Here is a 71,179-nt window from a genome sequence, read left to right on the forward strand (position 1 = left end):
ATGGTTATCTTCACTGTATCCCATGTACCTTGGAATCTAACATCGATTCCAGTACCGAGGGTACATTTATCTAAATTGGTGGAACTATTAAAAGAAAAGATGAAGATGAAAATATTGGAACCCTCATTTGCGTCATATTCTAGTCGATGGTTTATGATACCTAAGAAGAATGGGTTACTACGGTTTATTCAAGATATGTAATCGGTGAATGCAATAACTGTCAGGAATGCAGGAATTGGACCTATTGTGGATGAATTTGCTGAGGCGTTTGCAAGAAGGGCGATTTATTCAATGGGTGACTTGTATTCAGGTTATGATCAATTTCAACTTGCCAAAGGAAGTAGAGATATGACAACGATGAGGACACCACTTAGATTGGTTAGAATGTGCACTCTTCCTCAAGGCACGACCAACTGAGTTGGACATATGATGAATGGGATGAATAAGGTATTGAGAGATTTTATTCCGGAGAAGACTATGCCTTTTTTGGATGATGTTCCTATAAAAGGGTGCAGGGAAGAGAGTGAAATTGTTTAAACAAAGATATGTAGAAATAAATATAAAAGACCTTAATGAAGACATAGATATTCTGCAGTAGGAAGATGAAATTGATTTGGATAGCAGAGACGATGGAGATGGACTAGACGAAGATTTGGAGAAGATATTATGAATCAAACAACAACTAGGTTAATTGGTGCATATTGGAGGATGCACAGGTTCAGAGAGAGTGGATGTCGTGTTGTAACACGAGTATATCAAAAAAATATAAAGAAATGAGACTTTTATTAATGTTCAATTACCTCGAATATTGGGAGCAATGACCGATTTCAGTGCCAATATTCAGGAGCCAGTTCAGACACCCCATCACAGTCGGTCAGGGCATACTTACCAGTAACAAAATACTCCGTTCGAGTCCAATAGTGGGAGTCAATAGAATCAAAAGGACAAAATTGATGACTGAGCGAGCCTGACGTGAAGGACCAATTTGACCTAATTACGGAAACATCCAAGTCTTACTACAGGCCTCTTAGCCAATATGAGACCTGATTTGGTCGGGCGACTCTATGTGGTCACGATTACAGGGATTTTGATTCCGTTTTAGGCTGTCCTGTTCTCTGTACCATTTCAGGAAACGTTGTTTTCGAAAAAAGAACCTTTTAAAAGGCAAAAAATGGAAGAGAAAGCTTTGACGACGGGACCAATTCCAGATCCAAGATGGAAGATTGAAGAAATTCAGAGGCTAGGGTTTGAGAGAGGGGGAGAAAAAAATATTCGGAAATGGTTAGGGTAGAGGAGAGGATTCAGATTTTCAAGAATTAGGGAGGTTAAGAAAAAGAGAGGATACAAGATTTTTGGGTAGGGGTCAGAAAAGGGACTTTGGGCGATCAATGCTGAAAGGTCGATGTGTTGTACTAGTGAATCGGGATTTTAATGAAGTGGGTGTAATTACTCTTGACTATTTTGTGAAATCAAAGTTACGTCTGTGATTGAAGAATTAAAAGGGTGTCTATAGGATTGAGTATGCGAAATGAATGAAAATTTTTTGGATTAATCTAACAAGACAGTCAGTGGATACAAGGTCGTGAGTATAAAGCGGTATCAAAGATTAGCAGATTGGGTTGTTCGGGGTTCTCTGTAACGTCTAGAGACCTATCGGCTGGAGCAAAAAGGATTTTGGCGAGTAGTCGAAGGACATGCGTATAGATTTACGATATATTCTTACAATCATTTATATTTCAACAGTCAAAAACTGATAGACTACTTGAATATTAGTGAATCTCCATACTACCTCCTATAGCCAGATGCCCGATGCATTCTCGAGCAGGAAAGCATGTAATACGACACCGATAGATGTAAACGATATGCAACTGGATTGATTTGTATAGAAATAGAAAATGGTCTCAGTCTTTGATAGTCCAACTTGTCACAAGGACGAGTGGTCTTGATATTGTGATAAAGTAGCCATACCTTATCACCCAAGTAGAATGGTGGTTGTTCCTTTCAATAAACATCTGCATTGATCTTTTGTTGTTCTTGAGCCTCTTTTAACTACGCCTTCATCGTTGCATGTAGCTCTGACAAATGAATCACCAAATCTTTCACAGTAGAATTATCAACTTTTGAAAAGTCAAAAGTATCAAGTCATAGATGATAACCATAATTAGCAAAGAAAGGTGTTTGTTTTCTAGAAGAATAAACTGTATTATTGTAAGCAAACTGTGCCAATGACAAAAGAGTTGTCCAATCATCTTATTGGTAGTTAATGGTACATCTTAAATATTGCTCCAAAACTTGATTAACATGCTCCGTTTGTCCATCAGTTTGAGGATGGAATGTCGAAGATAGTTTTATATCCACTTTTAAAATCTTGAAAAGATTCTACCAAAATCTTGATATAAATTGAGTTTCTATATCTGATATAATATCCTTGGGTAATCCATGATAGCAATAGATATTTTCAAGAAAGAGCTTAGTTGTTTCTTCACCTATGATAGATTTTGTACACGGTACAAAATGTGCCATCTTGGTAAAACGATCTATTATCACAAATATAGAGTCATAAGAACCTGAGATTGGAAGATCCGTGATGAAGTCCATAGAAACAAAAGACCATGGTTGTTCTGGAATGAGTAATGGCTGAAAAAGTCCAAAAGGTCCATGACGAGGAGTTTTTGATCTCGAACAAACATCATAAGATTGTACAAAATCTTTGATTGCTTTTCACATTTGGAGCCACTAAAAGTCCTTGGATATTAGTTCCAAAGTTTTATTGTATCCAAAATGTCCTGTTGCTGGAAAGTCGTGACGAGCTTGAAGAATACGTAAACATGCTTCTCCTTCTGGAATATATAGGCATCCTTTGAAATAGAGTAGGTTGTTTTTGAACTCAAATTTAGAGGGATCATGAGATTTAAAAGAATTGTTCTTGATATCATGAACAAGAAGGTCTGAAGACATACTTATTCGGACTTGCTTGATAAAAGTTAAATCAACAGTCATTGTTGATTTTATTGCTCGAAGATGAAATTGCTTCGGCTTCAAGAGAATCGTTCTTTGTTGCTCAAAAGCTGCATCTCCTTCTTTTGGTGTTAAATAAGAATGTCTAGATAAGGCATCGGATAAACTTTGTTGTTTTTTTGGTCGATAAGTGATGATTAATTCGAATCTTGATAAAGACATGCTCCAACGAGCTTGACGATGATTTAATACACGTGTCGACATGAAATACTCAAGGTTCTTGTGATTCGTATATACAGTGACTAGATTAGAAGCGCCTTCAAGTTAATGACGCCATTCTTGAAAAGAATCCACAATTGCAAGAAGTTGTTTGTCATGGATCTCATAATTGATTTCTGCTACTAAGAATTTTTTTGAATGAAAGGCTACTGGATGAAGTTTGTCATCTGTTCCCATTTGTGATAAAACCACACCCAGAGCAAAGTCGGATGCATCTGTTTCTATAAAGAATACTTTGGAAAAATCAACATGATACAAGATTGGTGCAGAAACAAACGTTGTCTTCAAAGATTCAAAAGCAACTTCTGCTTCTTGATTCTATTGGAGTTTATCTTTACAAGTCAAACGTGTAAAAGGAGCTGCAACTCTACAGAAGTCTTTGATGAAGATCCGATAGTAGTTGGCAAATTCTAAAAAGCATTGGACATCTCTTACCATTTTTGGGATCTTCCAATCTATAATAATTTGAACTTTCTTAGGATCCATCATAACTCCATCATTTGAAATGATGTAATCTAAGAAATCAACTTGAGTAGTATGAAATACACACTTTTCTATCTTGGCATAGAGTCTCGCATCCCTTAATTTTTGTAATACATGATGAACATGAAGTTCATGTTCTTTTGAATTTTTAGAATAGATCAAGATGTCATCTACATAAGAAACCACAAAATCGTCCAAAAACTCTTGAAAAACATCATTCATTAGATATTAAAAAGTTGTTGGTGCATTTGTAAATTCAAAAGGCATGACATTGTATTAAAAATGTCCATACCTAGTTCGAAACGTAGTCTTCCATTCATCTCCTTCTTTGATGCGTACTAGATTGTATGTTCCTCGGAGATCTATTTTTGTATAGATCTTAGCTTGATTTAGCTGATCAAGAAGTCCAGATATTAAAGGTAGTGGATATCTATTCTTGATGGTAATCTTATTGAGTCCTCGATAATCAACATACATCCGCAATGATCCAACTTTTTTCTTCACAAATAGAATTGGAGCTTTTGGCGGAGATTTAGAATGGCGTATGAAATTCTTGGCTAGATTTTCTTCAATATACTCCTTGAGTTCAGTCAACTCATTTTGTGATAAACTGTAGATTGGTCCAAATGGCGGTTATACTCCTTCTTGAAGATTAATTGAGTAATCATAGGGACGATGTTCTGGGAGTGTATCCACATTTTATTTTTTCGAATACATCTTGAAATTCTTGATATTGGCTTGGAATGCCACTTGAAGTCTTTCTACCAGTAGAAACAAGTGTGGCATAAATAATATATGGTGATCTTTTCATAGGAGCATGCAAGAAAGCTTTTACACCTATAAACACGAGTTTAATTGAACTAGACTTATGACTCTCTACTTGATTAACTACACTGTTAGTTATACTTTTAGAAAAAATAAGAGTTTGAGAAATCCAATCTATTTGACGATTGTATTTTTCTAACCACGATAAACCTAAAATAACTAGATTAGAGGGAGATTTAATGATATTAAATACTACAAAGCTATTATGACTATTGATTATTACTTCTATAAGAAGGGTTTCATGAGTAATATCTCTAGAAGATAATGTACGACTTCTACATGAACAAGTTTAGTTTTCTTTACTAAAGATATGCTATGTCTTTTGGTAAATTCTTCATCTAAGAAATACACTGAGGCTCCTGAATCTAATAAGGTAGAGGCTTTGTAATGTTTAGGTTCTAAAATAACATTTAATGTAAAATAAGGAGAGGGCTTTGAGGAGAGAATAGGACCTTTACTAGATGTTGTGCAAGGTTCCAACCGCATGGTCCCTATTGTAGCTGGACAAACTCGTTTTTCGACATATTGTCTTCTTTTATAGTCATACTCCTAATTTTGTAGTTGCGTCGTTTCTTTGGACAATGTTGAGCAATGGGTTTTGGTTCTCCACAATATAAACATAATCCTTCTTGACGACAGTGAGTCTTTTCTTGCTCAATAAGAGGTTTGAAACGTACTGCATCAATTTGCATATCCTCTACTTCCGAATGTATGTATTGAAGAGGTGTTGGTGTTGCCATTGAATTATAGTAACCTTGAGGTCTACTTGTACGGTTCTCAGATCGAAATTCAAAAAGGTGATTGTCGCACTTCAAAGTAAAGTCAATTGCTTGACTCAATGTTTGAAGATCAGATAAGTTGAGCATTAATTTTTTTATCTCATATTGTAATCCGTAGAAAAATTGGTTAATAAGTGCAGCATCATCCGACTTGATATCAGTTACAAGTTATCAAAATTGTGAAGCATACAACGTTACTGATCGATTGCCTTGTCTTAAAATACAGATCTTATTGGTTGCAATATGAATTACATCATGTTCTCTATACATGGATTGAAACTCTGTCAGAAAGCTTCTAGATTTTTTAATATTGGATCTCGTTGTTGAAGAAAAGATGAAAACCACGATAGTGCTGAACTTGAAAGAAGCATACTAATGAATCTAACTTGTGATCCTGGAGTTAGATAGCTTTGGGGTTGAAGTTCAATCACAAGTTGTACTTGATTAATAAATCCTCAAAACTTAGATCTGGTGCCATCAAACTTCTCGGATAGGGCAATTCTTGGTTCTCTAACACTGGAAGGGCGTTCTACTATAGGAGAAAGGACATGATTTGGTGCAGATGTTGAAGTAGCTCCAATCATTTCTATATCTTCACTTCCTGTCAATCTTGTTGCTCCTTGTAGTGGTAAATTGAGTTGATGCATCGCAAGCATTAACTCCCTCAATTGCTCTTACATTTGTGCCATTGCACTCTTCATTTCAACAAGTTCTGCCATGGTAACACTTAGAAAAGAGAAGATGTCTTATATTGCTCAAGAAGAATAGAAGAGAGGACTTGAGAACAAAGAAAATACTAAGGACACTATCAGTTCAGAAGAGGATAATCCGCAACTTCTAATATGCTTATATCTTATCAAGAAAAATGGGTAATCCACTCTTAATCAAGATTAGACAAAGCTTTGATATTGTAGGTGTACTCTTGTTAATCTCTCAAGGATAAGAACTCAATAAAAAAGCAATTCAGACAAGTGAGCCTTCTCTCAAAGAAAAGTAACAAAATATAAATAAACAAGTATGTATATTGAAAGAAAAATTGGAATGGCTATTGCGAAAAGACAAAAAAACTAGAGACGCTTGAAATTAGACTGGAAGCAAGAAAGGAGTTGACAAGAGTGAAGAAGGCTTCACTCTTGTCTCTATATATACTATCTAACTAGAGGCTACATGGCGACGTTCTATAGGACCTCCAATATGTGTTGACTTTGTAGGACACATGCCTTGACTTATAAGGTAAGTTTTTCTATATGTGGGCCATATAGTTAGCTTGGTCTTCAAGCTAACAATATGTGTGGCACATGGCCAACTTGTTGACCACGTTTTTAATCCAAAAAGTGAATTAAAGATATCTATGAAGTCAAAGCAGCATCTATGAAGCTTTTAAGAAGCTTCTATATCAAATACTATAGAATTAACTTATTTTTACCTACTTTTACTTACTTCTACATATTTATATATGTAATTATGAGTATGTCCATAACACCTTTTCCTATTTGTGAACAAATCAATCATGTTGCTTATTGATTATATCTATTAGAGTCTATAAAAATCCACCTTGTATTTCACATGTCCCTTCTTAAGCCATATAAGATAGTGGATATCTCGAGAAAAAGACAAATACCACCTCTTCCTATAGAAGTGGATAATAATCAAGAGTTTGAGGTAGAAGAAGTCTTAGATTCAAGACGGCATCAAAATAGGTTGGAATATCTTATTCATTGGCATGGATATGATATTAGTGAATGCATATGGGAGCTATCAAAGAATCTTGTAAATGCAGCTAAGAGAGTTTAAGCCTTTCATTGATGACATCCATCAAAACCAAAATAAAGAATAACAAATCTTTGCTATAAAAGAAACAAGATTAGAAGAAGATAATATTCTATCTTCTATCTTTTTTTTGTAGCTTTTGTATATTTGTGATACTAAGGAGATAAAGAATCAACAACAAGCAGATTCATCTCAAAAGCTTTCATTTGTGAATTTACCAAACAAGACATTGTGATTCGAACCTTTATGATGACAAAATTGAGATAAAATTCCTCAAGAATAATATGTCCTTCTTCAAAAAAATGGCGAAATATAATATGTTTGGTATCACGATCTTGGAAGAGACTCCTAATTTTTTGTAATTTTATTAGAAGTAGGAACAACTCTTGACAGTATTTCAAATATTTTATTTGAAGGAAGTTACAAAGACCTCAACAATGACCAAATAATAGGATAGTCTTCTTGCCTTGGTATGAGACACTATCGATGGCTATGAAGGCTTATCAATCATTTTCAAAGAGAACAAAGATCAAAGTATGTAGCAAATATAATTTACTATATCTTGTATTTCATCAATATGTGAAGACTACTCTTCATGGAACTTGTCTCTAGAAAGAAGGGTAATATCATAGAAATACATAAGTATTCTAATAAATATCTATATAATTAGGTAGAAATAGATAAAAATAGATAAAAGTAGGTTAATTTCATAAGACCTTTTAGAGGAGCTTCTTAGAAGCTTCATAGAGGTTGCTTTATTTTATAAGTATTTGTAATTGATTAATAGATTAGAAATTTGGTCAACAAGTTAACCACGTGTTGGTAGCTTATAGAATAAGCTAACTATGTTGCACATATATAAAAAACTTGCCTTACAAATTAAGATACATTTCTTGCAAAGTCAATACGTTTTAGAGGTCTTACAAGACATTGCCATGTAGCTTCTAGTTAAGAGTATATATGGAGGCAAGAATGAAGCCTTCTTCACTCTTGTCAATGCCTTTCTAGTCATTAGTCTTATTTCAAGACTTTTTAGTATTCTTACTTTTGGCAATAGCCATTTTAGTTCAATATTATATCATCTTTGAGTGACTTTTCAACTCTTTCTAGTGATACATGAGTGTATTAAGGATTTTCTTTCCTCAAAATTCATGTCCTTGATATCTCTTCATTTAAAAAGCAAGCAAATATTCTTAAATTTAATAATATATTTTTTTGAAGTTTTTATTGATTAAAAAATAAAGATATAATAAAACAACAAGTAGATTGGATAGAGAGAGAAGGACCTTAATGAATTTGAGGTGGTAGAATGTTTAGCTGCATAATCTCTATTGTGGCTGAGCTTCTTTATTTTTTGAATGTTTGCACTCTTAATTATACTTGTATGTTGTTTTTTTAAGCAATTTTTAGATTGGTGGCCTCCTTCATTATAATATAAGCATAGGCCTTATTCAAATTGATGCTTCTTCTCTTTTAATATAAGAAGTTTGAATTATATCTCATCAATTTGCATACCCTTAGCTCTAAAGTGTGGAAGTAGTGTATTTTTTATGGTAGTAGAGAACAAATTTTCACTATATTATTTTGTCAAAGTCCACAAGTATAAATCTTGACGGTGTTAAAACAATCAATTATTATACTTCATAGCTTGATCAATAATTTTATTGAATATTTGAGGATTAAATAATGGTAATAAAAGATTTTTCATATCATTCCTTAGTTTCTAATAGAGTTGACTCACAAGAATTTATTTACTTTAATTGATGTCATAAGCCAATTGTTTAAAATTAAATATATAAATTAATACTGAGCTTGACTTTTGATGTAATGAATAAATATTTTTTTATCATTTATTGAGTTTTGTCATATTTTCCAAATACTTCTACAAATACTTCTAAAAAAACTTCAAAGTTGTTTAAGTTTAGAAATTACTTTTTAAATAAAAAAATAAATTAAAATAAGGCTTATCCTATGACTAAGATTCCAACTAAATAAACTTATAATTCTTCTATAGAATAGTGCTTACGTTATACAAAAGTTATCAATTGAATTCGGTTAATAAATTTTCAAAACTTAAAATATGTATCATCAAATTTTTCTAGAAGACTAATCCAAGGCTCTTTATGTTGTTGAATAAGTGAGTTTTTGTTCAGATATAAGTACGACCACCTCTTTGAATGTAGAAGCTTCAAAAAGTGGTTGCATCATAAGTTGAATTACTTCAAGTCTTGCATCATCATAAAATCTTTAAATATATATAGAGATAAAGACCAAATACATATTACTTATAAGACTTCGGAAATAGAAGTATAAAGATAAACTAGAAGAAAGGTAAAAACTTTTATCATTAATTAAGGTATTAAATTTTTGAATAATAAGCTTGGTTCTTATTTCGAAGCTAAAGGCATTCAGTACATGATTACTCCTATATATACTCATGAAATTATAAGCATAGCAGAGCATATGATATATACTATTTTTGAAGGAATATAAATACTTATAAATAATATCAAGTTGAATTGTCAATATTAGACATTTGCAACAAAATTTGTGACTTAGACTCACAATTGTCCTTTTCTTGTAAGACTTGATGGTAAGACACTACATAAAAAAATTTACAATAAAAAACCTTTTCTTTGAAATGTTCATTGGTTTGATTTTTCTGCTTGGTATCACATATCAAAAGAAAAACATCAAAAGCTTGATATAAAGGCAAGAAAGGATATTTTTGTTGTATATTCAAAAGTAAAAAAAAGATATAAAAATTTCTATTTAAAGAAAAAAATATGATCTTTAGTTGAGATGTGACTTTTTTACATAATAAGGATGAATTACTTAATCAACCACTAATCCCTCAAATTGGAGAAAATATGGATTATAAAAATAATCTTGATTTGCTAGATTTTTAACATCCAAGTGAATCAAAAATATCTCAACCTCAAGGCTTAAGATTACATGTGCATGATGGATTTGGTGGAAAAATAGTTGAAGAAGAAATAAACTCTGTACCAACAAAAGTAGTAGAATTCCATCAATCAGAAGTGGAGGTAATCACTCAAGAAGTACTACTAAGATGTCGTTATATAGGTGGCATTGACCTAACAAATATTAGAAGTGGTAGTAGGATGCATTGCACGCCTTGGAAAAAAAATTATTCAAGGAGATTATGACTTGTTGATTGAAACAATGGATGTAATTTATGTTGATGAATATATAAAATTAGAAACTATTGATCAAGCCATGAATACACTTTTTTGCAAAGAATGGAGTCATGCCATGAAAGAAGAACTTGATTCTTTGAAAGATCATGGTATATGGAAATTTTTATTTTTATCCAATGATAGAAAGGTTGTAGATTCAAAATAGATTTTTGAGAAGAAGCTTGCTAGTAATACCTCTATTAAACATTTTAAAGTATGATTGGTTACAAAAGATTTTATTCAAGTGAAGGGTCTTGATCACTAAAAAACTTTTGCACCAATTACTTACCTTGTAATAATTTGCATATTGATTGCAATTGTTACTACTCTTAATTGAAATATATCATAACTTGATGTTATTTTAGCTTATTTAAATGATGAATTTAAAGAAGAAGATATTTATATGTTGATTGGAAGCACTTCCAATCAAATCTTTGTTTATACATAATGTACATTGAAAGACTAGTTCTTACATTAATTATCTATATTGACGATGTATTTATTAAAAGTAAGAACTTTGAAATCCTGGTGAAATACAAAGATGAATTGCAAGAGTATTACAAGATGAAAGACCTTACAAGATAAGAAAAATGGTACTATTAGTTTAAATCAAAGTAAGCACTTTTATCAAAAATTGGATGAATTTGGAATGAAAGATGCAAAGGAAATTGCTACACTAATAATATAAAGTTTTATCTATAAGCATGAGAATAATGATCTTTTGGATGCAAAAGATATGAAGCTTTATTAAAAAGTATTAGGTTTATTATTATACCTTACAAATGGTACAAGATATGACATTATATTTTTTTTTTAATACTTTGTTTAATACATGGCACATCCATATGTTTTGCATTGACAAAGAATCAAATGAATATTTTTTTTATTTAAAAAGAATAAATTATTTAGTATTATAGTATAGAAGAAAGGAAAAAAATTTGTAACTTGTAGATTATAATGATGCAAATGAAGTAGGTTGTGTGAAGAAGCGCCATATAATAAGAGGTTATGCATTTACATTAGGTAGAGCAATTATCATTTGATCAAGCAAGAAGTAATCTTTAGTTTGTATTTTGTCAATAAAGACAAAATATGTAGCTTTGGCTATTAAAGCAAGGAAAACTTTGTGACTTTATAAAGTATTTAGAGATTATGACATTTCTGAACCAGAAAAGATTTTTATTTATAAAAACAATCAAAATGCCATTATTATTGCTAAGAATCCAACATACTATGATTGCACAAAGTATTGAAATATAAAAGATCATTTTATTAGGCAATTTGTAGAGAAAAGATAAATTGGTTTGGAACATTATTTTATGGAATAGATGGCAATAGAAATCTTTACAAAACTTCTTCTTACATATAAGTTTTTAGATTTCAAAGATATATTAGGTCTTATTTCAATAAAGAATTAAATCTTGCTTCTGTAGGAGCAGTATTGAATGTTCTATATTTTATATATCAAAAGTTGTGACTTATCCAAGTCTTAACTAAGATACTAGAAGTGCCTTTTTTTTGGCTTTTGACACATTTTATTTGCAACAAATGATGTCCATCATGTTTTTATAATACATCTTATTATTGTAATATGATGGAATTATTTAAAAAAAAATAAAAATAAAAAAAGTAAAAAAAATGTCTAATGAGCATGGACAAACAATTATTATTAAATAGAGAAAGTTATTGAAAAGAAACAATTTGGAATCAATGCCTTATTGAAGAAGCTTGGAGACAATAAGAACGGTTATTATTGGTATTTTATCAATAAGCAGCTAGTACTAACTTAATGATGTTAATAAATCCTTCTTGGAAATGAAGTTCAAGAAGAAGAAAATAAGAGAAAGTTCTTAGAGGAAGATTTGACGACTACAAGTCAAAGTAGTAGATGACAATATATGAGATGGACCAATACTTTATCAAGTAACATATGAATTCTCTCCACTAAATTCAAATTACATCAATACTTACAATGGATTTTACAACTTATCTTTCACTGCAATATTCAAAGGCAAGGTGATTCCTGAATTTATTATGTTATAATTTCCAGATTTAAGCTCTTTTTTCTTTTCTTTTTTTTTTTTTTTTTTTTTTTTTTTTCAACTTAGAGGCGTTATCTGCAAATGAAGAAGATATCACAATATACTAAAGTTAGTCCCATCCATGCTTAATTTTTTTCTTTTGTACAAAACTATGAAAAACTATAGAAGATTGGAACTTCCACCTTTCATTCTGGCAGATATTTGTGCCGTATGTTGTATTGTTTGGTTAAAATACTCTCCAATAAATATCTTGACTAAACATATGTGTAATAATTAGTTGAAATAAAACTTAAAGAATTCAGCTTGTTGATATAAAAGATTAGTATGCTTTTGCAAGACAATAAAGTATTCATTTGTTATTCAACATGTTAGATTTGCAGATGCATTTAAAATTATTTCTTTGTATTTTAAAATATATTTTATATATTATAATTCATAACAAGCACAATACAAATCCACCAACCTACTTGTATATGAATGTGTATGTATATATATATATATATATATATACACATATATAAGTATGTGTGTAAATCTAACATATAAATAATATAATTTTTAACTTAAACAATATCAATTATTGTACAAAAGTTCTCTATGGCAAGATCAAATAATTATATTTATATCAAGGCAATTTGTTTCTTCTTATGAATATTTAATTTTTTGATCCTATTAATAGATAAATATATAAAGTATTTGTATTTGATGTTTTATCTTTAACATAGTTATTTAATAAGAGTGAAGTCATAGGAATAGTCAATTAAAAAGTTAAAGAAGCAAGAGAAAGTACAACAACTAGCAATTAGAGGTTGTGCCAATAGTCTCAAGTAGCTTTGTGAGGTTTTTTTTTTTTTAAACTTTAGGCATGTGTTTTAATTTTTTCGATCTATTTATCTATAGCTATGTAAATAGAGATTCTATAGGCATTTATCTTGCTTAATTATTATTAAAAAAAATTATTATATTTTTTTAAAATTATTATTATAACTATTAAAAAAACCATACTTTCATATATCTTAGATAAAAAAATTATGCTATAATTGGCATTAGCAAACTAGTTGACTTGTTGCTCTAACTTAATAGCACACATATTCAAGTATGAATGCAAGAGAGTTTTTCTTACTTAAATGCATGACATGAGCAAATATATTGAATGGAAACAACTACACCAAATATCATGTGGCTTGAGTTACTAAACTCTATGATGGTAGTATTACTTATTAGATCCAAGTTACTAGTATGTATTTTTAAAGTCAAAGAATTATAGAATGCTAAAAGTATGATTAGACCTTATCATATGGTAATTAGAAATATAAAAGGAGGATCTCAACTTTTTGCATATTTTAAAGAAGACTCTCAAAAGGCTCAAGTTTTTATATAATGGAAGAATTTTTGATGCATAAAATAGAAGATTTTATGTAAAACAAAACAAAAACATTCGATGCTTGAGTATTTCAAGAAAAAGAATAATTATATGTTGTCAATATAGTGTTAAATTTATCTATGATCAACCTCTTTGAAAGGAATTTTTTTCATAAAAAATAAAGTGTAATTGGCCTTGATTTTTTTACTTAATTTTAACATTGGTACTAGGAAATTTTGTTAGTAATAAACTTCAATTAATGCGGCAATGCTTGTCTAAGTTGTCTTAGGCATATATCCACATGATATTACAAATTATATAAGGAATGAACTTGATACTAAAACATTGTATATGATGGCATGGAGAAATTAAAAATATAGCTAGAATTATTAAATTGAAGAATAGAACATTAGTAATTGAAGATCAATCTATTATTTATTATTAAAATATAAATAAAAGAAAATATTTAGAAAAAATTAGGCATTTGAGGTAAACAACAATAGCAACTTTGACAAGGCATTTATTTCTTTGCTCATATAGAAATAATTGGTCTCAATTAAAATTAATAATTTAAAATTAAATAAATTTGATAAAATATTAAGCAAGTTACATAGTTATAATAAAATATCTCTTAATATCATTAATTTTAAAAATAAAAGTAATTATTTTAACATAAAAAGACATAAAAAGATATTATTATTAAATTTTGTAATTTTAATATAAGTTTTTATATATGTTTTAGTATAACAATTTAGCAATCACATCACTTTATTTTTTTTATAAAATCGAAGATTCTACAAATAAAAATAAATAAATAAAATTAAAAAGTAAAACACTTGTTGTCTATTATGTAGATAAGATTTATAAAAATAATATTAATACTAATTATATTTTCAAATTTAAGAGTATATTTTAAAATAAATATGATTATAAGAGAAAATAAGAAAAAAAACAATAATTAGAAATATTTATTTATTTTTTAGTACTTACCATGATCTATTAACAACTTTATGTATAAGTGTACTTTAAATTTTTTAATATTTAATATTTTCTAAATTTTATATTTAGATATTTTTAGACTTAATTTTTTTAATATTTATTCAAATAAACTTTATTGATCTAAGTATGGTCAAATATGAAACCAAAAATATTATATTCATTAGACTAAAAAATCTAAAAATATATTAAATTATATATATACTTATATATATATAATTACTTATATTATATATATTATTTTAATATAATATAAGTAATTATAATTATTTAATTATATATATAATTACTTATATATACATAAAATATATATAATTACTTATATATATATAATATATACTTATATTAATATTTAATATACTTATATATACATAAAATATATATATATATACTTATATATACATAAAATATATATATATACTTATATATACATAAAATATATATATATACTTATATATACATAAAATATATATAAAATATATATATATACTCATATTAATATTTAATATATTAAATTATATATATATATATACTTAAATAATATATATTTTTTACTTAAATGATATTAATGAAAAAATATATATTTTATGTATTTTTTCTTAAAAATTTAATTTTTTTTATTATTTTAATACTAAAAAAATAAAAATAAAAATCGGTAAATAAAAAAAATTAAAATATTTTTATATATTTTTGCTTATATGTATAATAATTTTACTTATTTCATATATAATAATTAAATAAATAATTCTATCTAATAAATCATGCCATACACTTTATTTCTATAATTTTAAATTTTAAATCAATCTATATCAATTAGAATTTAATATACTAAATTTAATATTATTCAATATTATTTTTATTTTTATTTTAAAATTTTAAGTTTTTATCTACTATTTTCTTATTTAATTACGATTATTATTAATATATTTTTTTCTTTGTTTTGTATTATTGAAGAAAATTAATAAAATTATTATAATTTGATTTTTTATCTAAAATTTAAGGTTTTTATTTTTATATATTTGTATTCTAATTCCTTAAGTGATTTTACCATCAATAGTTAATCATATCTTTTTCATAAGAATATTTTGTTTATGTATAAGTAGATTAAGTATTATCAATTTATTTGTATTTTTTGCAATCTACAATCATCTTTTATAATTTAATGATGATACAATATACCTTGCAATTTTTACAAATTCATATAGACAAAAAAATATATATATAACTATTTGTTCAAGAAATTTATATTAATTCTTTTACAATATATTAGAATAATAATAGTTAATTTTTTAGATACCAAAAACATAACTATTTTTTTAAAATTAGTTTTTACTACTATTTTTTTATAATATTTATTTTTAATTTTATATATTTTTTAACTTTGTTTAATAATATGACAAAATTGGAAGTGACGTACAATATTTTGAAACAAAATTAAAATAGATAAAGACCATAACTATCCTTAAATGACTTTTAATTATAAATGACTAATTTTAATAAATATATACCTATTTTTTTCTATGTAGTCAAAATTTAGAACCACACATCCTAAAATCATGTAATTACATAGTATGTTGTTGTATTGTATGATAACAAATTAGGGAATGCACTAAGCATTTGATTGTGTAAGGTATATTGTATTTTCAATAAACAAAGAACTTAACAATCATAATAAAATTCTAAACAAATATTAATTAAATCTTAATAATTATAATTAAACTTTAATCAAATCTTAAAGAATCGTAAAGTAATTCTAAAAGAAATCATTAGATAATTCATAAAGAATATTAAAAGAGATCCTTAAAAAAATCCTTTAAAAAATCCTAAAAATTATAAAAAAAAACCTTTAAAATATCTAAATAAAAAAATCATAAAAAAATATTTAAAAAATCATAAAAAATAAAAAGTAAAAAATTTAAAAATTTAAAGAACTTCTAAATTAATCCTAAAATTAACCTAATCAAATTCCAAAAAATCTTAATCAAATTCTAAATATATCCTAATAATCCTAACAAAATCTTAAACAAATCTTAATAAATTTTAGATAAATTTTAACCAAATATATATAAAATTCTAAAATAAACCAAAAACATCCTAATAAAATCTTTAAAAAATAAGAAAAAATTTAAAAACTATGTTTACAATGTCGTAACAAATATTTGCTTTAATCCAACTAGCAGATTATTCAAAATCAAAGAAATTCTTATTATCCCTTGATATGTTAATTCCAAGACTCTAATCCAATTAGATTTCAATAACCTTTGATCCAGAACTCAAAATAAATTCAAAAGGACACAGCCCAATAAACAAGACCAGACCATGTGATGAAAGAATCCAACAACATATGAACAAACCTAGCAACTCCCATTCACACAACAGCAAGCCAATCATGCGACTGCAAAACCCTGAATTCATGCTTCGCAAGAACAAAGCAAAAATCTCCTCGTGCTGAAAAAGCTTGCAGACCTCGAGATCAAGAGACCGAGAGAGAGAGAGTGAGAGTGAGAACTCAGAGACCGTCGCAGAATCTGCAACACAGAGAAAAAGCAAAACACTAATGAAGGAAGGGGAGGAATCACAGAGAGAAGCCAGACGAGACATGTTGATGTGACGATGGATGGATGGATGCCGGTAATCCCGATCAGGCTCAATCACTGCAGTCCATCTGGTTCTGACGCAAGTCAACTGCAGTGATTATTTGCCTTTGTTTTTTTTGCATTTCTAGGTGGTGGTTTGTTTCTTCCGAAGCCACGCAGAGTTGCAGGATTCTAGATATTGACTTGGAGATGTGGAGGAAGCACACAGGAGGGCGAGTTGGTTGTGGCTGATTAAACTGTGGGCACAGTTTTTATGGGGGTCGATGGTAGGGATTAGAAATAGACCAGCATTGACGAGCTCGACGATGGCGATGGGCTCGGGACCCACCGAGCTCGCAGGTGGAAGCATCGGCGGAGACGCGGAGGGAGAATGTCAGCTTGCGGAGCTGTGGTGGAGGTGGTGCGACACGGGAAATCTCCGGGACGTCATGGACGGTCGACTTGTAGTAGGCCTTAGCGGTTGCGACACTGGAGGCGTGAGTTCGTAGTTTCGAGGACGCTGGCGATGAGGGGGAGCAGAACGAGGAGGAGGAGGAGTAGAAGCGCGAGAGGAAGGGCCAGATTTGATGACTCCAGGACCCTACTGGATAAGTTTGCAACCGGGCGACGTCTCTAGAGAGCAGAAAAGTTTGTAAAGAGATGCATATTTAGATGACATTCAGTAGGATTGTGGAATCTGTGGCCTTTCACTCGAATCAAGGTTTTGCAGAGGATTAGGTACCCAAGGAGAAGAGGAAATGGCTTCGGGCCGAAATTCCGTGAGGTTGATTTACGTTTGCAGCTTGGTCGTGTTCTACTTGCTTCTGGCAGTTTGTTCCGCCGCGCAGGAGCAACCACAGCAATGGGGCTCTGAAGTAGCCGGTATTTTTCTCCCCTCGCCCTCGCACTCGAAGATGTGTATCACGCATGGTCCAGTCCTGATTCCTCTCTTGCGAACTACGATCGATTGAGGGTCATTCTCTATTGTTCCAGTATTTGAATCATGTCTAGTCGGTTTATTGTTCGCGTGAGGTTCTGAACTGGACCCTATCTGGATCACTTGCTGGGTTGTTGCGGCGCGCATCACCATGTGTGAGCTTTGTTGGATCAATCGAAAAGTGCCCCATCTCTTCCAGCGTTCTTTGACGCAGTGAAGCAGGATGGTTTACGTTTCATGCGCTAGTTAGAACTCTCCGCACATGGCTCCGCTTCAGCTATGGCGTACAAGTGCCCGGCACTAGTGACAGGCGCTACCATCGCGAGTACTGTTGTAGGCAGACTAGTTTAAGCTGTCACTCCCTCACTCATATCCAGGCGTGACTTTAGAATCCTTGATTGAATAAAAATCCCGCACGATGACTTTACAATCCACTCAAGATAAATATTCACACAGAAAAAAGATAAATAAATAAATATATCCGGTATGAGGTCAGTTCCTGCACATTGACCGTCAAACTGAGCTCTTCTCACAAATCTGCTACCGAACCGCAGGTCCACCACAAGAGTATTATCTCCGAGGCAGATTACCATCTTCAGCGCAATTGGAATCAGTCGAGCAAGAGTTCGAGGAGTTTGTGCGGCGAGAGCTGGCAGATCAGTACATAGACCCGAGCGCCAACTGCGAGAACGACCCCAGCTTGTGTCCGTGATGCATTTCACCATGCACGACGACATCGATCAGGTGGAGTTGGTGATCATGGACACAGGAAAAGCATTAGCTTTACCGTAACACACAGTGAGATGATAGACTGGGCTACTTAGGGGTTTAAGCTAGAATTTTGTGAGTGATCCTTGAAGATTTTGCACTGGTGTGTGTTTTTTTCTTCTTCCTGATGCAGTTGTGATGACTCCGAATCTCCACGTTTACACAAAAATACCCTTTCTTTTCCTTTCCGTGTAATTTATCTCACCTTTTTTTTTAGGCCTTGGGATTTGATCCTGACTCAGCGTTTTCCTGATGCTCTCGTGGACTTGGTCCACGTTGGTAGCGCAATGAAAAGCTCGAGAATGAGAACGAAGGCTCAAAGCAAAGAATTCGTTTGTGGGTCTCACACTTTCACTGTGTTTGCAAGGACTTGTTCACATGTACAGTTTTGTTGCATTTGGTACAAGGATTTTTGTGTCATGCTGCTAGTGATTGAGACCTAGAAATAGTCGTCTAGGGATGCTGAAGAGTGTGGGTGAAGTCATGGTTATGGTTTTGGTGACTGGAAAAAATCTATCACATTGGAATCCATCATGGCAAAGTGTGAATAGAAGTTTCCAAGCTTTTGGGGTTTGTTGAAAGTACTGCTTTATTTGAGAGGATATTTCTAAAGTGACAAAAAACTAACCATGTCAGACTTGTTTCAATCAATTGTCTATGTTTGTTCATAATGTTTTCAATGTTTTCTTTCTTTTCTTTGTCGTGTTTTCATTGCAGTCACACACTGCAAGTGTCTTCATTTATAGAAAGAGCTTTCTTATTTTCTTGGTTTCTCATCCTTATTTCAAAAAATTGGGTCAGTTGTCAATATAAAATTTTGTATTTTAGTTGAACATGACTTGTAAATAATGTTTTATACAATTAAAAATGGTTGCAATCATAATGCTTTTTAAGCAGTTGATTCTAAATGATATTGTGCATTGAATACATGATATGTTTTATATCAAAAGAAAAAAAACATTCATCTTTATATTTTAGTTAGTAACAAGTAACAAAAACTCAAACATATACTAAGATATTCTACTTTATAAAAGTGAATGTCACAACAATCACCATTTAACTTCTTTTTTTTCCTTTTTTTTCTTTTTTTTTGTGTCTCGAAGTGTATTTAATTATATCCATTTATATTCATATATAAATATGTATGTGTGTTTTCAAATAATGCACATTTGAAAAAACCAACTTCGGTCCCAAACATACGTGATTTTTTAAAATCCTCACTTCTTGAAACACGCTTTTAAAAAATAATCCTGATATTGTAACTGTCATAGCTTTTCAATTCGTTGATATATCTATTAATAGAAGAATGATACCATATATATTTAATACACAGAAACACACCCTTAAAAAAATAATGAAATCACCTTTCGGATCCTCAGATTGAAGACTTTTGAAGTTGACCATGTACATCATTTCAAACCCTCACGTCGCAAAAACAAATAGGAATGATCTTTCACTGTTTATTTTTTGGTAATTTTTAAAACCATTCTATTGTAGATGAGGAACCCCACAATCAATACACCGCAAAACCATCCAATCACGCAACTCTTCGCCCCGCATTCATCCATCCATGGGCACGATTGCATCCAACACGGTTTGGATGTAAAGCTAGTGTCAGTTCCATTCACATATCCATCCATCCACACATTCATCCATCCCTTGGTCTTCCCGGCCCCCTACGCAGAACCCCTTCGATCGCCACGCCGCTCCTCGACGAGCGAAGACTGTTGCGAAGGAAGGGCACGCTCGTCGCAGAATTGCTGGGAAGCCACGCCTCGGGAATCACGCCGGCCCCACCCACTCACTCACTCACCCACCCACATTACCATCGCCCAAAGCGGGCTCCGAAAGACGATCAATCATGCACAATTGGGTACAAGAAGGACGGACTAGGGGGGGTAGTGGTCAGGGCCATCGCCGAAGCACCTGATTCATCACGCGAGGAGAAGTGCTTTATGCCGCTGCTGCTGATGCCGCCAGCCTCGGCACATGATTCTGTCTGGCGACAACACCCCCTGCCGACACTCACCCATCTGGTCCAACAACCTCCGCATCCTCTCCCGTCCCACACCCACACCCTGGCGCACAATAATTCTTCTAATAGGTGGACCCCTACTGAACCGCAGAAATAATGCAAAGATGTCCGGGGGGGGGGGGGGGGTTATTGCTTTCTCCGCTTCGTCGGCGACTGATTTCGCGTGCCGTGGGGTTTTGCACTGCGGGGTTGCATCAGCTCAACTACCTGTTCTAGATCGACGTACCGCTCCATCACCGCTGCCGCCGCCTCTGTTGCCGCTTGAGTAGTTCGTGAATGCGGCGTTTGGTCAATTGTTGCGATTTGGATGCAGGAGTTGTGGTCGAGGATTTCGTTTCCGCCCGATACTTCTCCTGGCGGCGCATCCCCGTTGGCCACTATAAACGAGCTAGTCTCTGGTGATGGTTAGATCTCGGAGTTTCCTTTTGGCAGATTGAACATGCTGGTCGAAGTCACCACTATCGAGATTCCACCCCATGATCGGTTCTTTAATGATACTCAGTGGTCGAGAATTCTGGAGATTGTGTTTGCTATGTCCCAAGTATTGCATATACGATAGCCGGCCCTGACTCCATCCAAAAGATCGAATCCTCCTCGTGAGGTGGATCAGGGAAGAACAGAATTACCCCAAGAGACCGACAGGAGCATCTTGTTTTTTCTCGCAAGCCTCAACTCGATCATGGCGATCATCTGCAGCTCCTTGTCTTACAATTTGGTTCTAAAAATCCTGCCCTGCAATTTCAGCTTCCCGTGCGAAAATCCATTACTTTCTCGTTTAAAATGAGGAAGTTTCTCGCACTAATTTTGGTAAGTAGAATCCTCAAAGATAATTGGTTACCATGCTGCTGTCAATGAGATGAAATACTGAACTAACAATGAGAATAGTGATAATAATAAGAGTCGCAGGACTTCTTTGTAGGACACATTCACCGTCTTGATTGGTGTTGCTCTTACATCATTATGGACCTAGCGTGCTGGTTGCGGCAGATAGAGGCGGGAAGAATTCTTCTGTGGGTGCTGTGCTGGAAACGACGCATTACGTCATGTCTTTGGTGATCCTAGTGGACGGAAACGTGCTTTTCCTATTGAGGCTCTTGACATGTTGCTGACTGATTGCGACGGTGTGACGAACGAGATCATTCGAATGCAAAGCTCTAAAATGTGCACAGCTCACGAGTGCGGTAATGTTAGGGGAATAGAACTTGTGCCAATAAAATCCTCGTATCGATACAAATTAGCCAATTTCATTCAAAGCTTGGTCGTGTAAATACATCACAGATGCATTCTGGTATGAAATTAATTGATTTGTTGTTGAAAAGCCGTGAAGCCTCGTTGATCGACCCTGATGAAGGTTCTCCGAGGGATGTTGACAGCAATAACTCGTCCCAAAGAACTGCAATACCTCAAATGACATGCACATCTGCTTGTGATGTGGGAAACATTACTGCTAAAAGTATGTAGAAGTTTTTCTCGTCGTAATCTAACCGAATACAATGGTCTTGTTCGTGCTATACCGTAATATTCGGTGCTCACAGTAATATTTGATTGCCTTAGCAAGGCACTGTTTCTCAAGATTCTCTGATCTTATAGCGAACGCATGGAGACTGTCCCGATGAGATATTCGATCCACCTGTCACTCAAAGTTTTAGTCTCGACTATTTGCAAGGCCCCCAAACGTAGATTTTCTGCGAAAAAATGTAAACTGACAGCATATCTCATGATTCTAGAAGGATAAACATCACAAAAGCGCAACAGGAGAAAAGAGCTTCAATAATACAGTATCTGAGTAGATAAAAGACGTGATGACATACCATTTGTTCGATGATGGGACCATCATCAAGCTCTTCAGTAACGAAATGGCTTGTGGCACCTATTAATTTCACCCCAGATTCATAAGCCTGCATTTGTTACGTCAATGTCCGATCCCACGATCAGCTGTTGGGGGATTCAAGAACAATAAACACTCATAAAAATTTCAACTCCGGCTCAACGAGAACAGTCTCTATCACCTAGGCTCACCACTACGTTACTGTAACCTCAACAAACCCTCTTCTCAGTTAACCTATATCCAGGAAACGTTTAGTTGATAATAGAGAATTTCAAGACGATTTCTTCCCATACATAACAAAAATTACAAAAGAATCAAAAATTAAAACATAACAACCAACCTGTCGGTAAGGGTTTGCTCCCTTAAACGAAGGCAAGAGTCCATGATGAATATTGATAATATCCTTCTTATAACACCTGAGAAATTCTGGTGACAATACCTGTCCAAGAAAGCCATAAACAAATCAGCTACAAGCTGTAAAAGCAATTAAAGAAATGTAAGGATACTTCAATAAACGACCAGCGTTAATGCTCCAGTTTAAAAAAAGTTTTTTAATTACAGTTGCCCAAAGGTACAGCACTCGATGATTAAAATTTAAGACGAGAAATCATATCTTCCAAAATCAAAATATGTCACTAACGTGTGAGGTCTTGGATGGGAGGAATCAAACCCTTTTGAAACACCATACGGAACAAGGATCACAAAGCCAGTGTCTTTGACCATGGTTTACATTTCTGAAAGTGGTAAATGAAGAATGCACACAATAAGAGGAATCAGAGGTTGCTAACCAACGTTACTAATCACCTATTTATAACCATATGCCTCGTGCATTGGCAGCAGGGTGCAAAGCCAAACCACGCTAGCATAGGCCTTGGACACCTAATTCTCCAAGTTGTGCAATAACGTGTTGCAAAAAACTAAAGACGGTGAAAAAGTACCTGCATGTAGCGAGCAAGTACCAAAAAATCCGTCCCTGAGATTAACTCAAGTATCTCCTCTTCACGCTTATTTCCTTTGCTTGTGGGGAGATAATGATATGGTATTCCATGCCTCTCAAGGAATCGCGAGACGTGAGTGTTCAACCCACGGTTATGATTGCTGCAAAGTAGAGCATTTTCATGTTAGCCTTCTCACGCCCATGCTGCAGGTCAGGAAGTGGTAAGCTAACGGCACGCTGGTCTACTTTTAAAGAACAAATCCTGAAAGGTCATAGAATTATAGGAAATTAATAGCAGTCTAACAAAAATTGACATTGCGTTAGAAACAATGCACTAGCCAACGAAAATATTCTATGACCTCCAACGCGGTAGCAAACGCCAATAGTTTATGTTTTTTTTATTTTCACATAAGTAATGCAGTACCCATGGAGTTGAAAAAGAATTTTTGAACTGACGACAACCAACCTTATAACACATGTTAGATCAACTGGCAGCTCCCTCTCTTGCCATCGGTGCAATAAATCAATCAAGCAATGATCCTACACACCCAGTTCAACACCCTGACTTCTGAGCTTCAGTCCCCTTTGGATGCACGCAGGAAAAGGAATCTGTCTTGTTCTACTCGCACACCTGCCATGACGCAAGGACGGCCAATTTCAAGTCCCTGTCACTCCCCGGCACCCGAACTATTGACTTCTCAGCCTTAAAGTGGTCTGCCAATACTGCGAAGTCCTCGTCCATGACAGTACGAGGCCACTTCAATGGATCAAATGCAAATTCACTGAAAACAATTGTGAGCCCATGTCAGAGGAGGATTAAATCAAACACTCGCATCCTGTTCACTGCCAGAAGTATTAACATTTATCCGAAAAATCCATTTACTTCGAAAGCACAAAGAGATTGGTGCTTGTAAGCGCAAGAAAATTTACCTTCGTGCATAAAAGATTGGGGATTGCTTTTTGTCATCGAAGTCTATGTAGAGATCTACATTCAGAATATTCGCACCACGTGACGCAATACACTCTGAAATTCTAGCAACAATCCCAAGCTGGTCCTGGAACACACCAAAGACATGTTATTCGCTAGGTTTGGGTGTGACCCGTAGCATACGCAACCAACCAATTCGCTCTGACAATGCCCATGCAGATAATCTTAACACTCGCAACTGCGATCGCGGAGGAGAAGTCTCCACGTGCGCAGCTGATCAGAAAGAATGCAACAATGGCAATTACAAAGACAGAGACTCGTTAGAATGCACACTCTGCACACGTTAATGTAACATGTGAAAGAGGAGTTTGCGATCACAAACAAGACAAAGCTCACAAGAAGAAGAGGGAACTCCAGGGACCGAGAACGAAAAATTGAGGAGTGAAATAACTTACAGCACATTGGAAGACATGAACTCCATGGACTTCGCCCAAAGAGCCACCCTCGTTTTCTCCTTTGCCCTCGTAACACCGAGCACGTCTAGATTCGTGCGGCCCGATTGAACTACAGCCATAACTACGACGCAATTCTCTCAGCAGCTCGAGACCGTACCCATTTCTTCCCACCACAACGTTTCTCCAAGCCTTTCCTAGTGGCATTGTGCCGCGCTAACACACATCCAACCATCCAACAAATGTGCAAAGCTCCAAAAACTTCTAAAACCCTGGTAAAGACCCAGAGATCTTCAAGCTAAGAAACAGAAATTCAGTAATTGCACTCCAGAGAGAGTCCAAATCGCCAACAAATACTAGGCTACAAAGCACATTTGCATCTCTCGGGAACACCACCTACAACCATTCCGAGACGCATTCAACCCGCTACCCCAGCTGGAAAATTCAATTCGTGATTCGAGGGTTCCTTGGTCGGATAGCCGAAACGAGGAAAACAGGAGGTAGAGGCAATCGAATCCATCGTCAAACTGGATTGCGACACATTGTTCTTTGATTCTCCCACGCGACGAGGAAGAATGAAATGAATCACAAGCCGCGCACCGCCGCGGCCTCCCCTAAAAGATAAGAGGCCGGGACAACACCCGGGCCCACGACGTCTTGCGACATTGATGTTTATACCCTCTTCATACCCTGCGAACGGGGTATTGGGACGGTGAAGGGCATGATCCGGGTATACATAGACCATCGTCGTTCGTATTGGATACTCATGATAAGAATCATCGTGTTCATTTTCATCCTTTGTCGGTACATGTTAAACTGGACGCTTTCTATTTTATTTTCATTCATCACACGAGTTGTTATTAATATTATTATTTGAGCAAAAATTAACATAATCTATAATGCACTTTCAGATACAAACAAAGTTTCATTGATCTTTTCCAAGCAACTTATCAACATTTTGCAAAAGCTAAATTTTGAAGTTATTACATCCTTAACTGCATCCACATCATATTTACAACTATCTCAAACAACTTGAACGATAGATGGAAGACTAAACAAATCTACTTCGATGTTGGAATCTTCAAACAAAACACAGAGGAAGTTGGTACTTTAACACTAGGATTGTTTGTACAAGATTGACGTATTGAGAATCCTACTACTGCACAGAAGAAGAACCATTCACTGATAAACTTGAATCACCGTCATCAGACTAATACTCCATTAACGCTACAAAAGTTCATCTTCCACTTCCAATTGTATTACATCATCATCTCATCCTCTTGTCACTCTGCCATGTCATTTTCTTATTGCAGGACCTAATCTGTATGTGCAAAAAAATACCATTCAATGAATACTACAAAAAAATCATTGCCAGTTTCAGAGCCTTTCAAAACCTGTAACTACTGGAACAGTGTGGGGTTTTTCGTAGGGTTTGAAACTTCTTCATGATTCTACGGTACCAAGACGATAAGGAACACAATTTTAAAAAAATGGAATGAAAATCCAGACCAGAGTGAGACTAAAATTCTCAGTTGTTCCCTCGATAGAAATTCTTCAAAAAATCAGATTCTCCCTTAAATGCCTCCCCAAGCTTCAGCACGTCCCCGGTTAAACCCTCCCTTCCGACGATGTACTGCGACAGCAAATGGTGCCGCTGCTTGGAATGGTCAACGCAGTACTGAAGTTCCTCTCGTCCCTTAAACACTAACATGTCAATCACCTGCACAGCCAACATAAAGCATCTCTCCTCTTCATATGCACAAATTTTGCAATGTGGGTTCTGTCGCCGCAGAGGTCCATCAGATTCAGCGCTAAAAGTAAAATGTAAGCATGTTACGCAGAATCACGCAAATATCACAACGAGGAAAATCAAGGCGTTCACACACCTTGGGATTGGTGTTGTGATGATGCTTCCGGAACTCGAAGGCAATCTTGGACCGCAGATCCGACAGGGTGATTACGTCGTACAAATTGTACCGCTCCATGATCGATGGCAGCGCCCTGCAAGACTCCCGGAAGAAATCCGTCGCTCGCTGCTGTGCTTCCCCCAGCGATCCAGACCCGGGTCCTGTCTTCGTCACCCGAAGGTTTTTTATCAACCCCGCCATTGTAAAGCGCTTCCTCAAGACCTCACGCACCCCACAGAAAACACACAGCACCAGGTGAAATGGCGATGGTGATGCTGCAAACGCATAACTCAAGCGAGAGAGTGCCCGCTAGGGCTATCTGCGGTCAAGCATTCGGGCATCGCTTCTGATACCCTGCATCATTCACGATTCCCAGTTGACACCCACATTTATACCCGTGTAATAGGAAGTCCTTGAGAATCTGTAGTTGTGGGCGGATACCATGCATTTTACCACTGCGAGCAAGCGGAAGAGCAACTCTTGGAATTGACTCTCGTTCAAATGAATTGGACACTTTTAGGGCAAATTAAGATCCTACATTCACTAATATTAGATCACTTTTAGTTGCCTTCGGGAGAAAAATGAAGGGGAAACAACGGGGAGAAGCAAACTCATTTTCTTTACTTGTTCTTTTTCGTTTTTACTTCTAATGAGTTGCCACTATGTGTTTGTTACACAGTACTATTATTTGCTATTTATGAGCCTAGTCAGATCACATGCGACTCAACACCACAAACACTCTTGTAAAATTGTTTGAGTAACTCTTCCAGTACATTTTTTGATTTGATAAGCCAAGTGCTTTTTTTTATCAGGAAGCTCCTTCATACAGGACTTCACAAATGCTAAACCCCTAAGCCTGTCCTACTCTATAGCGGTTTGACTGACTAGCTCTTCCAGAATTTTCTGCATGCTTGCATCATTAGAGCTGAATTAATTGCCTGCCATGCTCACCCTGGTCTTTGTATCTTGCAGCTACCAAACTGTATACCCCAAGCTATCGATGCGTGTAACATCGACGTGTGCAGAACGATGCCGTGAACCTGATTAAGGCCCAGAGATTTCTGCAGAATGAATACAGGAATTGCACCCATAAGGTGTCTACAGGACTCATTGTCGAATCAGGAGACGTTCACACACAGAATCCAAGCAGTCGGAGCTACCAAACTAGACCGTTTCATTAAAACTTTGCTGCTATAACCGACACGAATCTCTCAAAATCGCTATCTCCACGTTCTTGTGGGTTTGAACTAGACTCAACAAGCAAATGACATCAAATGTCATCCTCACTTGTAGCAAAAGACCTAATGGGCTAAATCATTCTACAAACGAATACACATATATCTCGAGATGTGGGTTTGTCTCAACCACTGCTTGTTACATAATCCTACTTCGCTGTACTCTAACCCTTGTGAGCTTTCTGCTTCTTTGATTTCGAAGGTTTTGTGGCCAATGCCTCCTTAGAGCTCATGCCCTGCATCTTCTTCGCCGATTTCATCACGCTACCCATGCCCTTCCTCGCTGCATTTCTTTTTGCCTCCCGCCTGTTCAAAATCTTAGGATCAAGAGGCCAGTAGGCGTATGGATCTAACTTGCCCTCCTTCTTCACGTCACCCACCGCTTTGCTCTTCTTGCTAGCATACTCATCTCCCGTGTAAGCCCAGCTCTTACTTTCATTGTTTACTTTCCTCGCCTTCCTTGGCTTGATCTCTGCTTTACTTCTCGACCCTTCGCCACCACCACGTCGGGAGCTTCGGCCAGCTTGGCTTGCAGCAGCTTCAGGGTGATCCTCCTCCCACTGCTTCTTCCTCTTCAACTTGTCACGAATCTTGTCCCCGCTCTCATCCACTATCATTTTACCATCGGTTGTGTACTCCAATTCATCATCGCTGTCATTCTTCTTGTGCTGAGACTTGGGTCCTCGTAAAACCTCTCGCGTCTTGCGCGTGTCAAGCAGATCGAGCGGCTCTCCCTCGACATCCATCAAGTCCTCTGGAAGCCTCTTGTTTGACTTCCGCAGTTTCCTAGACTTAGTCGTTCCTTCGGATTTGTTAAAGAAGCTAGTCTTAGCCATGGTCGAGGCCTTCGTGCTGCCATCCATGTCCCCATGCTCATCATCATCGTCGTCATCAGAAAACATATCCGTATGATTCCACTTACTTTTCCTCGCAGTGCTAGCCCGAGATTGCTGAGATTTCGTCTCCTCCTCTTCTCCTACATTATTAGATTTTTTCTTCCTCTCATTCTGTTCCTTCGTCTTGCGAATGTTGGTCAGCAGCTTCATATGCTCCTGTGGCATAACCTTCGCAACAGTGTCCATCCCGCATCTTCGGACAAGCCTCTCAATAATCGCTCGCACCTTAGCCTTGAAGTGGTTCTTGGAATCGTCTGACCAAAGTATCAAGCCCTCCACCATACTATGCAAATGTTGCTCCAACTCCACTGCCGGCAGCCGAGCTATAACCACCTTCACTAATCCTAAAACTGACTTAATAATCTCCCGATTCCGACTTTTTAACAGCAACAACGCAGACGGCAAGAGATCTGGAACAGTATGACAAAGCTCTGCTGAAAATTCATAAAGCAGCCTTGCCAGAGCCACAACTGCAGCGCTAACCATGTGGGGCGTGGAGCCAGCAAGACAACCCACTATCATTGTAAAGAACTGCATCAAACGCTCTTGAGAGCCGCCAGTCTCCTCGTTCTGCATACCATAACCAATCTCTATGAGCAAATCGTAGGCTGCATTGCGAGTCTTCTTGTTCGACTCCTTTGTGGCCAATACGATTTCGCTGATCAAAGTGGCTATAGCTTCGTTCTTCTTTTCATACTCACTCTTCAGAAGATAAAGAATCAAGAAATGCAGGCATATCAGACGATGTCTTCTTGCAGAAGAATGCACATTGGACAAGGATGATAATAGAGTCTCCAGCAGCTCCTCCGCCTTCCCAGCCACGAAGCTCATATTGGCCTGGCAGATGCTAGAAAGCACCTTGTAAGCTTTCTTCTGGACAGCGGCGTCGGTATCCTGTAACGCAGGCCTTGCTGTGGAGAACAGCATCCCCAAGGCCTCGTCGTCTAATCCACCTACCAGGGATAAGGCTAAATCCATAAAGACACACCTACGTGATGTTGGACTCTCATCAGGCTTTGGAGCGTCGACTTGCATGGCGCCGGGCTCGGGCGCTGAAGCAGGAGTACTGGCCTCAACTGTGGCTTGCAGGAGCTTCTTCATGATTGCCACAAAGAAACTCTTCACTGTCTGCGGGTCCGAAATGGATGCAATTGCTGCAATGGTGATCTGCAAATCTCCACGCTTCTCCGCAGGGGCCGCGACGAAAAGATTGAATAACAGAGGCAAGAAGTTGCGAGAGTATCCAGCAATGGCTTTCAGATTTGCAGCTGCGACTTCAGGTGTGTACAGAGCTCTGGCTCGTTGTTCAGCAACACTTAACTCTGAACTTTCTTCCTCAGCGATCTTCCTCCCAATCTTGTCGCCTAACTCGTCTCCCCTCGCCTTCCTGTTCTGAGACACCAAGATCTTCAAGCTGGAGCAAACGAGGCCCCTCAACTCCGGCTCTTTGGTGAGAACGTCTCCCAGCGTTTTCGCAATGAGGCCAAAGCCCTTGGCAGTGTCAGATGGATAGTTGCATAAAGAGGGGAGAAGTGCCCAGATGGACTGAACGCACGACTCCGCATTTTTGGACGCCACAGGCTTGCCATCTGCAGCACACTTGCGGGCTCTCTCGCGCAATCGAGTGGCCAACGGAAGAAGCGACTCTTGGAAAAACCTGAGGTGTGTTCCCACAATATGTTGCTTCAGAATAGGAAGAAGCCAAACCCTGGAGTCTGTGAGTTTCTCCCCATCCATCTCCAGCGGAAGAATTGCCAAAAAATTCTGCGGGCCCATGGCAGACACTGCTGATCCAAGCGTGTTGTGCAGCTGCTTCCGGCAAGGCATATCCTCATCGGGCAAATTCTGAAGATCACCCAACGTTCTCACCGTGCTTGCCATCAAGATAGACGAAGCCTCTCCCAATTTATCGAACAATGCGGCCACAACATGTAGGGACATGTCCCACGCAGTACTGTATTGATACCCCAGAGAGCTCTCCACACTCACACATATCCTTTCAATCGGTGACAAGGCCCCCTTCCGCTTCTGCTGTTCAGAGTGCAACTGGAGCTGGGTAACCCCGTGCTGGATCATGGCTTCGTCAATGCAACTCCCAATTAGGTTACGCATACTCTCGGCTGCGGCGAACACCACCTCCTCTTGTTCTGATGCCAAAAGTCCGGTTAAAGAATGAAACACAGCTGGCAGCTTCGTGATACACAAGCTCCTGTCCGATTTGCATAGCTTCTCAAAACCGTGTTGCAATATGCGAGTAACTACGGTGACCTCGTCTACTGAACTGCGCTTCTCTCCGCTGGCGAGGAGAGCCCCCAACCGACCTAAAATTTCCCCTAATGCTGCACTTGGCATCTCAGCAGTGGGATTTGTACACAAGGCTTGGAGTGTATCCAGAACATTTCGTGTTACGATGGGTTGCTGAAGCTCATACAGTTGAGCTAAATGGGGGAGGATGCGCCCAATGAATTTAACCGCTAAGAGAGGCAGCAATTGCTTTAGAGCGCCGAGCATATGTAAAACTTCAACAGCGCCAGTAGGAGTGTTTGAAGGGTTTCCAGACAGGGATTTCGAAACGGTATTCAGGGATTGCTCGAAGAGATTGAATACAACTTCGCTTGCTGTTCCTAGGGCTTGCTTACCTTGAAGACTAGAGAGCACCCCTATCATACACAACTGCGCCCTCTTGCGAACCTTGGGGCGTTGATCCGTGCAGAACCGAAGAAGATAATTGAATGCGGGAGCGACCATGTGCCAGTTTGAAGTGTCGGCGCCGCAAATCACAATCTCCAGGCAAGACAACACGGCTTTCACGGTGCTAGCGTTCTCGGAACTCGCCGTCAATAATCCTACCAATAACTTCAAAGCCGCATCCCCTTTCGATCTCAACACCGAGGCAGGTACCTTGTGTAGCACCATAGCCAGGAACGTACACAAGGCAGTGGTAACAGCCTCGTTCCGAACTGCTGTATTAGCAGCTTGGCGATCCAAACAGCTCATGGTGGCCGCAAAGTAGGCGGTCGGAGTAGGTTCCAGCGACTGTTCTTGCAAAACCTCCGCCATAGCCTGCACCACCGCACACAAATGCTTGTGCTCCGGGCTCTGAGAATTTCCGAACCGCGCCATGAGCACCGTGCACATGTCATCGTTTTCCCCCATCGCCAAATCCATTGTGCCCTCCTCACCAAAACTCCGCCCCAACTACACCAAAATTTCGACCTAATTCCGCAAGGTGTCGGCCCCCAAGCCAACTCCTTAATAACCACCCTGTTCTCTCACAAAACTCCGACCATATTGTTTCCTCTACCCCAGAGACTGGCGGCGAGTTCCGAAAATATCAGACCAACCCTCCTCCCTCGCTAAACCCTCAGCCGCCATCTACCATCTACTCTCCAAAACAACCCGCCGCCTGCACGGTACTGTATCTTCATCTTCGTGGGAAAGCTTCATAAACTTTTCTAACTCATAACTTTTTTTCCCTTAAAGAATAAGAAAAGAAAAGAAAGACAAGACACAGTGTCAACTTGATCACCGTGACTTGGCCACCACGTGGTTTCTCCTCCGGGAGGACGATGATTTGTCGGAACGGGGAGATCTTAAGGTAACCCAAGTTCGACTTACTTTTAGTCTTCCAATTTTGATCTCCTACTCCCGACCCCTCTATCGTCTAAATGATAGCTTGCTTACATGTGTGCAAGCACTGCGACCGGAGCATTGCCATGTATCGTTGTGCAGATTATGCAAAGAATCATTCATACATAGAATGGTAGTACTGAGAACAGCCAGGAAGCACATGCGAAGAAACACGGTTTGACCTTGCGAGCAACCAGAGCGGGAGACGTCAGCTCGTGTTCATTTGTATCTCAACCTGACTTGCTCGCAGCTTCTTTGTCAGCATGCTCTTTGCCTCTCACCCGTTTTTTTCCCGTCCTGTCTCTTTATCATCTTCACCTCCATCTCCAGCTCAGTCTTCTGTGTTGGTAGGCCACTCATCTTCGTTTACTGGGTTTTCCTCTGCGCTGCACAATGCTCCCCACTCTTCCGATTCGTGGCCTCCGTGGAGCTTCGTGTCGTTGAGGACTTGGTTGCATTGTCACCCACTTTGTAGTGCAGGGTATGGATTACTGGCGAATTGGGCTGCCATACGCTGTTGTAGTACTGATGGTGTGGCAGGGATTGAGAGTTTCATTTCTGGGTGTGTGAGCACCAGCAGTCCTTGCGCCGGTGTTGGGGTCCCCTCTGTCTCGTTGAACCTATCGTTCTCGGCGTCCATCGGCGGCCTGGCACCTATTGAATCCATGATGCATGCGGATGTGCGCGAATCATATCTCAATCGTGAGATTTCCTGTTCGATGGCCCAGGTGCGTGATATTCCGCTCTGATTATCTACACTGATGGAGTTTCTTTGCGCATAAAGTTATTGCATGATTCAAATTAAAACAGTCGGTGGTGGATCGACTCTGAATAGTTCGATACTCGATGCGAGATCACGGCTCGAGTCACAAATTTTAGGGTAGCGATCTCCCTACACGTTTCTTAGGCTTTCTCTAGGGTTACCTTGTCGAGAGCTTGCAGGCTCCAATCAGCGAGACCGTGCACTCGGCTGGCGGTATCTCGAGCAGGTTTGGATTTTCTTTATACTGTCCAGCTTGCCCTCCTGATCAAGAGGGTAAGCTAGGTAATGGCCGGGCTCCTGCAGTTTGTCTATTATCGGCTTCTCTTGAATTGCACTCCCTGTATCTTTCATTTAGAAAATGCTTAATCACGGGGCGTGCATTATTTCCTTGCTGGAGATAGAGGTAGGATTACTACATTGTGACAGCTTGGTTGATTACCATCACTTCTTTAACAAAAATAGGCTGCTGCATTTAAATATAAAAAATGAAATCTCGCCACCGTGAGATATGTCGGCGTCTGCTAATCCTTAAAGCTTATGAGAGGCAGTTCTTAGGGTACACTGAATAACGGAGGTTCGGCAACTACTCTGGGTTATATTTTGGGCTCTTTCCTTCTTTGTTTACAGCGATCATTACATGGCAGGCCCATGAATTCGGCGCTTAAAACCTTCGGGGTGATTTCATTATCGAATGTGTCGTGCATGCGAAGCTCCATTTGGGATTCGCGATGAGCCGCCTGCATGAGCAATTCAACCACAACTCGTGAACCTATCCAGTTTGTTCATATTTTACACTTAGGCATTTACGTCACACTGAATGACATCTTTACAAAATGAAAATCTTCCTGGCAGATGCCAAATGACGCTAATGAGGCACCTCAGCTGCCAGAGGAGCTTGATGTGTCTAAGATACCGAAGCACGTTGCCATCATTATGGATGGCAATTCAAGATGGGCTGAGCGAAGAGGATTGCCTGCAAGCATGGGCCATGAAGCCGGGGTACGTTCACTGAAGGAAGTCGTCAAGTTAGCTAATACGTGGGGCATCAAAGTTCTATCTGTGTTTGCTTTCTCCACCGAGAATTGGTTGAGACCCAAGGTAAAGTCTCCTTTCATCCCTACGTAGCCAGCCTTTTTTTGAAGTGAAGTTTGATGGCTTAGATTCTGGAATTTTATTTGGCATTTTGAGAATTATTCGGATTGATTCTATTTGTGGGATATTGTTGCAGGCGGAGGTCGACTTTTTAATGTTATTGTTCGAGAATGTTTTAAAGGACGAGCTGAGCAGTTTAGCTAAGTAAGTGATTTTAGAGGATTGCATTTCATATGATTTCTCACTTAAGCAATTAGAAGATTTCGTACAAACCTAATTTTCTAGTCGTAGTGTGCTTCATTGGGTCTGATTTTGTGGGTTTTTGAGGTGTAATAGAGAAAACGTCCGCGTACACTGCATGGGGGATTTGACGCTGTTACCTGATTCATTGAAGAACTTAGTCTCAGCACTGGATGAGCGAACAAAAAATAATACTGGCCTCAAGTTTTGCATAGCGCTGAGCTACAGTGGTCGCAACGACATTGCTAATGCCTGCCAGAGGTTGGCGGCCAAAGTGGAAGCTGGAGAGCTAAGCTCCTCGGATATAACCGAGACTATGTTTGAGGAAGAGTTGAAGACAAGTTGGCTAGGTGAAGAGCGCGACCCAGATTTATTGATACGGACCAGCGAAGAGCAGCGGATTAGTAATTTCCTTCTTTGGCAATCAGCGTACACAGAATTTTATTTTGTAGATTCTTTATGGCCAGATTTTGGGGTTGCTCAATTTAAAGAAGCCCTGCTGACATACCAAAACCGGAGCAGACGTTTTGGCAAACGCAAATAACTTTCAATTTTATACATGATCTAGAAGTTTATTTTTCTTTCCTCTCAAAAGCTGCTTCCTATGATCGCCTTCCTTCCAGTTCTCTCCATGCACTGCAAATTTCACTGTCTGTTTAATGGAACACTAAGTTAGCGAGGATATACACCGGCCTTGGTAAAGTAAAAACTTTTGCTGTGGGGTTTAGCTCATTAAATGTGTTCCACAGTGATGGCTTGATGCTTATACGCTTGCTGGAATTGTTGTAATGCATCTTCGACCCATTTTCGGGGTGTTATGCTATGAATCAAGCATCACTTCGGCACTGTTTGTTAACCGAGGTAGCTCCAAACGGCTTCTCGTTGGTGCATAAATATCTATGTAATTGAACTCATCGAAGACTTACCATTACAAATGTGAAATCTGCAGTCTAGTCTGATATAAACCAGGATTGGCTTTGGGAAGGTTATGTTGACCCACTTTGTTGCGGCACCACTGGAGCCTTCTGGGTGTTGGAAACTTCCTGGGAACTTCCTAGGAGCCTCTGTGATATATGGAGAGAGGCCACTAAGCCCTAATTTTTCTAACCCCCTGGTCTCGTCTTCCAGTCACCGCTGCGCCGTTGCAGATCGCGTGGAGGTGGGGTCTTGCCGCTAGTGTTCCTTTGAAAGTGGGTCTAGGCTAGATCGTTCGAACCTGGTCTTTTGGTGCCATCCGAGGGCTATCCGTCCATGTGATTGGCGAGATATGCCTGATGGTTAGTGATCGTAAGATTAGTTATTCTTATCATCACGCAGATCGTAGCTGGTCTTGAAACATTCTTGGTGTTGAAGCTCTTTAATCAAGTTGAATCCCTTGTTCGTCTTCAAATCTAAAATTGTTAAAAATGGGTTCAAATATGACAGTGTGAGTTGTTAGGATGTGTCTGAGTTCAGTTGCGTCTCCTCTTCAAATTTCGAATGAGCCACGGTGCTTTTACTTATTAATTTGTGTACTGCAATTGCTGAGCAGGAATTGGTAGACCAGGAATATTCCAAGAGAATTCTATGAAGGCACGAAGTGGATGTATAAGAGATTTTTTTGTCGTTTGATTCTAACTTCGATTTGATCATTATCTGTAGTTGAAGGTTTAGGGTTTAGTGACAGTAACCTTTTACACTGGATCTATTTTCACAAATTTATTCAATACTTTGCGCACATCTCAAAGCAAATTGAACCTTCAGTCCTACTAAAGGGCTGAATGTTTCATTTTTATCAGTTTCGGAAGAGCGCTAAACTGCAAGTGCAAGGGACTGGCTAGGGCATTGCAGATTTCAAATCAGTTCAATAGTGCGATCGATTTCTTCGCAATTTACGGAGAAAGAAGCTCGTAATTAGAGTGTAAGGAGGAGTGCTGTCCAGAATGAGAGGAGGCAACCAGTTGAACCCTTTGCTGCGCTCTCTTGGTCGATTGTGTTTGAATGCGACTCCTTGCTCAACGTCTCAGGGGGTTTTTTCCGCTGCATCGATTCAAGTTGAAGAATCTATTAGAAGAGAAATCCACACTGGGGAAGGAAGTAAAACTGGTTTCAGAGCTAATGAATCGAAGAATAAGGCTGCCTACGCTCCGCACCTCGATTACCCTATATCATGTCTGGATTTCGTCCGAGGCAGCTCTGCCCATATGTCGACCTTGGCTGAGGCTGGTCCTGCAAGTCCACCAGATGTTCAAGGTATTATTTCATTACTCTCTCCAAACCTATTTGCCGTTGATTTGTACTTATTTCGCATAGGGGAGCAATAAGGTTCCATAATTTCAGATATTGCTCCTTTACATAAAACGTTGCACACACACAGCGAGAGAGAGAGAGAGAGAGAGAGAGAGTACAAGTTGAAGAAGAAAAGGAGGAAAAAGAAGAGTCAAGAAGTTGAAAAGTAATCACTTTCTTGGCTTTTTTGGATTTTAATTTTTGTTTTCAGAGGGAGATTCCTTTAATGCGTTGTACCCAACGAACAAAGAACCACAGAGGGTCCTGTTTAGAAGAAAAGGAGGCGACAAGTTTGCTCGGTCGAGAACGAATTCTGTGATAGCAGCCCTTGTGAAGTCGTTGGAGTCTTCACAATCTAATGCAGAAGTGGCGGAGATACTGGAACAGCGATCTGAAGAGCTCTTAAGGCCCAATAGTTGGCCATGGCTGCCTCTTCTAGACGCGCTTCAAAAAGGACCCAAACCTCATATTGCAATGGAGGTTAGAACATCACTGGCTACCTCGTTGTCAAAGGCTTTGGATTAAGTGGATTTTCATAATGCTGTTGACGAGTCATTTGTCTGCATAGTGGCCATTGGCATGAAGACTTCTGTATTGAACAAGAGTTGCTCGCACAAGTGACAGGTTTTCAATTGGAAGAAGAGCAAGCTGGGATGGGAGGCAAATCCAAAGGAGTATGCGAAGATGATCTCATTTGCAGGCAGGATAAGTCAGCCTCAGCTAGCTGCTGACTTGTTTGATGAGATGGAAAAACGGGGTATAAAGAAAACAGCAGTGAGCTTTAATGCACTTATACATTCCTACGGTCGCAACAACGAAGCTCACAAGGCACTTCAGCTGTTCGAGGATATGAAAGCCACCAACGATTGTCAGCCGACGCTAGTGACCTACAATACCCTAATTTCAATGTACAGCCGAATGGGTGCAACGGAGGAGATGAAGAAGCTTTTTCTGGACTGTAAGGAGGCGGGGTTTAGCCCTGATAGGCACACTTACAATGCTCTTATCTGGGGTTACATGCGGGCTGGGCAACTGAGTCAGATGGAAGAGACTTTCAACGAGTTGCAGGCTGGCGAATGCAAAGCTGATGTAATCACGTACAACGCTCAGATTATTGGCTATGCACGAGCAAATGCAGTTAACAAAATGGAGGCTGTCTTTTCAAGTATGCAAGCGGCCGGAATTCCCATCAATGCCATGGTTGGAGAAATACTTATTGAAGTCTACAGTCGCACGAAGCACTTTGAGAAGATGGAAAATGCATTGAAGATTATGGATGTCACTCCAGGTAACTCACATCATTGGTTACTATTACTATAATTTAGTCTTTTCTTTACCAGAGTGTTTGGACTTTGCATTTCAATTATTGAAAGCAACAAAACGTTGGTACTATATTAGTGCTCACTTTGTAATTTTTTGTTCATACCTTTTTGTATATGAATGTAATACAGGTGTTCAGTACGGGTCTCGAGTACACAGTATGGTAATCGAGAGCTATGCAGACGCTAACAAGCTGGACGAGATGGAAGCTGCGATTTCACGTATGTTTCAGAATAAGCGAATGTTTTCATCTCCCAAGTCCTTGCATGCGTTGATTATGGCGTACTCCAGAGCTGGCGAATACGGCCGCCTCGCAAAGACCATGGAAGTAGTGAAGGGCGCAGGCTGGATACTCCAGTCATCCATTTACAACATCCTCATTTCAGAGTACGGGAAGGGAGGTCACCTCGACAGGATGGAGCAAGTATTCCGTGAAATGATGGATGCGTCTTGCCCGCCTTCCTTTGAAACTTTTCAATACATGATTGATGCTTATGAGGCAAATAACAACGAGGCTGAAGTGGACAGGATCCTCGACCTCATGCGGAAGGCAGGCTGTGAACCCAAGTCAAATGTCATGCCGACTTCTGACCGCATGTGGACTGATGATGAAATTTTTGGTGGAAAAATCAGGCGGTAGAGTGCTGTGGATTTATGAGTATCCAGCCTGCGCCTTTCTCTACTTTCCATCATGAGGTGAGTCTCTCTCTCAAGGTGTTTAGTGGTGGTTAGATACTTAGATGGTTTTTGTGGTCGACTCAAGCTGATGCAGAAGAAGCGCCAGCACATTAGATCATACACCCTGGTAGAGTAATTAACCCACCCAGGGTCTAGGTTCTTGGTGGAATTTTTGGATAGCCAGCAAACTTAGCTTCCATTTCCTTACAATAGTTGATATTAGAAATGCTGGTTCCAGCAGATCCATTGATAGGAGAGAAGAGTATGTTGCCAGTTGTGCTCACAATTGTCTCATTTGGGGTACACATTGTCGGAATCAATTAGTATTGATGCAAGCTTATGCACCACGAAATGTGCATTAATTTAGTATTAACATGGTTGGATGTTAGTTTATAGTTTGAGATCCGAAGTTGGATTTGTGCTTTTCTTTTTGTGAACAACTTAAGAGCTTATGTCTGATTTGACGCCAACATTATGAGCAGCAAGAGCACTTCACTGAAATGAGCCACTCTTATCATGCTCTGTGCTGCTCTGAGAAACGAGTTATTTTTGGTTCTGTCGTTATACTGAGGATGTATTATGGATACAAAATTATGATAATTAAGATTAAAACAGTAACAAACTTTCTTTTTTTGCATATTCGATTGGTATAGATAATATCGACATGAATTTTGATGATTTTATTTTATTAATGATAAAAAAATTGGAACTCCAAAAAAAAATTCAATAAAACTATAACATTGGTCCAAAGGTCTTCCAGCGCCTCAACCTGGTTAAGCCACTTTGCCACCCCAACATTGACCATGGCAAAGAAATCATACAACGTAATGGTGGGCATCACCACCTCTCTTAGTTTCTCTCTTTTAATCTACCTTTCCTTTCTATTCTTGAAAACTAATGGGGCATTATAAAGATTGGCCACATAGTGAACCTCCTCCACAAGAAGCGAGAAATCTCTTTCTCCAGTATTAATCCCCATGGCCCTTCATCACACATTTGTCTCCTTCGAAGGCATGTAACATTTGGAGGCCCCCCCAATATTGCAATTTGCATCTTGTTTTTCTTTTTATGAATTTTTTTTGCTATACAATGGCTTATGGATCTTGTAAGATTGGAGGTTTCAATCCCCACATCTCCACCCTCACCCTTTCAAGATTGATATGGAATTTGCAGTTGCTTTCTATGCTTGGAGCAACTTCGTTGTGCACAAACTGACTGCCCATCGATGAAAATAAAGATCCTCTGCACTCTTAACTGGCATCGCATGAAAGTCTTGGTGCAAAAAATAGATGCTGATCGCTGGAGTTTAGGACTGTCTATTACGTTACCAGGTTCGAGTTAAGTCACGTGTCTTTCGTTTTGTTTCATTGTTAGCTTAAACAAACACTCTTGCGGCGCAAATTTGACTAACTAGGGACCAAGGCAGTGGGTGCATGATGTCTTAACGGCCATCTCGATAGCGTCGAACCGCATGGTAACTGCCCTTGACTGAGTCATTGGTGCCTGACGATTTTTGAATCTGTGCACAAGTTTTGCGACCAGGCATCAAGTAAAACTGGAAGCAACAGACGGAGTGCAGTGTACTGCAAATGCACTAAAACGTTTTTCCCTCTCCAATGCGTCACAGATCACGTTCTTTGCGTCAGTGCCTGTGGACGATTCTGACAAGAAATTCTTTTCACAAAAATTAACGTTTAACCGTATTCAAGATTCGTCAATCAAAGCTGTGGGCTTCCGAACTCAATGCCATTCGATGTGAGTTTACTAAAACAACTGGACGAAGAATCTAGACCCGAAAGCTCAAACTCGCATTAATTCAACATTGTGTGTCCAACAAAAGTGCAGTCCACCTCTCAAAACCTCGACAAAATTTGCATGCATAATTTGCTGTTACCTGTGAAACATAAGTTGCTTATCAACCAAGCTTCGGCACTAAATTTGAGTCTCTGCAGCATTCAGGGCATAATCATTTGACAAGGATCTCTCCGGGAATACCAGGATCATGCCGAATCTTCAAAAACATTCCAGCGAGGTTGGTGTCCAAACTATGCACAAAAAGATGCGGAACGAATCATACAAACACATACAATGCAGTCCTTAACAGGGGTATCAACCGTGTGCATAATTTATACCAACCAAAACAATTTTACTGCAGAGCCCTCTGCACAAGAAGATACCAAGCCCAAGAGGGCTGAGGTCCAACTGCAGATACTGCTACAAGAAGGCCAAATCTCTCTACTCCAAGAAAAAAGACTGCTGCAACGTTCACTAATCTATGTACGTGCAGTAAGATCCACAAGGAAATGGACAAGGATACGAAAATGATCTGACCTTTCCTGGTGTATCAGAAAAACGAATACTGTCTACCATAGCCCCTGGCATCACCGTCTTGGAGACCTTGTGGCAGGATGATACGAATGTAGACACTTTCGAGGATCTCTCTTGTTCACTTGTACATGACTAACCCGACTAGAGTCAACAGAAGAATTGATGCATCCGACATACTTATTGTAAGACACGCAGTGACTAGAAGGCATGCTCCAACTATCAAAGGATGTGCAACAAATGTCTCAGCTCTTTCAAGCCAAATGGCCCACTTGGCATTCTTTGGGCTACCCGCTCGCACAAATGTCTTCGCTTGTGCATGTACAAAGCTTCAGCGAAGTTTAAAAAGCGCTCATTGAGGGCATGCCGTAGCCTGACATACCCGGCATACCTGGCATGCCCGGCATTCCTGGCATTGGCATACCTCCACCCATACCCGGCACAGGCATACCTCCACCCAAACCAGGCATACCGGCAACAGGGGGAGCTGGTAGAGCCAGAGGCAAGAGCTGAGCGTACATGTTCTGCATAAAAATTCGTCGCTCTTGTCAGTATTGCATCAAGCATGCAGCCAAAGATAATATTTTACATAATTAACGTAGCTAGATATCAGGAACTTGCAAATCTGCAAGAAAGCACTGAGATGTTCGTAGAGGCCGAAAACTTACCGACTCAGCAACTACGTCCTTTTCCTGCTGCTCTTTAGACTTCTTCTCCTCAGTGGCTTCCAATTTGTCTTTAATCAAATCATCCACCTTCGAAGAATATTCACGCAAGAACTGCAGGACCCAATTTTAAAGTGTCTGAGACTCGAAATAAAACAAGCCATCTGCCAATATTCAAAATGAAATGAATGGTAATAAACCAGCTACCATGTATTCAGTGACAGACATAAAAGATTCGAATCCAGTGAAACTACGCACCTGCAACAGGTATGGTACAGCGAAGTCCATCATGCCATGCATCCATGCCAACTCAACCGCAACATCGGCACGAATGAGGTCGTAACAAGTGTACAAACAAGCAGCAAAGCATTCCTTCTTGCCCTGTTCATCACGTTATAAAACAAGAAAAATAGTTAAGGTTAAAGATCCAAACGCTAACATGAGAGACCGATACTAAAGAAACATTTTATACACTTGAGTAAACAAAAAAAATAACAATCAGCTCTTACCTTGTCCACGAAGAACGTGAGAAGCTCCTCAGCAAGTTCACGATCCCCTGACTGTGAGCAAGTCTCCATGGCATCCTTGTATAAATTGTCCTTCTTGGACAGGGCAACAGATTGTTTCCATCTACCAGCTCTCTTGTAGATGTACGCTCCAACACGGCGCATTTCCAGGAGCTCGTGCTTCTCAATCTGAGAAATACAAATGGGGTTTCAAACTTGTTTCAGTAATGTATAGGAGCTAATTCACTTCTGACCTCCTTACTGCGAATACAAAATGACTGCCTAATGACAGCATTCAGCTGATTGAAACTAGATGAAGATCTTACCCTCTGAGCCATTGAAATCTGATCGAAGTTATCATACATATCGATGGACTCTCTCAATCGCTCATAATCTTCCTCCTCAATGTACAAGTTGTTCAGAGCCTCATTGACTGCAGCGTTATTGGCACTCTGTACTGCTACCATGTATGGCTTCACCAAAGGAAGATGCCCGGCCTGCAGATGTTCAAAACCGCAGCAATAAGCAAATAGAAATTACGTGCTTCAGTAACAGCTACACAGTAGTGCTCATATTCTAGCGTATAAGACGAGTACGTCCACACTAAGAAGAAACCTGTGATACCTTGAACCACTCTGCAAAACAGAAACTACACACACTATAAATAAATACCTTTCGCATGATATCCACAACCCGTGTGTGGTCAACACGTGCAGCCAACACATTGAGTAAGTCGTTGATGAGCTCGGGATATTCCTCGAGGTAAAAGTACACAGCCTTATAGTAAAGTTCTACATTTGCAACCTTAACGGCAACATCCTTGAACTGCATGTGTTCCCAAGCTTCTGGAGAATGACTCATCATGGTTGCAGCAGCATTATCGTACTCATCATATTGAATGTACAAGTAAGTAAGCTCCTTCCAGTGCTGCTGCTCATCGCACACACGAATAAGTTTCGGAATATTGATACGAGTGACGAATAGCTTGAGATGCTCCATGAGCTTATCTGGACGGTATCTGGCATACAAAGTGCCCAACTCTGTGAAGATGCCCATGTGGGCACGCTCCAAACCAAGCCCACTTTCCATAAGTGAAATGAGCTCGTCAAAGCGACCCCTGTTCTGGTAATATTCGCTGACCTCTTCCAGATCATCAACCTGCACAGATTTCGCACAATCAATACCGGTATTTTACTTGCAGTATTCCATACAACACAACCGTTGCAGGATAATATCTCTGCTCTTTTTCCACAAGGATGAACTGAAGTCATAACAACCCAGAAACCCAGTAAACTCATCACTGCCACACATGCCATAAGCAGAGAGCACATCATGAAACAACAAACTAATCAAGGAAAGAACCTTGATAAACAGAAAACTCAAGAAAACTGATCGGATGTCGAAGCATTAGAAGGCTTTTCATACCTGGACAATAACATTGAGACCACAAATTTGAGCCAGACGAAACTCTTCGGCATCCACACAAGCAAAGCAGACTTCCTTCCACGTCCGTGCACTGTTGGCCTTCCTGGCTGCATCCACGGCTGCTTGGAACTGGTGCAGTTTGACAAGGGTACTGGCAAGCCTTGCCCAGTTGGAAATGTGGGTAAAAATGATTTTGGCGGCCTCATACAGTTCTTCATCAAACAAGCGGTCTCCAACAGTTTGAAGATTTGCAAGATTAGGAGTAACAATGAACTCCTCAATGTCGTCGAGACGATTGAGCTTAGCGTAAGCAAAAATTAACTCGGAGTCTACCTTCGCCTCCTTTACTTTCTTGCGTACCATGTTCAAGTACTTCACTAAGTCGTCATATGCTCTTACACCAGATGCAACATCGATAACTTCATTGTACTGAGAGGCATCGTTTGCCTTGATGAAAGACTCAATGGCATCGCTAACCAATCCTTCCCTCAACTGCGCCTTACCAACCTGGCTCCAAACATCGTCCTCTTCAACACGAGCAGCAAACTCGACAGCACGATCTATGTTGCGAATGTTGTCCAAGAGAACATTCACTGCTTGGACGTTGAGGTTGAACTTTTTGAAAATTGCAAACGCTTCCTCAAAAAGTTCCGCACCCACTGCAATCTCACCCACGGCAGGACCATCGAAGTTATCCAAACGGTTAATGTAGTCCATGACCCGAGTCGTATCGGCCTTGATAGCAGTAAGAATGAGCAGATTCTGAAGGTTGGGGTTGCCACTGAAAGCTGAATTCTGAAGAACGATCTTCTCCAGAAGCTCAATCAGCTCATGTGGCAAATCTGCAGTCATGAAAGCTTTGACAGTGGCCGACACCTGCTCTGGATTCTTGCTCTCTGGAAGAGCAGTAGATACCACCTGATCAATGAGCTGCCTCCTACAAGAATTCTCAGGATTTAAGACCTTCAACCACAGGTCGGGCTCCATGCGCTCCACCACATATCTGTGAAGAAACAAACACCGGAAAAAATGATAAATGAGCAGGGATTTGATCACAAGATGTGAAAATGAAGTTCTTTAGGTTTCATCACCACCTCCTACAGTAGCACATTTTATGCACACTAACATGAAGTAAGCAGAAACACAAGTTATTCAGGTAACGAGTTGAACGATTAAGATGATTAACATGTGACTCGTCAAAACCAACAGATAAACAATCCGATCTTGTTTACCTGGCCTGAAGCTTAAAGAGAGAATTCTTGTTGGTGACATTGACAAGTTCATCGTCACACAGGCCACGTTTGTATGCAACCACAGCAAGCGTTGGATCGCGCTTCTCGCAGTACTTGCCAACAACTTTGGAATCATAATAGGGATTTGTGGTGAGGAAGTGCTCAGGATTATTGTTTGTGTCAATAATGATTTTCCCCAAAGCATTATGAACATGCACATCTTGACTCCCTTCGCTCACAAGGTGCTCCAGAAACTGTGTCAGCAACCTCAGACGGTTCCTCTTTTCGCACTCGTCAACCAATGGTTCCACCGGAAGTAGAGAGCGGACAGAAAGAATCAAACCTTTAATGAAGTCCTCGGGACAGTCATCATCCAACAATTGCCCGACCACTAAAGGTGCATTTTGAGGGTTAACCTTCTGTACGTAACCTTCAATATAACGAAGCATGTTATTGACATACAGGTAATGAGTAAGATCTGGCACAAAACCATGACGGTCGCAAACATTGATAAGAGGCCTTGCATCTGGGAGCTTGGACTCCATCAGGAAATTCTTGGTTCTCTCTGCAGGGTAGAAATTGGACTCCCTCGTAACACGCTCTACTTCTTTAATTTGGCCAGTCTTTGCCGCAGCCTCAATGTACTTGTAGTGAATTTCAGGCTCCTCGCTCGTACTCAAGTACGCTCCGAGGAAAAAGTATAAGCCCTCAAATGACTTGAAACTCTCAAACAACTTCACACACGCGTCGACACCCAGCTGCTCACCGTATTCCTTGGCCACCTGGACTATAATTTGCAGATTTCCACGCATATTCACCTGGAGCAACTCTTTCATGCAGTCCAAGGCCCATTCTTTGGAAAGCGTGCCAAAAAACTCAACAAGACCCTGTGGCTCAATGGCATGGGTGTTAATAACAACGCGCTTGATATCATTTAGCTCCGTGTAATGCTGAAGGGCGCGCATGTAGAGACCAGCTTTCTCACACAATTGGGCAACACGAGGACGGTCATAATGACTGAACATACCATTCGCCAAAATTGCGTCAGCCACGTTAGGGAATGTGACCAGATTAATTTCTAGAACCTTAGTCTGAAGTAAGGCATGCTCTGGAAGATTTGGCTTCAAAACGTCCAGGAGGAAAGCAGTAGCCTCCCTAATCATGTTGCGCTGAAGAAATAAGTCAGTGATGGTGTTGTAGTCAACTGGGCAGCCACCTTCAAGTTGAGACATCATCAGAGCAAAGTTCACAGCACCTTGAGGGTCAGCTCGTAGGATTGTCTGCAGCAGAAATAGGTAATCTGGAGTGTACCCAACCTGCTTGGAGTAGATCAAAATCTTGTCAAATTCACGACGCTCTGCAAAGGCCGCAACTACCTTTGGTGTAGCCCTAGCCTTAATGTATATCTTGAGTGCCATATCATTGTCCACAGTCTTGACAAGATCACCCAGCTCTTCACTGCATTCCAGCTTGTCCTCTGCCAACCAGTTTTCCAGCAGATTCTTCTTGTTCTGGTTAACCACTAGTCGCGAAAGCTCCAGAGATTCGAACACGTTCAACTTCCCCTTTGTCAATAAAGTCCCAAAGTACTGCAAGAGTGGTGAAGTTTGTCCAGGCTGCACTGGAACACTCTGAAACTTGGCAACTGTATCAGGAGTTCGAAGAATGCCCTGAGGCGACTCTGCAGCAAGATCTGCTGCCTCCTTGTACTTCATCTGGGAGAACAATTCTTGAAAACGTTGTACAACCTGATTCCAATGTAACCGTTACCGAAAAATGAGATCTCGTGTGTCAGTAAGGACTTTTTCGCTCACCACTTATACTAGGTAAATTACAACACGATATGACTTAACCGAATTGAGATCCATAACTACGTAGAGCAATAACTAGGCCCTTGGGAAATTATCTAATACGAGAGGCGAAGAAATATTTCCGAAATACAAGTGTTAATGTACAGTGCATAATATCATTCGCCAACACGAATCCTGTAGAGATCTACCGATAACATAGAATCGTACCAGTCCCTCCGCTCCAGGCAGATTTCCTCGTCTCGCAAGATTCACTGCAAGCTCCAAGTTGCTTAGCTGAAAGCAACAGAATTGGCTCACAAATAAGAGGAGGTTGAAATCTGGCATCCTAGGCTAGGAGTATCAATATAATGCCAACTTCCACTCGAAAACCTTGTCAAGCAAATAATTGATGCACCCAACAACGAGAACAATATACGAAAATTCACCCTTGAATTGATGTAAAGACCAAAAATTCGCAACGATTCTCTTCCATGAAGTTTCTTACCTGGTTACTGACAAAAGGAATGATTGTTGCCTCATTCACTGTAGCAAGGAGGACTTGGCCTCGGCGATTTACAGCATAAAACCCACCAACTGTGGGAGCATCGGCAGTCAAAAAAATAGGGTCTGGACTAATTCGGTTTCTATAAACAGCTGTTGCCGTTTCCAGGTCGTATACAAAAAGAAGACCGAGCTTCGTAATTACATAAATAAGGCCGTACTTGGCAGAGATCTAATTATCAAAATATCGCACAGTTAATTAGCAGAAACTTCCAAGGTATTAAAAACGCTTTTACCTTTGATTCAAGACACAATCATACCAATTGGATAATCCACCAAATCAGCAAAGCATTCCCCTTCAAAAATAGCATTCTGGACCCAGTCACACTGCTAAACAAAGCGAACACATTCTTGATGTAATATTGAGGTTCGACGAGACAAGAATACGAACAAAAGATAACATCCGATTTTACCAGTAGACAATCAAAAGTATGAGTAGAAATTGACCTGCATCGAAACGGGAAAGTCATCGGCAAAATCTGGAGGAAAAAATAGATCTGCTGCCTTCTTGGAGAAACCAGGTCTACCTGCAAAGCATAGCATGAGTAAGTAAAAAATTAATAGGAGAGAAGAGATTAAACGCAACCAACATGCTGCTATTTCCCACTGAACAACGGAGAAAAGTAGCAAAAAAATACAGAAACGTATTAATGACTTTAAAAATGAGATGAACAAAACTTAAAATAACTCTGACGATATCTCTACATGACAACATTTTTTTCTAAAATAGATAGATATGGTGAAAATATCAAATGAGAAAATACCAGCCATGGTATCAGGCACAGGAGAGTTCGACAAAGAATAATAGCACACCAGACCAGGTGGAACCAACCTGACGTAGCACCCAGCTCAATAATATGCAGCTTGGATGTTAGCTGCCCAGCTGAGATAGTTTTTGTTGTGAAAGCAATCAGTAGAGATGGAGAATCGTTTCCAGCCACCTGAAGCCATCACAAAGTTTGATGGTACGAAGTTCAGATAAAGACTCAACTTCGCTGAGCCTAAAGCCCAATCACATGTATTTCTGAAACCAGGTTGTGCGTCGATCAAGGTCATTGTAGTAAAAGAAATGAGAATAGTGGGTCTAGCAGCTCCTGAGACACTCAGGAAACAGCTTGCAACTTTCATTGCCGTACACTCAAGAAACAAGGATGGCTAAAAACTAATTCATTGTCGGTATTTCACGTCTTTTAAGCTAGGCTAGCTCAACCATTGTCACAACAAAGTCACCTGGTGGGAAGCAAATGACGCAGCATGAGCTTCAAGCGCCTGACTCCTCTGCTGGTCCACTGAAAACAACTGCATGTTTCCTTTCACAAGTTGGGGCCGCTGAAAACCAGAGAAATAAGAACTGTCAATGCAGTGTTAAATGAGAAAGGAACCAACTCTAAACGATAATTAAAATTTCAAGAGGTTGCTGAGGAGAGATAGGACTAATCAAGTAGAACCAAGGAAGAAAGACTTCACAATGGCCGACATTTTTATTTAACCGCTTATCGTAAATAAGTAAAGAAACAACTTCGCCGTTAAGAAAACAGAGACAGCGCACCAAAGCATCTTTACCTCAGGTGCTCCAGGAGCTATACCAATCAGCACAAGCCACTTCTCTGACGGGTCGCATCTATAATTGATGATCTGGTTGCCACTCAAATTTGCTGTCCTCTCAAACATCTTTACAGGTTCAGATTCACCTGTTACAGGCACGAGGGAAAAAGTCTCATTGTTTGGAGCACCAAACTGATAGAAAAGTCATACACAAAATTCGCCAATGAGAAATGCAACACAAGTTGTTTGGTATTCCAAACGGCCAAAGTAAAGCTTCACACGTGAAGCTAATACAAGATTGTTGAGACACAAGGCAGCCCAACACTACCCTTGTATTAACATTTAAGCCTTAAAAAGATAATCAAAAGATTACGTACCTTCAATAGTCCAGTGATAAACTGAAGTTTGTGTCACGAGTCCTAGCAACCTCGGTGTAATCCACTTCCAAAAAACTACCTGATAACATATACCGTATTAAGGGTAGAAAATTTATTTCTTGTCATTGGAAACTCCCATGGTAAAACAATCATCAGCAACACCGAAACCAGTGACATGTATGGTTACTCACCTGTTCTGGCATTTGATACGATTTCATCTTGGCTTTCAATTCGATGTTGAAAATTTGGAGATGATCTTGTGTTGAACCAGGTATCAGGGCTGATTCACGCGGACAGGGCGCAACGTTAGTACTACGTACTCTTCAGTCGAAAATTAAATGACGATAGAAACATATGTGAGGGTGGACAGGACGCTGTTAGATAAGCCCTGTCGCCGAAGCAAGAGTGACAAATGAGGCGAAGTGGAACAACTCTGGGTCCAAAAGGTAGAATGCGAGTGACGGTGTTCACGGTAACTACCCAATTACAATCCACAAAAATGATATCGATTACATCATACTTTATGTTTAACTTACTACTAGGAATCCTTTTCAAAATCACATGTTAGAGGCACAGCACTAAAATGATCAAAATTTGAAATAAAATAAAGTCTCGTAACTTTGCAGGTAGCCGTTCCACTCTGAGAATTTCAAGCTCTAAAGTTGGTTGACTTATTTTAAACATGTGATTCGAGTCAATAATCAGATGCCATCTTCTCTCAACATTAAAAGGCGCAAAGATTCCACACTTGACAGACTATAATCTAAAATATCGGTTCAGGAACTATTGTCTCACTAATCGCTCCGGCATTTCTTCAGCAAAAGGACATGTTATAAGGGCACACATGAGAGAACGAGTGCCTCTGAACCGTAGAAAGACATGCGCAGGGATTGGGAGATGGTTTTGGTGCACTTTTGATGCCAACATTTTACCGACAAACGTGATCATGCCCGAACTAAGAAGATTCCTAACTAGCTTTATGCAGATGAACTTGTAAAGGTTCGTCCCTCTTACTAAAGAAAAGAGATGCAGCGCTGCCGGTCAGAAAAGCACTGACGTGACAGCTCGAGAGTCGTACACTAAACACTAGAAAGTGCTCTAGAACTGTAACCCAGAGAAAGATTGCAAACCGAAAGTATATGCCCTTATCATCCACCATTTCATCCTATGAAATTTCCCCAGCGAAATGAAGCATTCTCTATATTTGCGATCACCTCCCCAGGAGGTTTGATGTGCGCCTAGGAGCTGATACATTCCAAATAGAATCCTCGGACCTGTCAGATCGATCGATTCCAACCCCATACGCCAAGGGTGTTTCGGAGCATACCTTTCAAGGCCAGCACTCTGCTAGAAGGATTCATCAAGGCGGAGTCGGCGGTGATAGGGCGACGGAGAGGTTGGTTAGGCATCGACATGTCAATGATCACCACACTGTTTTGCGGCGACGTCTCCCGCACGCAAATGTATTTATCGGACTCCATCGTCACATGTGTAAATGTGACGAATTGCTGGTTAATCCCGAGGCTCGTCAGCTGCATTGCAACATCCCATTCTCCCACACCATCAGCACTTCATCCAATGTCCACTCTATCAAACTCCACCGTTCCACCTCTCAACAGCCCCACACTCCCCCCCCCCCTTCCCACTCCCACATGAAACCCTCCCGCCCTTCCAGACGTCCACACACACAAAAAAAAAAAAACACTCTGACAACCACATCGTCGTCGCACTCCACAGATCCTCAATCACTAACACGCACCCCGAAACCCTAACCTCACGACATGCAACACAACCCCTCCGCTCGTGACAAAAAAACTCCAGATCTATCGCCAGCTCGCGACCACTAACCGTGAGAGCCTCCTTCATGGTGATGGGCGCGCTAGCGGCCGCCATGGCGACAGACTTGGTAGCAGGAGGCCGAGCCTCCCCAGACGTGCGGGCGAGCGAGAGCGAGCAAACCCTGAGACCTCCTCACCGATCTGCGGCAGCGCACACGAGAACAAACGAAGCGAAATCGGGGAGAGCGAGCACGGCTCTCAGCTCGTCACAGAAGATCACGGGGAAGCAACCAGGAAGAAGAAGAAGAAGAAGAATAAGAAGTGAGAGTGAATGAAAAAAATGAAGGTGATGAAGAACCGAGGTCGCGCTCCAAACTTGGCCCTCCAAGTCCCTCTTCCGTCTAATAATTCACTTGAAGACCCCCCCCTCTTGGACGCTTTGACGTACTTTCTTTCCAATCACAGCTCCGTTTTTCAAATTTCATTCACATGGATCTCATTAGTCAACTGAAGCTTTGCTTGCTGGCTTCCTCCCCCCCCCCCTCCTTTTATGGCCCCCCACTTGCTTTGTGAAGTCTCCAATTAAAACCCAACAAAGCACAAGCTGCCTCGTAGTCTTGAGAGAAACTGGGCTTCAAATGCTCGAGGAACTTCCTTGGTTTCTAAACCTGGACTTCAACCTCCTTGATTATTTTATTTCATTCTCAAATGTCGATCATGTGTGACAAAACACAGTGATACTATATAACATTTTAACATTATTCGTGGAAGTTGTTTTGAAATGGAAACAATCGTTGTACTGATTCTTAGCATGATAACAAGCATGCAAATCTTGTCTGTGGGCAGAAACCAATGAATGAACTGGGTGTAAATTAATTTGGATTTTTTTATTAAAAAACAATTGATGGCTATTGGAGAGATAGAAGGCGACGTGTGAGAAAGTGTCACGTGGCAAATTGCTGGAGGCTCCAGCGAGACACGAGGTGTGGTGCGGTGCGAGAGTGAACCTTTCAAAGCAGTTTGAAGAGTGTGTGGAAGTGTGTGGCTGGCACGCATCCCATCGGGGCAGATGTGGCGGCCTTCTTCTTCGTTTTCTTCGTGCCAAAGCTGCTGCGATGGGGGCGGAGCGGTAGAGGCAGAGATGCTTGCTGCGAGGATGATGCTTGGAGCTCCAACCAGCTCACCTAGCAATGCAAGCCACTTCGGAGTATAGAAAAAAGAGATCGCCTCTGTCTGTCTTCAGGACCTGATGTTACTCAACACCAGGATGATGCGCTGATGATGGGTAACAAGGTGAGATGCGAAGTGTACAGAACGGAGCCTGCTGTTTCACATTTGTGAATCTGACAAACTGAAGAAGCAAGGTATGAAATGACAGGCAGATGCGGTGCGAGTGTGCGGTGGGTAGCGCAAAAGGGTGGGAAGAAACCAACTCACCATCGCGCCACATCTCTTGAACCTTGTCACAGATTTGCAGATTTGTAATGAGGGTGGGCAAGACCTGGTCGACAGTCAACTGTACACCCGTGTCTATTTAATAAAAACCACTAAAAGATTCCTTCTTTGCGATGTTCCTTTACATTTCTAAAATAAGATTTCCCTCCCAAGGTTGAACGAGTCGGCTCACAAAATCTGAGATGGCAGGTATTATTTATCTAAAATTGTACTCTGATGTGCCTTTCACGGGTGCAACTGTCCGGATAGCTGACGTGAGATCCAGCTGTTGGGTTGGTGGAGCTTTCTGACTTCTGAGACTGATATCTACACCGCCATCTAAGGCACCACTTCATGTTGTTATGGTAGAATCAGGATCTCGCCATGGCTTAAACTTGCGCGGGGTGATGTTGAAGCACATGAGAAGGGCATGATCTGCAGCTATATTGCGCAGTTGTTTAGAGCTCGATGTGGAGTGTTTTAGTGGATTGATCTCTGATTGGTTTAATGATAATTACACCGAAGATCATGATTGTTTCTTTGCCTATGCACACCACAATGTCCGGCAGCTTTTGTTCCCTGGTACTTCATGACATGGGTGAGGTGCACGACAAAATATTTCGTCATTTCCTTGCGAAGTTTCAAGTTCTCTTACATGCTCTTGCCTTCGAGTCTGGAAGGTGCAGTCCCACGGGAGAATGTTCGTGTCAAGAGTGATGACAATCATTCTGGACATGAATGAAGGCAACTGTAATGTCGCTGATATTGTCCTCGTATTGATTTCGACCTGGTGATTTAGGGGTTAGATCTGTCCTTAGCTTGAAATCTATTCCAGCCCTATCTTGGGATAAATTAAGTTCCACTTTTTCTCTATGGTAGTGCATTGTTCCATTGTGAGAAGATCATGTAAAGTAGGATTTAACAAGTCTTAAAGTTCACTCACTTAAGTCGATTGCGCAGATGGGTAGTAGCGAACCTCAGCTCCTTGACATCTGCTTTTCTGCTGATAGTTCACTCAAAAGCAGGCAAGTCCCAACGAGTACATTATTATCAAAAGTCATCGTCTTCTGTCACTCGCAAACTGTGTTTTGACCATGAAACTTTGGAACTTCAGAATGAAAGAGGGCCTGGTGCCCACTGCAAATGACTAGGTATGAATCCAAGTCGAATTCCGATGCGAGGACAAAAAAATTCACAAGGACATCACTTTTTGCTAACAGTTTGTGGTAGTGAAGGATCCCTATATACAAGTCAGTGTGAGGACTTGTCAGCGAAGCTCGTGAAGATTCTGGTTAAGATTCCGACAGATTGTCACTTATTCGGAATCCACGAAGTTTATTTTCCGACCAACATTGTAAAATCTGAGTAGGATTTCTGAGGAGGCTAAGTTCATCGTCAGCAACTGCTATTAGCTTGAATGATGTCAAGCATCGGCTTTTCATATATAAAACGTAGAGGCTGGTAAAGAATTCTTCTCGAGACAGTCTTGTGTTGCAGTGTTGTGTGTGGCCAAGCCAAGTGTGTGGATGGCAACTCGGGCTTTCGAAAACCATGTCGTTGTCACTTGTCAGCATTTTCTCTAGCGAGTTTTTCGAAGGTCAATGACCACTTGGTGATAGACATCAACAATAGATGAACGAGCTGGTAAAATACCTTCATTGTCACTCTTTGTATCAATCAGTATTATTGAGCAGTTCCTCAGTGGAATGTGCGACATCCACATGGGCGTTGCATACCGTGGCCTAAAACCTCGTGCTGTTGTAGACCGACAAAATTGATCGATCCTGGCATGGCCAAGACGAAGTTTAGACCAATATCTGATTAATACTATTTCCACGCTCAATGTTGGCACCAGGAACTTCATCAGTGCTATGAAATTTTATATCTTCAGGTTATTGCCGACGCAATGTTACACATGCCTTGTTGCATGCATTTATGCAGTCGAAAGCTATCAGGAAAGCAGCAACTTGGCATCTCTCTGAAGCTATTTATTTCACGATAATTTTTCGTGAAAAAGGTAAACTCACAGAATTATGACTAGTGTCATACATTGATAGGATCCTTGAGAGGCGTTCAAATGCATGAATTGTTCACCTGCATGCTTTCGCCAACTGTCTTGGAATCTTTTGATGTTTCCACGCCTCTGATGAAGCTTCTCCAGCAGAGATTGAAGGATTTGTTGTTGTATCTTGTAAAGTCTGATTAGTACCACAGAATCTCTCAACATCTCACTGTTAGACAAGATCCTTTCTCTGCTTGTCAAATATATTGAAGAAGAAATATACTGATCTATATCTCATTGGAATCAATAACTTACAAGTCTAATCGCCCATTATGTACATTTTTCATTGTAGCTAAGGAAAAAATCTCAAAGGTTAATTACGGCACTATTTGTTTTAATCCTACAAGTATTATACAGATTGTTACACATTTGCAGAGAGCCCATTGGTACCACGTCAAATATTGAACTACCATGTTATTAATGAACGATAATGAAAGGTAGAAACAAAATGAAATGCATATTTATTCAACACTTAATCTTTAAGCAATATGTTGTTGGACAAATTTTTGCTCTCAAAAGCAATTAGATTTTTTTTACTTAAGTTAATGTTTTCCATCCAACAAGTGATCTATTTTGGCTTTCTTTATAGAAGCAAGACTTCTCAGATTCAATTGTGAAGTTGATTTATTTGTTACTTTTGGCTACACAACTTCTTGGCATAGACATTAGACCTCATTAATGTCTTCTCTATAAATATAGGAATAGTATCTCCAAGATTAATGTTAGTAATTTCTGAATTTTCTATCTTAAGAATGTTTATAAGCTTAAATAAAAAAATATAATAGTTGCAAATTAATTTATCATTTCCACCAAATGTAATATCCACATATTTTTCTTCTATCTCTATAATAGATTACTTTAACAAATCTACAAGCCAAATTAAAGGTAATCTACATTCTCTAAAACCAAATAAATTTTTTTATAAAGAGAAATAATATACTTTCTTTAAGAATAGAATTAATGTTAAAAAGTTTATAATTTTGGTTTAAAAGTGGTTGGTTTGTAGTATTTAAAATACAACAAAAGAAGTAGATTATCCATTTATTTTTTTAAAAAAATAAGAATAGTGAATTAGCACTCTTGTCAAACTCTCAAGAATATAATTTATAATGTACCAAAGGTTCAATTTACTCTTATATCACTAAAAAAAAAAAAAAAAAAAAAAAAAAAAAAAATCAAAGATGGTATAATATTAAGATTAAGATGGCTATTTTTTAAAAAAAGAAGACTAAAGACTCTTGAAAGAAGAATAAGAGCAAAAAAGTTTTTGACAAGAGTGAAGGGGCCTCAATCTTATCTATATATATACTATCTAACTAAGAGCTACGTAACAACACTATATAGAATTTCCAACACATATACAACTTGGAGGACACTTGCCTAACTTGCAAAATAAGTTTTTTATGTGTATAATATGACCAACTTGTACCATAAGTCACCAATATGTGCAACATGTGGCCAACTTGTTGGATAAGTTTTCTACCTATCAATCACCTATAAACACATATAATGTCAAATCAACATATATGAAACTTCTAACAAGCTTGTCTATATGATATTTAAAAATTTATTCACTTCTAATTCCTTTAATCTAAATTATTTAATCTAAGTAAATATATATGTTTAAAACAACATACAACAATCAATTTCTAATTTCTTCACATAATGAGTTCAATATATATATATATATATATATATATATATATATATATTGTAAAACTTATTTTTTAAGTCTCTTCTAAGTTTAACCTTCAACTTGTTTATTATTTGAAATCAAGTTGGCTTTAAATATTTTTCAATTTGGTTTTTTAGATTCTATTTTCTTTGAAATAAATTTCTTTGTAAGCTCTAATTCTAGTTTGAGAAATAACATGGTAATATATTTTTTTTAAAAGAATTATATTAAGTATATTAATAAGTAGTGGAATATTAATTACAATAAATTCAATCCTTATGCTTTTGATTTCAATTACAATATTATTAAGAAAGATCTTTTGATATGTTGATTCAGAATAGGTATTATGATTTAAGTTTGTTTTTATCAGAAACTATATATTTACTTATAATTTATGTTTTTAAAGAAGATTAAGTATTAGAAAGATTTTATTATTGGAATTAAGTTCTATTAGCAAATATTTAGTAGTCTTGCTTTTAAATTTATTTATTTCTTATTTTAGAATATGCAAAAAAAGAAGGTAGCTAAAGGTCTTTAACAAACTTATATCTAATTTTTTGCTATTGTATTTTTTTATAACTTTGTTTAATATTAGTTATATTTAGAATTCAATAAATAAAAATCTATACTATTAAAAGATTTATTTTAAAAATATTTTATTAATTAACATCTAGCAATTATATTCCTTGCTTATTCTATTATGCTTCAATTTTTTCTTTTAAATATATTGTTTTATATTGGTGTAAGTGCTTGAGTTAATTGTCTTTAGATTCTATGATTGTTTCAATAGTTCTTGAATTCTATTGACATGAATTCTATTCCTCAATCTGTTCTAAGTTTTTTTTATTTTTATTTTATTTTATTTATTGAGCTGCTCATTCTGTAATTTCTTTCAAATATTTAAATTTTTTAAATATCATAGATATTAATTGCAAAAAAAATATCTAATATTTTTTAGAATAATTATCAATAAATACAAAAAAGTATCTTGATCCTTGCAATGATATTGTATATAAAAGTCCAATTAAATTTGCATGTAATAATATTAAATTTTTACATGCTTTATGGATAGTTTTTTTTATAAAAAAAATTGTATTAATTTTTAGCTAAAAAATCCTCAAAATATCTTTCAAAGGTTCTAATCTTAGTAATCTTCTTGCTTTGTCTTTTCTTGATAAGTAATTGAGATAGATGTGGTTTTAATATGTCCAAAATATTGGTGTCTCAGCTTTATTGGCTCTTTTATTTCAATTGAATATATAATAGAATCCAACATATAAGAATTCATTGCTTGAATTCTATATACCAATAGCTAAAGCCATTTTTTCTACATCATTATTTAAGATCCAATAATTCTTATTATAAAATATAATTATATGTCTTCGATTGATTAGTTAATGAAAAAAAATCAAGTTTCATTTTAAGGTTGAAACATAGAAGACTTTCAAGTGTTTCATTCCACTAAATAAATATATGTGAAAAATAATAGTGATACTAATTATTTTATGACTTTTTCATCTTATTATATTAATATTTCTTCTTGCAACAAAGTTCATATGTCTTAATTTTTCTCAATCTTTAATTATGTAGCAAGTAGCACCAAAATCTAAGTACCGAGGTTATTATTATTGAAGTGACTTCAAAATTTTAGTAAATGCCATTTTAATGTTCTTTTTATCATTTTTCATTAAAATCTCAATCTTCTCTTTTTTAATGGTATTGATTTTTGAATTAATTTTAGATATTTAAAAAAAAAAAAAAAAAAAAAAAAAAAACAATACTACTTACCTCTTTATGTTGTACAAGCTAAATTTCTAAATTATTAGTAGCAATGACAAGCTATGTAATTATAGCCTCTACATTTATAGCATTGAAAAAAATAAGAATAATAGGCCTTTGGTATTGTGATGCATTTGCTTTTACTTGTTTAATAAAATTTCCTTGATGTCAATACAACCTTCTTCTAAAATTATTAAGTCCTTCTTCATAAATTCATCGTCATGTATATTATGTTTGGAGTCTATTGAATTAAATTAATAGAATTCTTTCATTTTCAAGTTTTTTATTTTGATGCTATTTGGGATGCCTCTTTGAGAAGTTTGGATGATATTGATGAAAATTTTGATAAGATGTCTAATATAAAAATTTAATGTATTATGCCTTCAAAGCTTTGAAAGAGTTTATTAAGTACAAGCTGAATTAAAGTAATGTTGGATAATAGTTTTGTAAGAGCAATAAATTGGTTTTTAATAGCTTAAATATTTTTGAAGTATTTTTCTATTAATCTTCTCTCTCCTGGTTTTATGCTATGTTATTTGATAGATAGAAATAAAATTTAGGAATACATCATATAATTGAAATTATTTTTGCAGTCTTTTTGTAAGCATTGGTTGAATCATTGTACTTAATTATAATGTCCACATGGTTGTTGTTTATTGAAGAAAATAATATCTATAAAGTTTTTTCTTTAATTAATAAAATTGTACCTCAACATATTATATTCTTTTAATTTGAATTAGAAATGTTTCAAATAAAGTCTTTGTTTCAACCTTCTTTTCACATGTTTTCACACCTTAGCAACACCTTCATCTTCAATCTTTATATATTATGATTTTTTTTTCTTCTAACTTATTTTTTTTCCTAAAAATATATTCCAATCTTTTATGGCCATGCTAAATTCTTCTAGGTTTTCATATAACTAGTTTAAAATATTCTTTATTTTTTTTCAAACATTATCTTATATTGTGAGTATTATTAATTAAGTACATTTAAGAACTCTTATTTTCCTATAATTATAGCTCATCAAATGTTTTCTCAAAAAAATTGGCTACTCTTTGATACTATGAAGAAAAAATATACTCATCTATATTTTATTGGAATCAACAACTTACAAGTTTGAATGCCCATTAATACTCCACTTGAAGTGCTTATATATGAATTTCGAAGAAAAAAAATCTAAATATTCTTATGTTACTTAAAAAGATTAAAAAAACACTCAAAGATGGTAATATATTGAACTAGAATAGCTATTGCTTAAGATAAGAAGACTAAATAGACTTAAAACAAGACTAAAGACTACAAAGGAATTAACAAGAGTATAGAAGGCTTTATTCTTGCTTCCATATATACTATTAAATTAAAAGATATGTAGTGACATACTATAGGACCTCCAACACATGTTTAATTTGTGAGTCATCTGTCTTACCTTGCAATGCAAGTTTCTTATATGTTGTCATATTTTTACCTTGTACCACAAACTATTCACACTTCCAATACATAATTAACCTGTTGGTGAAGTTTCTAACCTATCAATCAACTATAAACATGTATAAAGTCAAATATACATCAATGAAGCTTTTAAGAAGCTTTACCATAAGATAATATAAAATCTAATTATATTTATCTTATATCTAGCACTTCTTATATATATATATATATATATATATATATATTTGTGATATTATCTCTCCTTCTAGAAATGAGTTCTACAAGGAGCAATCATCATATGTTAAGTAAGTTCAAAATATGAAAAATTTTATTTGCAACATATTTTGATCATTGTTTCTTTTAAAGATGGTTAATAGGTCTTCTCATTCATTCAAGGTTGTGATATCAAACAGGTTGTATCTTGCGATCTATTTAAACAAGAATATATCATTTTTGAGGGTCTTCATGTTGATTACATCATCTTAAAGGCCATGACAATTGCAATATATTATCTTATAGATCAACAAATAATAGCTTTTGAATTAAATCTACTAGATGTTGATTTTTAATCTCTTTAATGCTACATATATAAATAAAAATAGAAGATAAAATGTAATCTTTTCTAATCTACATAAGTAAAGATTTTTTATTCTTTATCTTAATTTTGATGGATGTTATTGATGAAAAGCCTCAACTTTCTTTGGTGCATTTGTAAGATTTTTAACTTCCTTTTATATATGTTTACTTAAATATAAGACTCTTTTTATCTTAAAATTTTGATTATTATCTACTTCTTTAGGAAGACATGGCATTTATCTTCTTCAAATATTTATTATTTTATATAGCTCAAGAAGAGTCATGTAAAATACAAGATGGATATTCATAAACTTTGGTAGATATAATTAATAAGTAATTCGATTAATTTATTTATAATTAGAAATTGGTCCAAACTCTTATATTGATCTAACTTATCATAAAAGCAACTAATCTTGATATTACAATGAAGTAACCATATCTTATTGCCACCATAGAATTGAAGTTTATCCTTGCCATTGACATCTATGTTGGTTTTTTTATTGTTCTTGAACTTCTTTTAGTTGTGCCTTATTTTTGTATGTAAATTAAATAAATAATTTTAAAAATCTTTTGCTACAATATTATCAACCTTTGAAAAGTCAAAAATATTAAATAATAGATGATAATTATGATTGGCAAAAAAGATATTTATTGTGTGAAAAAAATATATCATGTTATAATAATCAAAATCTTCCAACAGTAAAAAAATAATTCCAATCATCTTGTTGGTAATTAGTGGTATACTTCAAATATTACTCCAAAACTTAGTTTACGTGCTTTATTTGTCTATTAGTTTAAGTATAAAAATCTAAAGATAATTTTATGTTTATATTTAGAATCTTAAAAAGAAATTTTAAAATTTTAATATAAATTAAGTCTTCTTATTTAATATAATATCTTTGAATAATCTATATTATTAATAGATATTATTAAGAAAAAAATTAATTATTTCTTTACTAGTCATAGATTTTTTATATGATACAAAATGTGCCATTTTAGTAAAATAATCTAATATCACAAATATTAAATCATAAAAATTTGAGACTAGAAGATTTATGATAAAATCCATAGAAATACAATACCATGGTTGTTTCAAAATAGACAATAGCTTAAATAGTCCATAAGATTGATGATAAAGAGTTTTTGATCTTGAACAAACATAACATGATTGTAAAAAGTCTTTGATTGCCTTTTACATTTGAAGCTACTAAAAATCTCTTGATATTAGCTCCAAAGTCTTATTGTATCCAAAATGTCTAGTTGTTGGAAAATTATAACGAGCTTGAAAAATATGTATTCATGCTTTGTCTTTTAGAATATATAATTGTTTCTTGAAATAGAATAGATTTTTACTGAATTTAAATCTAAAAGTCTCATGAGACTTAGAAAAATTATTTATAATATTATAAATAAAAGAATTAGAGGACATACTCAATTGAATTTACTTGAGAAAGATTGAATCAATAATTAATATTGATTTCATTACTTAAAGATGAAAATCCTCTAGCTTCAAGAAAATTATTCTTTGTTGATCAAAAGCTACATTTTTTTTTGTACAAGATAAGAATGTCTAAAAAAGATGTTTGACAAATCTTATTGTTTTTTAGGTAGATAAGTGATTTTGATTCAAATCTTCATAAAGACATACTTCAATAGACTTGATGGTATTTAAAACACATGCTAGCATGAAATACTAGAAGTTCTTGTAATCCACATATATGGTGATTGGATTTGAGGTGCATTTTAGATAATGATGCCATTTTTGAAATGAATCCACAATTGTAAAAAGTTCTTTGTTGAAGATTTTATAATTAATTTTGTTTATAAAAATTTCTTAGAATAGAAAACTACTAGATAGAGCTTACCATCTCCTTTCATTTATAATAACATTACATCTATAGCAAAGTCTAATGCATATGTTTCTATAAAAAAATACCTTAAAAAATTTGATACAATACAAGATTGGTATAAAAATAAATTTTGTTTTGAAGGGTTCAAAAGATACTTCAACTTCTTTATTCCATCCAATTTTATCTTTATATATTAGACATATAAAAGGAGTAGCTATTTGAAAAAAATTCTTGATAAAGATTTAATAGTAATTTAAAAATCACAAAAAATATTACATATCTCTGATTGTTTTTGGAATCTTCTTCGCCATGATAGTTTGGACCTTTTTAGGATGCATTGTAAGGCCATCATTTGAAATAATGTATCCTAAAAAATCAAATTTAGTAGTGTAAAATATATACTTTTCTATCTTTTCATATAATTCTATATCTTTAAGTTTTTGTAGCATATGACAAATATAAAGTTCATGCTATATAATATTCTTAGAATAGATTAAAATATTATTTTGATAATAAATGAAAAAAACATCAAGAAACTTACAAAAGATATCATTTATTAGATATTGAAATACAATTGGTGCATTTTAAAATCCAAAAAATATGAAATTATATTCAAAATTTCTATATCTGATTCAAAATATTGTCTTACATTCATCTCCTACATTCATTTCCTTTTTTGGTGCATATCAAATCATATGCTTCTTGTAGATTTATTTTTGTATAAATTTTTATTTGATTGAGCTAATCAAAAAGTCCTAAAATCAAATATAGAAGATTCTTATTCTTGATAGTGATCTTATTGAGTCCTATATGGTTTCAGATATCTGCAAAGATCTATTTTTTTTCTTTACAAATAAGATAGAAGCTTTTATTAGAGGTTTAAAAAAGCATATGCACATTTTAGCCTAGTTTTTATTAATATATTCTTTAAATTCAGCCAATTTATTTTGTAATAAACTATATACTGGTCCAAATGGTGGTTGAGGTCTTTCTTAAAGATCAATCGAATAATCATAGGAATGGTACTTTAGAAGAATATTTACATTTTATTTTTCAAAAATATCTTGATAATCTTGGTATTAACTTGAAATATCACTAAAGGTAATTTTTTCATCAAAAATAGGTGTGGCATATATAATAAAATTTGATCTTTTTTTTTATGCATGCATAAAAGTCTTTGCACCTAATAATAAGCATTTGGTTGTATTGGACTTGTGAATTTTTATTCGATTAACAAGATCCTAGACTAGACTACAAAAAAAAATTAAATTGTAAGAAATTCAATCTATTAGAGGATTATACTTCTTTAGCCACAATAATAAAATAATTTAGTTGGATGGAGATCTAATGACATTGAATATTACTAAGCTATTATGATCTTTAATTGCTACATCTAAAAGACCTATTTTATAAGTAACATCTGCAAAGGACAACAAACAACTATCTATAACTTTTACATGTATAGGTTTATTTTTCTTGACTAAAGATATTTCTTATTTTCTAACATAGGCTTTGTCTATAAAACAAATTGAAACTCTTGAATGTACCAAGGCAAAGACTTTGTAATTTTTTGATCTCAAATAAACTTCTATTATAAAAGAAGATAATAAATCTAAGGAAAAAATATGACATTTATTAGGTATTATGTAAGATTCCATCTACACAATTCTTATTGTAGTTGAAAAAACTTATTTTCTGATACATCCAACTTTTTAGCAATTATGCCCCTCATTTTGTAGTTCTATTACTTCTTTAGATAATATTGAATAATTCACTTAATTTCTCTATAATATAAGCATAAATCTTGTTAACAACCTCAAATTTTTTCTTACTCATGAGAAGTTTGAAATATATTGTATCAATTTGCATAGGTTCCAATCTTAATGAATATGTTTTTGTAGACTTAGAAATTATTGCTATGGATTTATTTATATCTCTCTAATCAAAATTTTGTTCTTGATATCTTTCAAAGAGTTGATTGTTGTATAAAATGGCTTAATTAATAAATTAATTTAATAATCTTAATTTTAACATTATTAATAATAAATATTTAAATCTATTTTTTAATTTATATTGAAATTGATTGATATGGACTTTGTCATTCCAATCTACATCACAAGGAAGATTTTGGAATTCTACAATATATATGGTAGCTGAACATGATCCTTGTTATAAAGATACAAGTTTGGGCTTTGCTAATCTTTCTTAATTATTTTCTCCAAAAGTGGCCATAAATTCTTTTAAGAATAAATTCACATCATAAAAAAGATGTGAATCTTTTTCTATCAAAGATGCAAACCATAGAAAAATATTTCCAAAGAAAATTGTACTTATGAATCTAACTTAAGTAAATCCATTAGGATATTAAAAAAGATACAATCATACATAAAATTTTATTTATTGTAGACATCTTTGAAATTTTAATCTTATTCCATCAAACTTCTTAAATATACTTATCTTTGTTTCTTTTATATTTAAAATAGCAAGACTTCTTAGATGTAATTATTAGCTTTAATAACTTATTTTGCTCAATTATACAATTTATTGGCGTAGAATTTGAATTTTGTTGTTGCGTCAAAATACTACCTCCATGGTTGATGTTAGAGATTTGTGAGATTTTCTCTCTTTCAATATTAACAAGTATATAAACATCTATAATAACTGCAAATCTATTTTCACTCCCATCACGAGTAGCATCCATAATTTTTCTTTTTACAAACAACTAAACAAATTTAAAAATCAAATTAAAAGATAATAATCCACAATCTCTAATATCAAATAAAAGTTCTTACAAGGAAAGATAGTTCACTTTCTTTAAAAATAACAATCAATATTAAAAAACCAAAGGTAAGTATTAAAGTGGTAGTTGTTAAGGATATGAACCTTAAAGAATTAAAATGTCAATATATTCTTGTATTACTCAAAAAGACTAAAAAACTATTCAAAGATGATATAGTATTAAATCAAAATGGCTATTGATAAAGATGAGAAGACTAAAAAGTCTTCAAATAAGATTAAAGACTAAAAAGGTATTCACAAGAATAAAGAAGGCTTTACTCTTGCCTCCATATATACTCTTAACTGGGAGCTACATTGCAATGTTTTTTAAGACCTCCAGAACATGTTGATTTTATAAGACATATATTTTAACTTGCAAGGTAAGTTTTCTATATATACCTTATATAATTAACTTATTTTGTAAACTATCAATAAGTGATGAATTTGTTGATCAAGTTTTTAATCTATCAATCAACTACAAATACATGTAAAATCAAAACAGTGTCTATATAGCTTTTAAGAAGTTTTTTTAAAAAATATTATGAAATTAATCTACTTTTATTTATTTCTATTTAATTATATAGGTAATTATTAGAATAAATATGTATTATTTATTACATTACATCTCCTTCTAAGAATAAGTTTTACAATGAGCTTATTGAAGAAAGAAAAATTAAAAGCTATAGCACTTAGCATTAGCAAGATTACATACAAAGAGAAGTGTGGAATAAGATGACTTTCACTTCCCACATTCTTTACTAAAAGCTAAAGTTTATATTTACTATAGATGAACTTCATCTATAATTACTTTCATCATTTTTTGCTACATCCAACTAAATCTTAGATCCTTCTTAACTTAATCACTACCATAATAATTTATTTTAAAATTTTTTATTTTTAAATTGCTAACAAATTACTATGATTCAACTCTAAGTGGTGGCAATTATATAAAATCTTATTGATCTTTAACACTCTCACTTTGCTAATTATCAAAAGAATTTCAAGCCTAATGAATCTATCAACTCGTGGGATCTATCTTTTATTAATATTTTTACAAGCATATTAGCAAGCATGTCTTTTGTAGGACAATACTTCATATTTATTATACCATCTTCAAATTTTTTTTCATATCAAATGATGTTGAACATTGATGTGTTTGGTTCTTGAATGGGCTTTTAAATTCTTAGAAAATACAAGACATCTTGATTATTAGACATTATTGGAGTTGCTTCTAATTATAATAGTTTAATATCTTTTAAGAATTGCCTTATCTAACATGCTTTTATTTTACAATGAGTTGCTGCCATATACTAAGCCTCCATGATTGATCTTGCAATAATAGGTTATCTCTTATGAATCCGTGAAATAGCTCCCACTCCAGTAAAGAATACATATTTCATTGTGGATCTTCTATCATTTGCATTTTTAATTTAATTTGTAATATAATAACCTTGCAAATCAGTATTCTTACTACCAATATTTAATTTGAAGTCCTTTGTATATTTTATGTATTTAAATATCCTCAATATTTATCATTTTATATAAGATTTTTTTTTTGGTACAAATCTTTGAGATTGGTCTATGTAAATGTCTTTTTATAATTTTCCATTCAAAAAAGCCATCTTCACATCTATTTGGTATATTTTTAAGTCTATTATTATAAAAATAGTTCTAATAATAGTAAATTTAGTAATAAATATATAAATATCATTAAAGTCAATATCAACAACTTATAAATATCTTTTGACAATTAATCTTGTTTTTTACTTCATAACCACATCCATTGCATCTCTTTTAATCCTAAATATCCACTTACAACTAACATTAGATCAATTTGCTAGAAGTAGTATCAATTTCTATGTACCATTGTTCATAAGAGATTGGTACTCTTTTTTTATAGCCTTCTCTTACATTATTGTATCTTATGACTTTATAGTATGAGACAAAGACAACGGATTAGCAAAGAAAAGAAAATTTATATGTTCTTCATTTATTTGAAAAAAGATATGGTTCTTCAATTATTTGCTATGTGGTCTTCTTTCTCTTAAAGAATATCTCCTTTTATTTAAAAAATATTCATTTGATTGCATTCCATGCTTTCTTATAAGTTTTTTTTTTCCTTATAACTTGTCATTTTTCACTCAAAAGTTGATATTCTTCATCATCATCATCATCATCATAATCTTTAACAACTTTATTGATGGTTTTAGGATTTTGTAAGGCCTTCATTTTCATCTCTTTTGCCTCTTCATCTTCATTAACATCTTAACCATCTTCATTTTTTTTATTTTCTTCTTTCTTTTCTGAAATTGGAGATGTGTCAATAAATACATCATTACTTCCACTTAGATATACCTTCAAGTGCTTACAAGCATTCTTATGCTTCAAAAATTCAACATCATAAATTTTGATGATCTTTTTGGTGTCCAAACACATTAGCTTATATGTCTTAGAATGTTTTCTAAGAAAACATACTTTGTACTTTTTGCATCAAGTTTGAATCTCATATAATATGATGTCTTTGCATATGCAATGCATCCAAAGATCCTCATATGTAAAATATAAGGTTGTCTTCTACTCCAAACTTTTTGTGGTGTCATTGATGTAAGAGCACTTGTTGGACACATATTCCTTGTTTATATTGCATTCATGATAACTTCCACTTAATACTCATAATTAAGATTTTGAGTATGAAGTATACTTCTTGTTATCTTGACAGTGGTTTGTTTTACCCTTTCAAAAATACTTTTTTGTTGTCGAGTGTATGGAGTTGTTGTTTATTTAATAATTCCTTATTTCTTCAAATATATATTTACATCCATTATCTATACATAGCTCTTCAATCTTGCACTCACTTTATTTTTTAACAAGTGTTTTAAACTCCTTAAACTTCCAAAAACATTCTTTCTTTGTTTTAAGAATATAAATACAAATCTTTCTTAAGAAATCATCAATAAAAATGAAAAAATACCTTGATCTTTCAATACTTGTAGTCTTCATAGGTCCATATACATCAAAATGGACGATCTTCAATAATTTTGTAGCACGTGTTGCCACACTATTTGAAAATGGAGTCTTTTGTTGTTTGCCTTATATGCATTTTTCACATGTAAGTTATATTGTATTTTGGCTTGTTTTACTAAGATCTAAGTCACTTACCATAGAATTAAGCTTTGCCATACTCTTTACATTCAAATAGCTAAGGCAACAATGCCATATATTCAACTTGTCTTGGTTTAATATAAACCCAAGAAATGCAACTACTTCTAATCTATTATTCTTCTTATACTTGAAGGAATATAAATTCCTCTTTCTAAAGCCCTTGGAAAACATGTTTCTATACAATGTTTTTACAAAACATCCCATTTATGTTGAATTGAATTATAAAACTTTCTATTACAAGTTTATTTATTGAAAATAGCTTTTGCTTCATATAGAGTATATGAGTTTTTTTTTTGAATTTGATCCTATTGGTTTGTCTATTCACAACTATCTCTACTATAATAAAACCAATTTCAATAGCTTTATATGTGCGACTATCTACTAAAATCACATTTGATATTGGAATAGTCTTATAAGTATCAAATAGATACTTATAACATACCGTATGCTTGAAATAACTTGAGTCTATAATCCATCTTCACATAGTAGCCATGGAGGTGCTATTTACTATTGTGAATACATGATCTTATCCTTCAAATTCATCTTGTGTATTATTTACATTCTTCATTTTTATCTTTCTACTTTTGTAATAATTATGAGAAAAATATCCTACTTTATCACAATTGAAAGAAGTTTTGATATTATTTCATTGATTTGAATAGTTGTTTTTTTCTTATCATGAATAGAATGCCGAATCTTTATTTTGAAGCTTTTTTTCTTTCTTCTTAATCACTTCATGGCTAAGTCTTACTGTCACATAGTCTATTATGAGTTCTTTCATCTTGATAGATTCTAAAGCTTTTATGAGGTAGTTGTAGAATTCTAGCAAGCTCATGAATAGTATTATAACAATATCTATATCTTCTAAAGGCTTGTCTACAATTACAAGTTGATTTGCAAGTGCCTTCATCTTCTTGATATGTGCCATGAGGTCTTTACCTTCTTCCATCTTGTAAGTAAAGAACTTCCTTCTTGTGTAGATGATGTTGGATAAGTTTCCGCTCTCATAGATATTGTAAAGAGTCTTCTATGCTTTTATTGGATGTTTGTAATAAATAATAAGAGAGAAGTTGGCTTCATTAATATTACATGCAATCAATCCAAAAGCCTTCTTTTCACAAACTTTATTGTCTTTTTTTCTTTTATATTAGTATGCATGCTTGGAGGTTCTTCACTTTCATCTATAATATCTCAAAGATCCAAAAGATACCAATAAAAGTTCTATTTTTATCTTTCAATAGTAGAAATTTTATCTCTATATTTTTTAATTATTTTTAATCTTTCACCCTTACTTGAAACCACATCTAAAGAAGAAATGTATAAAGAAAGATCAAGAAAAAAAATCCTAAGGCTTTTAAAATCAGCAAGAAGGTATAGATGCCTAATAATCTCAAAATACATTCTTTGTGAATAAACTACTGTTTTCACTTTCAAAATACCCTCAACTTAAGTTCTAAAACTTTCTACAAGTCCAATGAACTATTTAAACATCTCAAACCAAATTTGTGACTTTTATATCACTTTTATTCTCACAAATCACCTTGAAGTACCATAAGAGGTTTTGTAAATACCTTAAGCTTCTCCAATATATGAAACTACAAAGTTAGTCTATTAAAGATCTAACTTACCAAGAAAATATAACACAAGTATTCTATAATATCACCTTAAGGTGTAAAATATATTCCAAATTCAAAATACACTTAACAACAAGTAAGAGCAAATCAAAATCTAGATTTAGATCTAAATTTAAAAATTTAGAGATTATAAATCTTAATACCAATAAAAAAAATAACATAATTTATTTCATGCAACAAAAAAGACTTCATATAATTTTAAAACTTACAAACAAATGTAAGTAGGTCTATAACTTATTGAAGAAAGAAAAGTTAGATAGGGATAATACTTAGCATCAATAGGATTGCACAGAAAGAAAAGTTTGGAATAAGATGACTCTTACTTCCAACATTCTTTACTTACAATTAAAGTTTATATCTATTATAGATGAACTACAACTACTTTCATCCTTCTTTATTATATTCAATTAAATTTTAGATTCTTTTTAATCTAACATCTACCATAATAACTTGTTTTAATCTTTTGTTATTTTTTGACAATTAGTAATTTATTATGGTTTAACTCTATGTGGTGGCAATTATGTAAGATCTTGTTGATCTTCAACAGAGTGGTCATCATATACTAAAGAAATTCAAGTTGTGAAAAATTATATTTGCTTTATATTTTGACCTTTGTTCTCTTCAAAGATGGTTGATTGGTCTTTTCAACCATCAATAATATTCCATACTATGGCAGAAAGACCACCCTATTATTTCATCATTGTTGAGGCCTTTGTAACTTTTTTTAAATAAAATATTTAAAATACAATCAGAAGTTTTTCTTACTTCTAATAAAATTATTAAAAATCAAGAGTCTATTCTCAAATTGTGATATCAAACATGTTGTATCTTACTATCTATCCAAAGAAAGATATGTCATTTTTTAGGATCTTCATCTTGATTATATCATCTTAAAAGTTGTGAAAACTGCAATTTCTTATTTGATAAGTAGGAAGTGATAGCTCTTGAATTGAATGCACTAGTTGTTGTTTCTCCATCTCTTTAATATCACAAATATATAAATGTTACAAACAAGAATATAAAGTAGATTACTATCTTCTTTGGATCTTGTTTCTTTTATAGCAAAGATTTGCTATTCTTTATCTTGGTTTTGATGGATGTTGTGGATGAAAAGCCTCAACTTTCTTTCTTATATTTTTAAGATTCTTTGGTGGCTTTCATGTGCATTCACTAATATTATATTTTCACCAATGAACAAGATATTCTAATCTATATTAGCACCGCCTTAAATCTAAGACTTCTTCGACCTTGAACTCTTAATTATTATACATTTTTATATGAAGAGGTGGCATTTGTCTTCTCTTAAGATATTTGCTATCTTACATGACTCAAAAAGAGACAAGTGAAATATAAGATAAATATTTATAGATTCTAATTGATATAATAAATAAGTAATAAGATTGACTTATTCA

General features: G+C 36.0%; 6 protein-coding genes and 2 long non-coding RNA genes across 8 annotated transcripts; 4 read left to right on the top strand and 4 right to left on the bottom strand.

Annotated features, from left to right (window-relative positions):
- Positions 1 to 17,747: 17,747 nt before the first annotated feature.
- LOC112293171 (uncharacterized) lies at positions 17,748 to 19,159 on the top strand. Its single transcript, XR_002972915.3, has 2 exons — positions 17,748 to 18,153; positions 18,763 to 19,159. It is a non-coding gene; the product is annotated as an uncharacterized LOC112293171 (long non-coding RNA).
- Positions 19,160 to 20,839: 1,680 nt separating this feature from the next.
- On the top strand, positions 20,840 to 22,329 carry LOC149989685 (uncharacterized). Its single transcript, XR_016507108.1, has 2 exons — positions 20,840 to 21,818; positions 21,982 to 22,329. It is a non-coding gene; the product is annotated as an uncharacterized LOC149989685 (long non-coding RNA).
- Positions 22,236 to 25,744, bottom strand: LOC112293154 (formyltetrahydrofolate deformylase 1, mitochondrial). The gene is made up of 8 exons (XM_024542308.2): positions 25,160 to 25,744; positions 24,707 to 24,831; positions 24,408 to 24,558; positions 24,243 to 24,316; positions 23,778 to 23,937; positions 23,180 to 23,278; positions 22,823 to 22,909; positions 22,236 to 22,641 (listed from the first exon to the last, which is right to left on the bottom strand). Exons 1-8 carry the CDS (start codon positions 25,361 to 25,363, stop codon positions 22,492 to 22,494), a joined length of 1,050 nt encoding a protein of 349 aa, XP_024398076.1. The 5' UTR covers positions 25,364 to 25,744; the 3' UTR covers positions 22,236 to 22,491.
- Positions 25,745 to 26,377: 633 nt separating this feature from the next.
- LOC112293162 (NADH dehydrogenase [ubiquinone] 1 alpha subcomplex subunit 6) lies at positions 26,378 to 27,343 on the bottom strand. Its single transcript, XM_024542319.3, has 2 exons — positions 27,043 to 27,343; positions 26,378 to 26,876 (listed from the first exon to the last, which is right to left on the bottom strand). Exons 1-2 carry the CDS (start codon positions 27,262 to 27,264, stop codon positions 26,685 to 26,687), a joined length of 414 nt encoding a protein of 137 aa, XP_024398087.1. The 5' UTR covers positions 27,265 to 27,343; the 3' UTR covers positions 26,378 to 26,684.
- A 459-nt stretch (positions 27,344 to 27,802) lies between these two features.
- Positions 27,803 to 32,572, bottom strand: LOC112293147 (uncharacterized). The gene has a single exon (XM_024542295.3). The coding sequence runs from the start codon at positions 32,360 to 32,362 to the stop codon at positions 28,463 to 28,465; it is 3,900 nt and encodes a 1,299-aa protein (XP_024398063.1). The 5' UTR covers positions 32,363 to 32,572; the 3' UTR covers positions 27,803 to 28,462.
- Positions 32,573 to 32,822: 250 nt separating this feature from the next.
- Positions 32,823 to 35,513, top strand: LOC112272653 (uncharacterized). Its single transcript, XM_024500632.2, has 4 exons — positions 32,823 to 33,552; positions 34,440 to 34,685; positions 34,816 to 34,883; positions 35,016 to 35,513. The coding sequence occupies exons 1-4, from the start codon at positions 33,088 to 33,090 to the stop codon at positions 35,461 to 35,463; spliced, it is 1,227 nt and encodes a 408-aa protein (XP_024356400.2). The 5' UTR covers positions 32,823 to 33,087; the 3' UTR covers positions 35,464 to 35,513.
- Positions 35,514 to 35,920: 407 nt separating this feature from the next.
- LOC141045106 (pentatricopeptide repeat-containing protein At2g30780-like) lies at positions 35,921 to 39,578 on the top strand. The gene is made up of 5 exons (XM_073532213.2): positions 35,921 to 36,078; positions 36,451 to 37,151; positions 37,399 to 37,667; positions 37,812 to 38,475; positions 38,639 to 39,578. Exons 2-5 carry the CDS (start codon positions 36,842 to 36,844, stop codon positions 39,145 to 39,147), a joined length of 1,752 nt encoding a protein of 583 aa, XP_073388314.1. The 5' UTR covers positions 35,921 to 36,078; positions 36,451 to 36,841; the 3' UTR covers positions 39,148 to 39,578.
- A 1,732-nt stretch (positions 39,579 to 41,310) lies between these two features.
- On the bottom strand, positions 41,311 to 52,827 carry LOC112293143 (clathrin heavy chain 2). The gene is made up of 18 exons (XM_024542282.3): positions 51,460 to 52,827; positions 50,939 to 51,143; positions 49,803 to 49,891; positions 49,612 to 49,690; positions 49,253 to 49,380; positions 48,920 to 49,018; positions 48,522 to 48,630; positions 48,137 to 48,216; positions 47,634 to 47,861; positions 47,357 to 47,422; positions 45,339 to 47,086; positions 44,107 to 45,109; positions 43,354 to 43,839; positions 43,008 to 43,178; positions 42,685 to 42,870; positions 42,434 to 42,556; positions 42,179 to 42,289; positions 41,311 to 42,034 (listed from the first exon to the last, which is right to left on the bottom strand). The coding sequence occupies exons 1-18, from the start codon at positions 51,502 to 51,504 to the stop codon at positions 41,852 to 41,854; spliced, it is 5,139 nt and encodes a 1,712-aa protein (XP_024398050.1). The 5' UTR covers positions 51,505 to 52,827; the 3' UTR covers positions 41,311 to 41,851.
- Positions 52,828 to 71,179: the final 18,352 nt, after the last annotated feature.

This window comes from Physcomitrium patens, chromosome 2, assembly GCF_059467195.1.
Source record: "Physcomitrium patens ecotype Gransden chromosome 2, ASM5946719v1, whole genome shotgun sequence".
Lineage (NCBI taxonomy): Eukaryota > Viridiplantae > Streptophyta > Bryopsida > Funariales > Funariaceae > Physcomitrium > Physcomitrium patens.

What these genes read in the sequence shown, in the direction of transcription:
- LOC112293147 (XM_024542295.3), bottom strand. Translation starts at nt 32,362, where the DNA reads ATGGATTTGGCGATGGGGGAAAACGATGACATGTGCACGGTGCTCATG.
- LOC112293143 (XM_024542282.3), bottom strand. Translation starts at nt 51,504, where the DNA reads ATGGCGGCCGCTAGCGCGCCCATCACCATGAAGGAGGCTCTCACG. An exon ending in TGCCTGGAGCGGAGGGACTG is followed by an intron (nt 47,087 to 47,356) that starts GTACGATTCTAT and finishes CATTGGAATCAG; the next exon opens with GTTGTACAACGTTTTCAAGA. An exon ending in CTGTACCATACCTGTTGCAG is followed by an intron (nt 42,290 to 42,433) that starts GTGCGTAGTTTC and finishes TGGGTCCTGCAG; the next exon opens with TTCTTGCGTGAATATTCTTC.
- LOC112272653 (XM_024500632.2), top strand. Translation starts at nt 33,088, where the DNA reads ATGCTCTTTGCCTCTCACCCGTTTTTTTCCCGTCCTGTCTCTTTATCA. An exon ending in AGAATTGGTTGAGACCCAAG is followed by an intron (nt 34,686 to 34,815) that starts GTAAAGTCTCCT and finishes ATATTGTTGCAG; the next exon opens with GCGGAGGTCGACTTTTTAAT. An exon ending in GAGCTGAGCAGTTTAGCTAA is followed by an intron (nt 34,884 to 35,015) that starts GTAAGTGATTTT and finishes GAGGTGTAATAG; the next exon opens with AGAAAACGTCCGCGTACACT.
- LOC112293154 (XM_024542308.2), bottom strand. Translation starts at nt 25,363, where the DNA reads ATGCCACTAGGAAAGGCTTGGAGAAACGTTGTGGTGGGAAGAAATGGG. An exon ending in CCGTCCTTGCGTCATGGCAG is followed by an intron (nt 24,317 to 24,407) that starts GTGTGCGAGTAG and finishes CTGGGTGTGTAG; the next exon opens with GATCATTGCTTGATTGATTT. An exon ending in TACTTGCTCGCTACATGCAG is followed by an intron (nt 23,279 to 23,777) that starts GTACTTTTTCAC and finishes TTTCTTGGACAG; the next exon opens with GTATTGTCACCAGAATTTCT.
- LOC112293162 (XM_024542319.3), bottom strand. Translation starts at nt 27,264, where the DNA reads ATGGCGGGGTTGATAAAAAACCTTCGGGTGACGAAGACAGGACCCGGG. An exon ending in ATCACAACACCAATCCCAAG is followed by an intron (nt 26,877 to 27,042) that starts GTGTGTGAACGC and finishes TTGGCTGTGCAG; the next exon opens with GTGATTGACATGTTAGTGTT.
- LOC141045106 (XM_073532213.2), top strand. Translation starts at nt 36,842, where the DNA reads ATGAGAGGAGGCAACCAGTTGAACCCTTTGCTGCGCTCTCTTGGTCGA. An exon ending in AAGTCCACCAGATGTTCAAG is followed by an intron (nt 37,152 to 37,398) that starts GTATTATTTCAT and finishes TTTTGTTTTCAG; the next exon opens with AGGGAGATTCCTTTAATGCG. An exon ending in GATTATGGATGTCACTCCAG is followed by an intron (nt 38,476 to 38,638) that starts GTAACTCACATC and finishes AATGTAATACAG; the next exon opens with GTGTTCAGTACGGGTCTCGA.